We start from the raw sequence: 72089 nt of genomic DNA, 5'->3' as shown, positions 1-72089 counted from the left end.
TTATTATTCAGAGTCGCCACTTGGAATTGATTTTTGGGTGTTCCAAGTCACCTTTTATTTGAATCCCTATTCAAAGAAACATTTTACTCTTTTCATGTTGGTCTACAAAAAGAAAGTTCGGGTAAGAAATTATGTTGACCGAGGAGATTATTTTGTCAAAGTCGCGCAAATGCATTCCTTGCCTTTAATTTTAGAAATCATAATTATGTCATTCGTACGTATATATAATCACGATGATTTGATTAATTAAGCGCGCCTAAAAATACACTAGTGATTTTTGAGTATTTCCTTAACTAACTTTGAGGTTGTTGTGAGGTCATAAATTATAGATATGAAATTGTGGAGAACGTGTATGACTTAAATATTTTTTTCACAACTTATTCAACCTTAAAACTATTTACAACTTAATAAATTACCAACATTGTATATCTTGAATTATTTCAATATCTATTACGTAATTTATAAGAGATGGGCTAGCTTTATTAAAAAAGAAAGATGGGCCAGCTATGTTTTTATTTCTTTGGGTCTTTCAAGACTAAATACTTTGGCCCAAATCTTTTCTTCTCTAATAGCCCCAAAGACCAACTTCCTTAGAGAACAAATAGTAGCCCAAATAATTTATTCAACAATATCTCATATTTTGTATATTTTCTTAAACAAAAGCTAATGATATCACAATCTCATGAATAAAATTAGTGAGCAAACCAATATTACATTGATTCAATGGATCCATTTCAAAGAAGCAAATATATCAATTATAATAAAACATGAAGGGAACTAGTTATATAGACACAAAAAACAAGAACTAAAAAGTTACAAAACAAATCAAATCAAAGCTATTATTACTATCAAAGTAGTGAATAAGAAAATGGGCGAGAACGCTAAAAGATCAGACCTTTATAGGTGAAAATGCTTCTCAATACATATGGAGCAAATATGTAATGACCCTACCGGTCATTTCGAGTATTACAGCTTTGTTTCTCCAATTACTGCTAAATTTGTACTTTACAATTGTTATATAACTTTTCGGGGTAATTGGTTCGGGTCCGGTGAGATTTTGAAATGAAATAAGACACTTAGTCTCCAAGATGAAAACTTAAGTTGTAAAGGTTAGCTGGATGTCAACCTATATGTAAACGACCCCGGAATAGAATTTTGATAATTCCAATAGCTCTGTATGGTGATTTTGGACTTAGAAGCGTGTCCGAAAAATTATTTGGAGGTCTGTAGTTAAATTAGGTTTGAAATGGCTAAAATAGAAATTTGAGTTTGGAAGTTTGATCGGGGTGTTGACTTTTTAATATCAGGGTCGGAATCTGATTCTAGAAATTTGAATAGGTCTGTTATTTTATTTATGACTTGTGTGCAAAATTTGAGGTCAATCGGACTTGATTTGATAGATTTCGGCATCGACTATAGAAGTTGAAAATTCTTAAATTCATTAAAAAGCTTGAAATGGGGTATGATTCATGGTTTTAGCATTGTTTAAAGTGATTTGAGGTTTCGACTAAGTTCGTATGATGTTTTAGGACTTATTGGTATATTGGTTGAGGTCCCGGTGGCCTCGGTTGAGTTTCAGATGGTTAACGGATCAAATTTGGACTTAGAACAATTGAAATTTGTTGTTATCTACTGATGCAATCGCACCTGCGGAATTTGGATTGCAGGTGTGAGATCGCAGAAGTGAGCCTGGCATCGTAGAAGTAGATGGTCTACAGAAGCGAATGAGGCATCGCAGAAGCATGACCGCAGACGCGACGCAATGGTCGCAAATGCGGTCTGGGCTAAGGGGGCCTTGGACCGCAAAAGTGGATGCTTTATCGCAGAAGCGAGTCTGCAGAAGTGAAGGCTGTCGCAGAAGCGGGAGATTTACCACAAAAGCGAAATCGCAGATGCGGTTAAAAATTCCGCAGAAGTGGAACCTCTAGGCAGTGTACAAAAACAGAGGGTTCCGAGTTTTTGTCATTTTTGGACATTTCCAAAAACGGTTTCGAGGCAATTTTCAGAGAGAATTCACGGTAAAACTTGAGGTAAGTCACTTGTGATCATTGTTAGTCAATAATTTTGGATTATCATTGAGTATTTCGACTAGATTACATATTTTTGAGGTGAAATTAGAGGATTTGGGCCTAGAAAGTTCAAAATAAAATTTCAGATTTGGAGGTCGAGTTGATGTCAAAATTTGGTAAAATTGGTATGGTTGGACTCGTTGTTGAATGGACATTCATATTTTGTAACTTTGGTCAAGTTCTGAAATATGGACCCCATAGGTAATATTTTATTTAAATTTCGGGTTTTTGTTGAAAAATCTCTACTTTCGTATGGAATTAATTCCTATAATGTGGATTGGCTGAATAAAATTATTTGTGATTAGATTCGAGCTGATCGGAGTCGAAAAATCAAGGGAAAGGAATTCTTATTGATTGATTGAGCTTGGCTTGAGGTAAGTGGCCCGTCTAACCCTGTGTGGGAGAAATCCCCTTAGGATTTGAAACTATTGTAACATTTGAAGATATGTGAGCGTCGTGTACGCGAGGTGACGAGTGCGTATACGGGATAAATTTAGAAATATCGGTTCTTGTTGAGTAGTCTTCTTTTAAATTCTTTAGCTGAGTTGCCTTAGCATATGTAGTGATCATGTTTAGCCTAGTATCACATGTCTATGTGCCTTAACTATTACGTGCAATATGAGCAACATGCTTAGCTGAATTACTTGTTTCCTTGATTTGATTTAAATCTTTACTTTTGGGACTACGAGACGGTTCCTAAGGAGATCCCCCTGTACTGGATATTTACTTTTGGGACTACGAGACGATTCCTCGGGAGATCCCCTGTACTGCATATTTACTTTTGGGACTACGAGGCGGTTCCTCGGGAGATCCCCCTGTACTGCAGATTTACTTTTGGGACTACGAGGCGGTACCTCGGGAGCGCCCTTGTTGTTTACCTCTAATTGTTGTGTTGTTATCTTTCTGTAAATTTCATTTATTATTATATCTTCTGTCATATGTTTTTTTATTATTTCTAGTAGGGCCTGACTTGACCTCGTCACTACTCCACCAAGGTTAGGCTTGGCACTTACTGGGTACCGTTGTGGTGTACTCATTCTACTCTTTTGCACATTATTTTGTGTAGATCCAGGTACCGCTTACCAGCCCGGATATCAGTGAGCTACCTATGTGCGGGGACTTCAAGATACATCTGCCAGCGTCCGCAGACCTCGGAGTCCCCCTCTATCCTTATCATGTTGTTTTCCTTATTTTAGTAGACTCTGATGTATATAGACATTTAGTATTTCTCTTAGAAGCTTATGACTTATTTCTACCGGGTTTGGGGAGATTTTAGTTCTTTGACATGCATTTTCCATTTATTACAACTATTGAGGTTTGAGTTTCAGACTCTTATTATGTTATTCTGCAATTTGTTAGGCTTACCTAATCTTAGAGACTAGGTGCCATCACGACATCCTACGGAGGGTGAATTGGTATCGTGACAAGTTGGCATCAGAGCACTAGGCTCAAAGGTGTTATGAGTCACAAGCAGGTTTAGTAGAGTCTCGCGGATCGGTATGTAGACGTTTGTACTTATCTTTTGGAGGCTATGGAACTGTTAGGAAAATGTTCACTTCTTTGATTCCTTATCGTGCGTATTTGTTGACTTCGAAATTCTAAACTATTGTCTTTCTATTCTTTCACTCATGATGAGGACACGCATAACTGGATCTGATGATCAGACACCCACACCCCATGTTGGAGCTGCAAGAGGTCGGGGTCGGGGCAGAGGTCGAGCTAGAGGCTGAGGAAGACCATGTGGTGCAACTAGAGCACCTACACGAGTTGTTGTAGCAGAGCCACCAGTAGCTCCATTTGGAGAGCAGGCACCTAAGACGCTCGTTACTACCCCTACACTTAAGGAGACTCTTGCCCAGTTTCTGAGCATGTTTGGAACTCTAGCTCAGGCAGGGTTGATTCTACTTGCTCCTGTCATATCTCAGGCCGAGGGAGGAGCACAGACTCCTACCGCCCGTACCCTAGAGCCACGGGCCCAGGTTGACCATGCCCCAAAGGTTATACTAGTGTAGCCAGTTGACCCAGTTCAGCCCGGGGTTAAGGCAGTAGTTTAAGAGTGGGAGCAGCTGAGGCTCGAGAGGTACAAGAAGTACCACCCTCACACTTTCAGCGGTGGATGCTCAGGGTTTTCTTTAGGAATGTCATTGTATCCTTCGTACTATAGGTATTGTGGATTTCAGTGGGGTTTCTTTCACGGCATTCCATCTTAGAGGAGCGGCCTACTAGTGGCGGCGGGCATACAAGTTGGATAGTCCGGCTGAGGTAGCTTCACTCACTTGGACTCAATTTTTAGATAAGTTCTTGAGGGAGTATCTTCCTCAGAGTCTTAGAGATGCATGGAGCGCAAAGTTTGAGCAGTTGTGCCAGGGTTCTATGACCATATCAGAGTATGCGGTCTGATTCAGTAATTTGGCTAGGCATGCACCAGCCTTGGTTGCTACTGCTCGAGAGCGGGTTCGCCGATTTATTGAGGGGCTCCACCCTAGTATCAGATTCAGTATGGACATAGAGTTGGATATGGGCATCGCATACCAGCAGAAGGTGTCAATAGCTAGGAGATTGGAGGGTATGCGAATCCGAGCGAAATAAGAGAGAAGCTAAGAGACCTCGAGATTCTGGCACGTATAACAGTCCTCGTGCCCCAGATACAGCTCGTTAGGGTGGGGGTTATGGGAGTCGCCCTGTTTATTTAGCACTTCCAGCCACCAATGGTACTCCAGCCATACATAGGTCTCAGGATCCCTATTATGCACTGCCAGTGTCTAGCGTACCTCCTGTACGGGGTGCTTCCAGCGGTAAGTCCAGTTGATCAGGCCCGAGCCAGTCACAGCAGCCACGTCCTCTGAGAGCTTATTTTGAGTGTGGTGACACTCGTCATATGTTGAGGAATTGCCCCAAATTCAGGAGGGCTGCACCTCCACAGATTTTTCAGGCCCCACCTATTTTATAGGGGCCCAGGCTTCTCATGCCATGGTTATTGTACCAGTTTCCACTCAACATGTATAGCCAGCTAGAGGTGGAGATTGGACAGGTAGAGGTCACCCTAGAGGGGGAGGCCAGGCCAGATATTATGACCTTCCTTCTAGGACAAAGGCAGTTGCATCCGATTCGGTTATCACAGGTATTATTCCGGTCTGTCATAGAGATGCATTAGTCTTATTTGATTCAGGCTCCACTTATTCTTATATGTCATCTTATTTTTCCCCGTATTTGGGCATATCCTATGATTCTTAGAGTTCTTTTGTTTATGTATCTACACCCGTTGGTGATTCTATTATTGTTGATCGCGTGTATCATTCGTGTTTGATTGTTATCAGTGGTTTTGAGACCAGAGCTGATTTATTATTTCTCAGTATGCTGGATTTCGATATTATTTTATGCATAGACTGGTTGTCGCCCTATCACACTATCCTTGATTGGTACGCCAACACGATGACGTTGGCTATGCCAGGTCTACCGCAGCTAGAGTGGAGAGGTACTTTGAATTATGTTCCTAGCAGGGTTGTTTCATTTCTTAAGGCTCGATGAATGGTTGAGAAAGGGTGTGATGCGTATCTGGCCTATGTGAGAGATGTTAGTGTTGATACTCCTACTGTGGAGTCAGTTCCTGTAGTAAGGGATTTTGCTCATGTATTTCCAGCAGATCTTCCCGGTATGCCACCCGATAGAGATATTGACTTTGGCATTAATTTGTTACAGGGACTCAACCCATTTCTATTCCACCATATCATATGGCCACGGCAGAATTGAAAGAATTAAAGGGGCAGTTACAGGAGCTGCTTGATAAGGGTTTTGTTTGGACCAGTGTATCGCCTTGGGGTGCTGCTCTCTTATTTGTGAAGAAGAAGGATGGTTCTATGAGGATGTATATTGATTACCGCCAATTGAACAAGGTTACAGTGAAGAACATGTATCCATTGCCTTGTATTGATGACCTATTTGATCAGCTTCAGGGTGCCAGAGTATTCTCTAAGATCGACTTGCATTCAGGCTATCATCAGTTGAAGATGCGAGTGCCAGATATCCTGAAGACTGTCTTCAGGACTCGGTATAGTCATTATGAATTCCTTGTGATGTCTTTTGGACTGACCAATGCTCCAGCAGCTTTTATGTTTTGGATGAATAGTGTATTTCGGCCATATCTTGACTCATTCATCATTGTGTTTATTGACAACATTCTGGTGTATTCCCGGAGTCCGGAGGATCATGAACAACACATGAGGACTGTGCTTCAGACTTTGAGAGAAAAGAAGTTATATGCAAAGTTTTCAAAGTGTGAATTCTGGCATAATTCTGTGGAATTTTTGGGTCATATAGTTTCGTGCGAGGGGATCAAGGTAGATCCGAAGAAGATTGAGGCAGTACAGAGTTGGTCCAGACCGTCCTCAGCTACGGAAATCCAGAGTTTTCTTGGCTTGGCGGGGTATTATCGCCTATTTTTAAAGGGTTTCTCTTCTATTGTCGCACCTATGACCATATTGACCCAGAAGGGTGCTCCATTCACCTGGACCGAGGAGTGTGAGGAGAGATTTCAAAAGCTCAAGACTGCTTTGACTACAGCCCTAGTATTGGTGTTGCCTACAGGTTTAGGATCTTATATTGTATATTGTGATGCGTCGCGTATTAGTCTCGGTGCAGTGTTGATGCAAGACGGTAGGGTGATTGCCTATGCGTCCAGACTATTAAAGATACATGAGAAGAATTATCTTGTCCACGACCTTGAGTTATCATCTATTGTTCATGCCTTAAATATTTGGCGGCATTATTCGTACAGTTCCCATTGTGAGGTTTATACCGATCACCGGAGTCTACAATATTTGTTTAAACAAAAGGATATTAATTTACGACAACAGAGATGGTTGGAGTTACTTAAGGATTATGATATCACCATTCTATATCATCCCGAAAAGGCCAATATGGTGGCCGATGCCTTAAGCCGTAAGGCGGAGAGTTTGGGCAGCTTAGCATACTTACTGGTAGCAGAGAGGCCTTTAGCCTTGGATGTTCAGGCCTTGGACAACCAGTTTGTCAGATTGGATATTTCTGAGTCGAGTCGAGTTTTGGCTTGTGTGGTTTCCCAGTCTTTTCTTTATGATCGTATCAGAGAGCGTCAGTATAATGACCCACATCTGCTTGTCCTTACGGACACAGTTCAGTACGGTGATGCCAAGGAAGTCACTATTGGAGATGACGGTGTATTACAGATACAGGGCAGGCTATGTGTTACAGCCCATATTTTCATACGTGGAAGTACAAGTACGCCATAAGTAAATTGATGTAAGATCGGAAATGAGATGTTACGTCCCGCATTATCGTACTTTGAAGTTTTGTTGTAAGTTAATCAACGTAAGCTCGGGAATGAGATTATTTTAAGGTTATAAGCATTATGTTATTTCAAACAAGGAATAAGTAAATTCGTGAAGGTGAGAGGGTAAGCAAATCGAAAAAAATGAGTTTCATCGAAGCTTGGAAATTTGGGATCAAATACGGACCGAGCTATAATACCCGATATTTATGGACTAGTGTCATACAAGATGCTACATAACCATGATAGTAAGATGTATAATGTATATTAAAAGTGAGTAATATTTTAAGTAATTTAGGATAATTCTTAATTATGTGGGTAATTGGTTAATTATTGGGTAATAGGACATTACCTAGTTAATTAATAATTAGTGGTTGTCTTTGAATAAAGACTAAGGTCTTTGGATAAGAATTAAATTAACCAACGTGGCAACCACATACAAATGCATTAAGTGATTCATATACACATTACGTGACTCATATACATTAAGTGGCAGGAAGGTGTCCATTAACGTGATTCACCCCCTCTTTAGCCTTCATAACATGATTTGCATACCTATAATCACTTTAACACATGCAAACACATATATAATATACCAAATGGGGAAAATACTCATTAAACCCAAAATACAACACTATTTCTTCTTCTTTTGATAAAATACAGCACTGCTTGTTCTTATTTGACAATTGTAGGTGTGGTCTAATTAAGAGTATAAGAGCTCTATAAGCGTGCCTCTTGAGTGGTGTCTGATCTGTATCAGTGCTGGAATCATGCCTGTAATGATTATCAACTTCTAGAGATGATGGGATGTTATTATGTTAAAGCCGCCATATAGTTAGACCACGCAAATGACCATAGATGTTATACCCACAACGGTTTCCTCCGGATGATAGAAATTTGGAGATTTCATCGTAATAAAGTAAGGTGGAAGAAGACTAGTTTTGGCATACAATATGGAGGGGATTATTCATGGATACAAGTAGAAAGTTGGTGTTAAAGGTATGTTAAGGCTATCTCTTATTTTTTTTGGCATGATCTATACGATACAAATAAAATGAGAAAATGTACAACTTTCATAAATGACTCTATTCGTAGAAATGCCTATGTTCTTGATTCTCCATGTGTCCTATTATTTTATCATATGTTCATGGGTTTCAGAAAATACGTAAGTTGATAAAGTTTATTTCATGATACTAATCAAAGGCATAATGGTCTTATGACATTCTGAAAGATTTTATTGACGTATTTCTCATGCATTGCATTCATTTACATTGACCCATGACCAGATGGCGTTATATATATATATATATATATATATATATATATATATATATATATATATGGGATATGGAAAAAGGTTACGGCGCTATATACGCACCACCACCTGATCAGCTGGTATACGTTGATGATATTTCCCACAGTGGCCGAGATGATATGATGGGATGCCCTCAGAGGCCTGATGATGTTATGAAACATTTACCTATGCATAACATGACATCCATACGCTTATGTATGACACTATAATTATTTCATGATTTACAGAGTTATCCAGACTTACAGGTAGAGTCATTTACTCTATATTTCTTCCATGTTTATTATGTACTTATTTATGTACCTTACATACTCGGTACATTATTCGTACTGATATCCCTTTTGCCTGTGGACGCTGCGGTTCATGCCCGCAGGTCCTGATAGGCAGGTCGAGAGTCCTCCAAGTAGGCTATCATCTCAGCGGGAAGGTGTTGGTGCGCTCCATCTGCTCCGGAGTTACTTATATGGTCAGTATGGTTAGGACATATACTGATTAGTATGGTGGGGCCCTGGTACTCTTAGAGGCTTGTAGACAAATTTTATGTACGTGAAAGATTGTACGGCCTTGTCAGCCTATGTTTTGAGTTTATAAATGATCAAGTTGGCCTATTAGGCCTGTATGTCACGTGTATATGATGATGTAATAAGAAAGATACGTTACGTTGGTACTCGGCTGAGTAAGGTACCGGGTGCCTATCGCGGCCCATCGGTTTGGGTCTTAACAAAAGTGGTATCATAGCAATTCTGTGCTAGGGAGTCTACAAGTCGTGTCTAATAGAGTCTTGTTTATGGGTGTGTCGTGCACCACACTTATAAGCAGAAGGCTATAAGGCATTTAGGATTGTCACTCTTTCTTCCTACTCTAGATCGTGTGGTAGATCTCAGTTGTAAGAACTCAATTTTCTAAACTCTATCTTACTTATAGTACTACGATACCTACATCTAGAATGATGGTTGGTATGAGATATAACTATGGAAGAGTTGAGTTAGAGGAATTCAATTTTTGCATCATGCTTATGATGGATAAATATGAGGTATTCAGCAAATCATGCGTATACTAAGATATGTAAGCTTCTTGATAAGGATCCCTATCTATCCACTCTTACGGTAAAAAGGAATAAGGAGGGAGACAAGTTTCAGCAAGTAAAAGGAGCAAGGTGAAGAAGGGTACGAGGCACCCAGTTAATGAAGGTTAACAGTATTTACAATTCAGACAGAGGAATATAAGCCATTTGAGTTACCTTCAATAATAACAGAGGCACGTACAATTGGCTACATCGATCTTAGTTATGCCCTATGGGAGCTAACATATATGGTTTAAGAGAAGGATGGGATATCAGGATCCTCCTGGGGTTTCCCAAAATGGTGGATAGATTATTTGCATTAGTTGACATTTCCAAAGAATATTGCAAATGTCTAATAGATCTCCTTATGAGACACCCAGATGGTATAGTCTAAAATAGTACAGCTAGATATGAGTATTACAAAGATAGGCATTGGAAGCCTTGAAGGGATAAATATTACCTTAGTATGGCTCTCGTCCCTAGTAGAGAAAGAATGTTAGGCAACCCGAAGAGCCAGTAGATGGAGCAAGGGGAGCTAAAAGCAAAAGAATGTCCTGTTGAAATTTTCAAAATAAAATGTTAGACAGAAATGTTAGCAGGAAATGAGAAGAGAGTTAATGAAGCGTTATGAGTAACATGTGATGCATGGATGATAACGGTAGATCAAAAAATGATAGTATTACAGAGTATATAGTCTAGTGAAGGGAAAGACGAGAGGTGACAGGCCTCGAGACAACAAAAGAGTATAGGCCATAAAGTCATATCCTCACTTCGAAAAATAAGTTCGTGACTCCAACGCAACTACCGAAAGGAAAAGGTACACCCCAGAATAATAGAAATCAGTATGGGCTGGTGAACAAGATAAACTAAACATGAATTAGGGATTGAGTGACTTGATAATAGTCAGCATCATGAGAATTTCAGATTTGCATTTCGGTGATAATAGAATGGACAACAGAAGACGATTCATGAGAAATTTAGAGAATGGTCATTCAGGAAGACGCTTTCCTAAAGCAAGAAATGTGAGCAAAGTTAAGCTTAAGGGACTATGTGTGCCAGTTACACTAAGTTTCACCCTAGCGAGTAAGGAATTTTGTTATCCTTGGTACATAAGGATTACCGCAAGGTGAGTAAGGGTCATCGATAATGTTAGAAGACGCCAATGATGAAGAGGTAAAACATCTATAGGTAGATCGCCATAGCGCTAAATATTAATACTTCCCTAAAGAGGGGAATATGGAGTGAGGTGGCATTAGGTCGGAATTAAGTGGTTCTAGTGACTATGGAATAGGAAAGGAAGAATGCGATAAAAATGAAAAAGGAATGAGATGGCGCTTATCCAAATCCTATAGATATGCTACCATTCCAGAACATTATGCAAACACGACATCAAGAAAAGGAAGTAAGGGTCCCGGTCCAAGATGTTATTGATAGATAAGGAATCAATGCGAGACCTAAGTTAAGACAAAGGAAATAACCCAAGAAAGATTTCGCGAAATATTAATATGAGAATGGGCCAACGAGTAGTCAGTAATTGATTTGGGAAGAGCCTATTTATGGCTAAACAGGAGGTTACAGACAAGTTAGCAGATCGTGCAAGATAAATATAGTAGAATCCAATATGATGAATTCTGTCTCGCAGATATGATATCATGATCCTTGAGAAATATTCAGATAGGAGTTGGGATAGTTAAAGGTACCATATGAGTGTAACTGAAGTAAAAGAGAAAGCCACTGGGAAGACAGTCAAAATATTAAGTTCAGAAGCAACCCTACAAGCACACAAGCATAAACTACGAATAATTATAGACAAGGAAGGACATCAAAAGGTCCGTCGAGTATACGATGTAATAAGCTCATAGATTTACAAGAGTCAGAGGGTCCTCCCTAAGTACTAAAATGAAAGACTAGCTGAGGGAATAAGGAAGAAGGCTTCAGCCTAAGCACAGTAACCTAAAGAGGAAATGGTCTTGTAACAGTAGTCTCACAACAACATTATATGCACTCCATAAGAAAGTGGCACCTACCATGGCTAATGAATAGGAAGAAAATCAGAAGTGATATTCAAGATCACATGAGTTGTATGGAATTCAAAATGTGTTGGCACTAAGGTAAGCTAAGTATGCATGCAACAAGGGGCAGGAAGACCAGGAAAAGTAATTGCTTACATTTAAAGAAAGTCGAGAAGGAACGGAAAGAATTATTCGATTGATAATCCAGAGTTAGTTACGTTATGAACGTACTTAAGAGTTCAGAGTTTTTATACATGCAGCATGTATGTTGACAATCATACAGCCGTAGAAGACTCCGGTATAAGTTAAAGAAAGAATTGAGCCCATGTCATAGATCGAATTGTTAAAGGATTATATCATGGATAAGTCATCAGGATTAAGCCCATGAAAATAAGAAGAGTTGATGGTTTCTCTAAGTTATACAAAGCCCAGTATAGCCTGAATAAACTCAAAGGAGTTTAAGACTAGTAGCATTTAGCAGAAATGGAATGCTGCCCTGGTAATGAAATAAAGGTGTGATTGTGATAGATAAAGGATGACGTTTGGCCTTCGATTGAGTAATGAATCGAAGAGGATTTCATGAATGGTATGGGATTAAAATACCCATGTAAGGTAAATCACATTGGGATGCTATAGAATACGATTATGGAAGCATGGTATCGCCCCTCGGTGGATCGGTCTAATCATTTCAGAGGTTCCTCGATGAGAAGTCATCCCTAGTGATTACGTAAGAAGTTTCAAGTTATCAGTGGTAGATTATAGATCAATATTGAGATGAATCAACAATGGATGGATAAAAGTTACAAGATATGAGATGAGATTAGGCCATCAGTCTTAAGGATAAGCAACAAGAGTAACCTGGAGGTAGTTGCAGACCTCAGTAATGATAAATCAAAGTAAGAGTTATGGTAGAGTATGACCTACATAAATACAGTAAAGTCATACGAATGGATAACCAGGTCTATGAAATAGGATATAGCAATATTCGCAAGTTCTACAAAGTACCAAGAGAAGAACTTCAATATACCTATAGATGCCTAGAGAGACATCTTATTAAGCTCGGTATATGTTTACAAAGTAAGGCCTAGAGATTGGCTAAAAGCTAGAGGAAAGAGAATAGAAGAGTCACATAGGCGTACATACAAAGTTAGAGTCGTAAAGGCTGCATGATAGAACGTAGTAACAGTTGCGAGATTGGAAGAATTCCGACGACAAGTTGTGGTGTGAGAAAGAGGCTTAAAGGGAGGAATGCTCTGGCCTTTGGGATTCATTCATAGAACAGTCATCTAGATGGCAAGAAGAGTACTAAACTATTCGCAAGAGCTATGGGTTATGAGAATGATAAGTGCATCCGTCAACATTCGAGGATGAATGTTCCAAAGGGGGGAATGATGTTACACCCCATGATTTTATATGTGGAAGTACAAGTACGCCATAAGTAAATTGATATAAGATCGAAAATGAGATGTTACATCCCGCATTTTCGTACGTTGAAATTTTGTCGTAAGTTAATCAACGTAAGCTCGGGAATGAGATTATAAGCATTATGCTATTTCAAACAAGGGATAAGTAAATTTGTGAAGGTGAAGGGGTAAGCAAATCGAAGAAAATGAGTTTCGTCGAAGCTTGGCAATTTGGGATAAAATACAGACCGAGCTATAATACCCGATATTTATGGACTAGTGCCATACAAGGTACTACATGACCATGATAGTAAGATGCATAATATGTATTAAAAGTGAGTAGTATTTTAAGTAATTTAGGATAATTCTTAATTATGTGGGTAATTGATTAATTATTGGGTAATGGGACATTACCTAATTAATTAATAATTAGTGGTTGTCTTTGGATAAAGACTAAGGTCTTTGGATAAGAAGTAAATCAACCAATGTGGCAGCCCCCATGCTAATTAAAGTGACTCACCATTTTGATGACTCATATACATTAAGTGGCAGGAAGGTGTCCATTAAAGTGATTCACCCTCTCTTTAGCCTTCATAACGTGATTTGCATACCTATAATCACTTTAACACATGCAAACACATATATAATATACCAAAAGGGGAAAATACTCATTAAACCCAAAATACAACACTACTTCTTCTTTTGAAAAAATACAGCATTGCTTGTTCGTATTTGACAATGGTAGGTGTGGTCTAATTAAGAGTATAAGATCTCTATATGTGTGCCTCTTGAGTGGTGTCTGGTCTGTATCAGTGCTGGAATCATGAGGCACTTGAAGCCTAATATTTGTTATGCCTGTAATGATTATCAACTTCTAGAGATGATGGGATGTTATTATGTTAAAGCCGCCATGTAGTTAGACCACGCAAATGACCATAGATGTTATACCCACAACGGTTTCCTCCGGATGATAGAAATTTGGAGATTTCATCGTAATAAAGTAAGGTGGAAGAAGACTACTTTTGGCATACAAGATGGAGGGGATTGTTCATGGATACAAGTAGAAAGTTGGCGTTAAAGGTATGTTAAGGCTATCCCTTATTTCTTTTGGTATGATCTATACGATACAAACGAAATGAAAAAATGTACAACTTCCATAAATGACTCTATTCGTAGAAATGCCTATGTTCTTGATTCTTCATGTGTCCCATTATTTTATCATCAGTTCATGGGTTTCAAAAAATACGTAAGTTGATAAAGTTTATTTCGTGAAATTAATCAAAGGCATAATGGTCTTATGACACTCCGGAAGATTTTATTGACGTACGTCTCATGCATTGCATTCATTTACATTGACCCATGACTATATGACCCATGACCAGATGGTGTTATATACGCGTATATATGTATATTATATGTATATGGGATATGGAAAAAGATTACGGCGTTATATACACACCACCACCTGATCAGCTGGTATACGTTGATGATTTGCCCACAATGGCCGAAATGATATGATGGGATGCCCTCAGAGGCTTGATGATGTTATGAAACATGTACCTATGCATAACATGACATCCATACGTTTATGCATGACACTATAATTATTTCATAATTTACAGAGTTATCCAGACTTACAGGTGGAGTCATTTACTCTATATTTCTTCCATGTCTGTTATGTACTTATTTATGTGCTTTACATACTCAGTACATTATTTGTACTGACGTCCCTTTTACTTGGGGACGCTGCTTTTCATGTCCGCGGGTCCTGATAGACAGGTCGAGAGTCCTCCAAGTAGGCTATCAGTTCAACGGAAGGTGTTGGTGTGCTCCATTTGCTCCGGAGTTGCTTATGTGGTCAGTATGATTAGGACATGTACTGATTAGTATGGTGGGGCCCTGTCCCGGCCTTTATAACATTTATGTACTCTTAGAGGCTTATAGACAAATGTCGTGTACGTGAAAGATTGTACGGCCTTGTCGGCCTATGTTTGTAGTTTATAAATGATCATGTTGTCCTATTAGGCCTGTATGTCACGTGTATATGATTATGTAATAAGAAAGATACGTTACGTTGGTACTCAATTGAGTAAGGTACCGGGTGCCCGTCACGGCCCATCGATTTGGGTCATGACACTATGTGTGCCCAATATAAATGGTTTACGTGAGTTGATTCTCCAAGAGGCTCTCAGTTCGCGGTACTCCATTCATTCGGGTGCTGCAAATATGTATCAGGACTTGAGACATCACTATTGGTAGAGAAGGATGAAGAAAGACATAGTGGAATATGTATCTCGGTGCCTAAATTGCTAGTAGGTGAAGTATGAGCATCAGCTATCAGGTGAATTGCTTCAGAAGCTAGAGATTCCAGAATGGAAATGGGAGCAGATCACTATGAATTTCTTTGTTGGTCTCCCACGGACACAGAGGAAGTTCAATGCAGTTTGGGTAATTATGGATAGATTGACCAAGTCAACTCATTTTATTCTTATAGTTACTAGTTACTATTCGGAGCAGTTGGCTCAGGTTTATATTCGTGAGATCGTCGAGCTTCATGGCGTACCGATATCTATCATCTTTGATCTGGGTACACAGTTTACATCATGATTCTGGAGGGCCGTACAGCGTGAGTTGGGTACTCGGGTAGAGTTGAGTACAACATTTCACCCTCAGACGGATGAACAGTCCGAGCGTACTATTTAGATATTGGAGAATATGCTTCGCGCGTGTGTGATAGATTTTGGGGGTGCTTGGGATCAGTTCTTGTCACTTGCGGAGTTTGCTTACAACAACAGTTATCAGTCGAGCATTCAGATGGCGGTGTATGAGGCCTTATTTGGTAGACGGTGTCGGTCTCCAGTGGGTTGGGTCGAGCCGGGTGAAGCTAGGCTATTAGGTACGAACTTGGTTCAAGATGCTTTGGAAAAGGTTAAATTCATTCAGGATCGACTTCGTACAGCCCAATCTAGACAAAAGTGTTATGCGGACCGAAAGGTTCGTGATGTTGCATTCATGGTTGGTGAGCGGGTCTTGCTTCGAATTTTTCCCATGAAGGGTGTTATGAGATTTGGGAAGAAAGGAAAGTTGAGCCCTAGGTATATCGGTCCTTTTGAGATCCTTGAGAGAGTTGGGGAGGTGGCTTACAGACTTGCATTACCACCTAATCTCACTGCAGTTCATCCAGTGTTCCATGTTTCCATGCTCTAGAAGTATCACGGCGATCCACCTCATGTGTTAGACTTCAGCTCAGTCCAATTGGATAAGGATTTATCTTATGTTGAGGAACCAATGGCTATTTTGGACAGACAGGTTAGAAAGTTGAGATCAAAGAGCATTGCTTCAGTAAAAGTACAGTGGAGGGGTCATCCAGTCGAGGAGGTGACTTGGGAGACCGAGCATGATATGTGCAGCAGTTATCCTCATATTTTCACCACTCCATGTATAATTCTAAGCCCGTTCGAGGACGAACGTTTGTTTAAGAGCTGGAGAATATAATGACTCGGCCGGTCATCTCGAGTATTACAGCGTTATTTCCCCAATTACTGCTCAATTTGTACTTTACAGTTGTTATATGACTTGACGGGGTAATTGGTTCGGGTCCGGTGAGATTTTGAAATGAAATGAGACACTTAGTCTCCAAGATGAAAGTTTAAGTTGAAAAGGTTGGCTAGATGTCGACCTATGTGTAAAAATCCCCGGAATAGAATTTTGATGATTCCAATAGCTTCGTATGATTATTTTGGACTTAGGAGCGTGCCCGAAAAATTATTTGGAGGTCCATAGTTAAACTAGGCTTGAAATGGCTAAAATAGAAATTTGAGTTTGAAAGTTTGACCGGGAAGTTGACTCTTTGATATCGGGGTCGGAATTCGATCCTGGAAATTTCAATATGTCTGTTATGTCATTTATGACTTGTGTGCAAAATTTAAGGTCAATCAAACTTGATTTGATAGGTTTCGGCATCGAATGTAGATGTTGAAAGATCTTAAGTCCATTAAGCTTGAAATGGAGTATGATTCATGGTTTTAGCATTGATTGATGTGATTTGAGGTTTTGACTAAATTCGTATGATGTTTTAGGAGTTGTTGGTATATTTGGTTGAGATTCTTTGGGCCTCGGGTGAGTTTAAGATGGTTAACGGATCAAATTTGGACATAGAACAATTGAAACTTGCTGCTGCCTACTGATGCAATTGCACCTGCGGAATTTGGCTCGCAGAAGCGAATCTGGCATCGCAGAAGTGGATGGTCCGCAGAAGAGGATGAGGCATCGCAGAAGCGCGACCGCAGAAACGACGCAATGGTCGCAGATGCGGCCTGGGCTAAGGGGGCCTTGGACCGCAGAAACAGACGCTTCATCGCAGAAGCGAGTCCGCAGAAGCAAAGGTTGTCATAGAAGCGGGAGATTTAATGCAAAAGCGGAACTCTAGATGCAGTTAAAAATTCCACATAAGCGGAACCTCTGGGTAGTGTACAAAAATAGAGGGCTCCGAGTTTTTGTCATTTTTGGACATTTCCAACACGATTTTGAGGCGATTATCAGAGAGAATTCACGGGAAAACTTGAGGTAAGTCACTTGTAATCATTGTTAGTCAATAATATTAGATTGTCTTTGAGTATTTCGATTAGATTACATGCTTTTGAGGTGAAATTAGAGGATTTGGGCCTAGGAATTTCAAAATAAGAATTTGAGATTTGGAGGTTGAGTTGATGTCAGAATTTGGTAAAATTGGTATGGTTGGACTCGTGGTTGAATGGGAGTTCATATTTTGTAACTTTTGTAGGGTTCTGAGACATGGTCCACACGGGCAATTTTGAGTTAAATTTCGGGCTTTTGTTGAAAAATATGTATTTTTATATGGAATTAATTCCTATAATTTGTATTGACTGAATCGAATTAATTGTGACTTGATTCGAGCTGATCGGAGTCAAAAAATCGAGGGAAAGGCATTCTTATTGACTGATTGAGCTTGGCTTGAGGTAAGTGGCTTGTCTAACCCTGTGGGGGGAAATCCCCTGTGAGTGATATGTAAGCGTCATGTACGCGAGGTGACGAGTGCGTACACGGGCTAAATTTGGAAATATCAGTTCTTGATGAGTAGTCTTCTATTAAATTCTTTAACTGAGTTGCCTTAGCATATGTAGTTATCATGTTTAGCCTAGTATCACATGTCTATGTGCCTTAACTCTTACGTGCAATATGTGCAACATGCTTAGCTGAATTAGATATTTCCTTGATTTGATTTAAATCTTAAACTATAAGATTTCTTGCTGAAAATTTATTGTTCCTCCGACTACCTGTACTGTATATTTACTTTTGGGACTACGAGGCTATAACGACATTTTGAGTATAATAACCTTGTTCTCCCATTCACTGCTCAATATATGCTTTACAGTTATTTTATGACTTACCGGGTTAGTTGGTTCGGGTCCGGGAGGAATTCATAGTGAAAGGAGACACTTAGTCTCATAATTGAAAATTTAAGTTAGAAAAGTGGACCGAATGTGAACTTATGTGTAAACGACCTCGGATTTGAATTTTGATGATTTTAATAGCTCTGTATGGTGATTTTGGACTTGGGAGCGTGTCCAGAAAATTATTTGGAGGTCGGTAGAGGAATTAGGCTTGAAATTGTGAAAGTTGAATTTTTGGGAAGTTTGACTGGGGGGTTGACTTTTTGATATTGGGGTAGGAATCCGATTCTAAAAATTAGAATACCTCTCTTATGTCATTTATGACTTGTGTGCAAAATTTGAGGTCAATCGCATGTGATTTGATAGGTTCTGGCGTCGTTTGTGGAAACTTGAAATTTCAAAGTTCATTAGGGTTGAATTGGGGTATGATTCGTGGTTTTAGCGTTGTTTGAGGTAATTTGAGGTTTCGACTAAGTTCGTATGGTGTTTTCGGACTTGATGGTATATTTGATTGAGGTCCCAGGGGCCTCGGGTGAGTTTAGGAGGGTTAGCGGATCAAATTTGGACTTAGAAAAAAATCTGAAGTTTTTTGCCATCTGATGTAATCGCACCTGCGGAATTTCCATCACAGGTGCGAGCTCGTAGAAGCGAACCTTCCATCGCAGATGCGTCCAAGCGTGGCTGGGGCTTCGATCGCAGAAGCGGCAGGTAGCTGCAGAAGTGGCCCCGCACCTGCAGGCGTTTGATCGCAGAAGTGCAAAGGCGCTTGGTAAGGCATCTTCGCAGAAGCGGACAGCTCCTCGCGAAAGCGTGTCCGTAGTAGCGCACAAAATCCAGCAGAAGCGGAAACCCCTGGGCAGTACAAAAACAGAGGGGTTCCGAGCTTTTGCCATTTTTGGGCATTTCAAGCTCGGGTCGGGCGATTGTGAGCGAGGTTTTCACGGGAAATCTTAAGGTAAGTCACTTGTGATCATTTCTACTTAATAATATTGAATTATCATCGAATAATCCTACTAGATTACATGTTTTTGAGGTGTAAATCGGTGATTTGAACTTAGGGATTTGAAAATAAGATTTGAGGATTTGGAGGTCGAGTTGAGGTCGGACTTTGGTAAAGTTGGTTTGGTTAGACTCGTGGTTGAATGGGCTTTCGAATTTTATAGCTTTTGTTGGATTCTGAGACGTGGGCCCCACGGGCGATTTTTGAGCTAAAATTTAGATTTTTATGGAAAACTTGCATTTTCTTATGGAATTAATTCCAATAAATTGTATTCATTAAATCGAATTATTTGTGACTAGATTTGAGACGTTTGGAGGCCAATTCATGAGGAAAAGACATTGCAGAATAAGGAATTACACGGTTTGAGGTAAGTAACAGTTTTAAATCTCGCCTTGAGGGTATGAAACCGCAAATTATTGTATTATGTGAGTATTTTGGAGGTGACGCACATGCTAGGTCATGGGCGTGTGGGCATGCACCGTGGGAATTGGGACTTGGTCCATTCCGTAAAACTGGAAAGTTGAATAATCTTGTCGTTAGCTATGTGCCCTTTTTGTGCTATAAAGATTTGACAGTGAAGCATGCTCAGGCTATGTGTTGGTGCTGTAAAGACCACAGAGATCTTGTACATGTTGAATTATCTGCTAAATTATTATTTGTACTCAGTCACAGTTTACTTGTTTATTTTATCTCAGTCTCTATTGTTCATTATTGATGCATCATATTATTGTTATTTGGGCTGAGTATCATGACTATTGAGAGCCCGAAAGACTGAGGAGATTTATGACTGAGTGAGGCCGAGGGCCTGATTGTTAGATATTATATTATAGCACGTGAGTTGTCCGTGCACCATGTGAGTTGTCTGTGTGGATCCTTATATTATACTATAGCACGTGAGTTATCCGTGCAGCACGTGAGTTGTTCGTGCGGATCCATATATTTATACTATGGCACGTGAGTTGTTCGTGCAGCGCATGAGTTATCCGTGCAGATTATAGCGCTAGGGCTATAGGAGCCCCTCTGAAGTCTGTACACCCCGAGTGAGCGCGGGTACCCATTGAGTGTGAGTGCTGAGGACTGAGAGCCGAGTGGTTGAGCTGTTGTGATGAGTTGAGTGATTGTTGCCCTAAGAGGTTGTACTTGCTTTTCATTTGTTGTTGCACTTAGTTACTATCTGTCATTGTTGTGAAATTCTCTGAAAGATTTTATATCCGGATTACATGAACTTGAACTGTATAAAATTGAATTGACTTAAACTGCTGGATTTGAAAGCATGTATATTCTTTGCTAGAATTACTGAAAGTGAACTATAACTGTGTAGGTCTTCACTATCTTCAGTTCTTTATTTATTATTATTACTTACTTAGTTGGTTGTACTCATACTATACCTTGTACTTTATGTGCAGATCCAGGTGTTCCCGGTCATAGTGGGTGTTGATTCTTTCACACTGTTGATTTTTCGGAGAATCAGAGGTAATTATCGTGTTTCGCAGACCTTGTCTCTCCTTCCCTATCTCCTTATTTACTGTATTTAGTCTCACACTATTATAGACCGTATTTTCTAGACTTGTAAACATATTAGATGCTCATATACTCGGTGACATCGAGTTTTGGGAGTATTTATATTTGTATTTGTGAAATTTCTTCCGCTGAACTTAATCATTATATTTTCAAATTTAAAAGATATGTGGTTTATTGAGATTTTTGACTTGCCTAGTATTGAGATAGGCGCAATCACGACGGGTGAGATTTTGGGTCATGACAAGATGGTATCAGAGCCTAGGTTATATAGGTCTCACGAGTCATGAGCAGGTTTTGTAGAGTCTTGGGGATTGGTACGGAGACGTCTATACTTATCTGTGATAGGTTGTAGAACCCTTAGGAAAATTTCACTTTCTTGTATCCTATCGTGCGAATTTTTTGATTCCGAAAACTAAATTTCTGTTATTCTATTCTCTCACAGATGGTAAGGACACGTACAACCGAATCGGACGGCCAGCCACCAGTGCCACCAATTAGGGTCGCGAGAGGTTGAGGATGTGGTAGAGGTCGGGGCCGAGGTAGAGATCGGGGTATTGCTCGTGCAGCAGTTGGAGCAGCACATGTAATACCACCAGTTGCTCCATCTTAGGAGCAGATTCCGGATACAGTTGAGTCGGCGGAACCAGCCCACGCACCAGCTACACCTATTGTGATTCCAGGCCTTCAGGAGGCTCTGTCCCATATATTGACAGTTTGAACTGGTCTTGCTCAGGTGGTTTCAGCTCAGGTCGCACCTGCCACTTCTCAGGCCGGGGGAGGTAATCATACCCCTCTTGCCCGTACTCCAGACCAGGTAGTACAGGGACTTCAGATATCGGGGGCACTACCAGCCCAGCCGGCTGCAGCTGCTCAGGCCCCGATAGTTCTTGTTATGGCAGACGATGAGCAGAGGAGACTTGAGAGATTTTAGAGGCTTCGACCTCCACCATTTAGAGGTATCGAGTCAGAGGATGCTCGGGGTTTTCTGGATAGGTGTCAGTGGATGCTTCGAACAGCGGGTATTCTGGAGACCAGTGGGGTCTTGTTCACTCCTTTTCAGTTTTTTGGGGCTGCCATCGGATGGTGGGAGGCTTACGAGAGGCGTAGACCGGTCGTGTAGCAGTTCTCTAATCTATTCCTGGAGAAGTTCGTGCCCCAGTCCCGCAGAGAGGAGCTACGCAGGGAGTTCGAACAGCTTCGTTAGGGTGATATGTCTGTGACGCAGTATGAGATGAGATTTTTAGAGTTGGCCCATCAAGTTATCTAGTTGATTCCCACAGACAGAGAAAGGATCAGGAGGTTCATAGATGGCCTCACTTTTCAGCTACGATTACTCATGACTAGAGAGAGTATGCCTGGTGCTACTTTCGACGAGGTGGTCGACATTGCTCGTCAGAGCGAGATGGTTCGCAATTAGGAGCGGGTTGAGAGGGAGGCTAAGAGGCCCCGTGGTTCAGGTGGTTTCAGCAGTGTTCCTTTAAGGGGTCTGTTTTACCGCGGAAGGGGTCGTTCTTTCAGACACGCTCATACGACTCGTCCAGATCATCGTGGTGCATCAGCTAGCCACGGTTCTTACAGTGCTCACTCAGGACAGTCTTCATTCAGTGCACTACCAGCGTAGAGTTCTCATCATGCCTCGTCCGCTCAAGCTTTTACAGGTAATTCCTTGGGTTATCAGGAGCAGCAGTTCCATCATAGGAGGGGTTGTTTCGAGTGCGGAGAATTGGGTCATTTCAAGAGAGATTGTCCTTGGCTGTTGAGTGGGGATCTACAGTAGAGTTCTCGACCAACGGCACCAACACCAGCAGTTACACCACCCGCCCAGCCATCTCGGGGTGGGGGTCAGGGAGCTAGGGGTCCCCCAAGAGGGGGAGGCCGGTCAGGTGGCGGTCAGGCCCGATTCTATGCTTTTCCTGCCAGGCCAGATGTTGTTGTTTCAGATGCAGTGATCACAGGTATTGTTTCAGTGTGCCACATGGAGGCTTCTATATTATTTGAACCTGGATCCACTTATTCATATATACCATTATATTTTTCTCATTATTTGGACATGCCATGCGAGTCCTTAGTTTCACCTGTTTGTGTGTCTACACCGGTGGGCAATATTATTACTGTAGACCGTGTGTATCAGTTGTGTGTGGTAACTATTGGGGAACTGGAGACTAGAGTTGATCTCTTATTACTCGGTATGTCTGATTTCTATGTAGTCCTGGGTATGGATTGGTTGTCTTCATGTCATGCTATTCTGGACTGTCGCGCAAAAACCGTGACGTTGACGGTGACGGGGTTGCCAAAGGTTGAATGGAGAGGTTCTCTAGATTTTGTTCCTAGCAGGGTAATTTCTTATTTGAAGGCCCGACGTATTGTTGGAAAGGGATGTTTGTCATATTTGGCCTTTGTGAGAGATGTTGATGCAGATACTCCTATTATTGATTCAGTACCGGTCGTGCGAGACTTTCCAGATGTATTTCCTGCAGACTTATCGGGCATGCAACCCGACAGGGATATTGATTTCGGTATTGACTTGGTGCAGGGCACTCAGCCCATTTCTATTCCTTTGTATTGTATGTCACCAGCTGAGTTAAAAGGATTGAAAAAGCAACTTCAGGAACTCCTTGAAAAGGGGTTTATTAGGCCTAGTGTATCACCTTGGGGTGTACCGGTTCTATTTGTGAAAAATAAAGATGGTACTATACGAATGTGCATCGATTATAGGCAGTTGAACAAAGTTACAATCAAGAATAAATATCCTTTAGTGCGTATTGATGAATTATTTGACCAGATTCAGGGAGCGAGGGTGTTCTCCAAAATTGATTTGAGATCTGGGTATCACCAGTTGAAAATTAGGGATTCGGATATTCTAAAGATGACATTCAGAACTCGTTATGGTCACTATGAATTTCTTGTAATGTCTTTTGGGCTAACCAATGCCCCAACAGCATTTATGCATTTGATCAATAGTGTATTCCAGCCATATCTTAATTAATTTGTGGTAGTATTTATTGATGATATCCTGGTGTACTCACGTAGCCAGGAGGAGCATCCATAGCACTTAGGTATTGTATTACAGCGGTTGAGAGATGAGACACTTTATGCCAAATTCTCTAAGTGTGAGTTCTGGCTTAATTCGGTGGCATTCTTGGGACACATAGTGTCCAGTGAAGGAATTAAGGTGGATCCGAAGAAAATAGTGGCAGTTCAGAGTTGGCCCAGACCATCTTCAGTTACTGAGATTCTGAGTTTTCTCGGCTTGGCCAGTTATTATCGTCGCTTCGTGGAGGGTTTCTCGTCTATTGCATCGCCTATGACTAAATTGACCCAGAAAGGTGCTCCACTTAGGTGGTCGGATGAGTGTGAAGAGAGCTTTCAGAAACTCAAGACAGCTTTGACTATAGCTCTAGTATTGGTGTTGCCTACAAGTTTAGAGTATTATACTGTGTATTGTAACACATCGCGTATTGGTCTCGGTGCAGTGCTTATGCAAGACGGTAGGGTGATTGCCTATGCATCCAGACAGTTAAAGGTACATGAGAAGAATTACCCGATCCATGATCTTGAGTTAGCAGCTATTGTTCATACCTTGAAAATTTGGCGGCATTACTTGTACGGTGTCCAGTGTGAGGTATATATCAATCATCGGAGTCTACAACATTTGTTTAAACAGAAGAATCTTAATTTGCGTCAGTGAAGGTAGTTGGAGTTGCTTAAGGATTATGACATTACCATTCTCTATCATCCCGGAAAGGCCAATGTAGTGGCCGATGCCTTGAGTCATAAGGCGGAGAGTTTGGGGAGCTTAGCATACTTACCAGTACCAGAGAGGCCTTTAGCCTTGGATATTCAGGGCTTGGCTAACCAGTTTGTTAGATTAGATATTTCGGAGCCGAATCGAGTTTTGGCTTGTGTGGTTTCCCAGTCTTCTCTTTATGATCGTATTAGAGAGCGTCACCTACATTTTCTTGTCCTTAAGGATACGGTTTAGCATGGTGATGCCAATGAAGTCACTATTGGGGATGATGGCTTATTGCGGATGTAGGGCAGGCAATGTGTTCCTAATATAGATGGGCTGCGTGAGTTGATTCTCTAAGAGGCTCACAGTTTGCGGTACTTCATTCATCCAGTGCCGCGAAGATGTATCAGGATTTGAGGCAGCACTATTGGTGGAGGCAAATGAAGAAAGATATAGTTGGATTTGTAGCTCGATTTTTAAATTGTCAACAGGTAAAGTACGAGCATCAAAGATCGGGCAGATTACTTTAGAGACTTAAAATTCCAGAGTGGAAATGGGAGTGTATTACCATGGACTTCGTAGTTGGGCTTCCACGGACTTTGAGGAAGTTTGATGTGGTTTGGGTGATTGTAGATCGGTTGACTAAGTCCGCACATTTTATTCCAGTTGGTACCAATTATTCTTTGAAGCAGTTGGCTGAGATTTATATCCACGATATTGTTAGCCTACACAGTGTCCCAGTGTCCATCATTTCAGATTGGGGCACGCAGTTTACATCATAGTTTTGTAGAGCAGTGCAACGAGAATTGGGCACACAGGTTCAGTTGAGTACAGCATTTCACCCTCAGATGGACAGACAGTCCAAGCGCACTATTCAGATATTGGAGGATATGCTATGCGATTGTGTCATTGATTTTGGGGGTTCTTGGGATCAATTTTTGTCACTCGGGGAGTTTGCTTATAATAATAGCTACCAGTCAAGCATTCAGATGGATCCATATGAGGCTTTGTATGGGAGACAGTGTCGGTCCCCGGTGGGTTGGTTTGAGCCGGGTGAGGCTAGGTTATTGGGTACTGACTTGGTTCAGGATGCTTTCGAGAAGGTCAAAGTGACTCAGGAACGGCTTCGCACGGCGCAGTCTAGACAGAAGAGTTATGCTGACAGGAAGGTTCGTGATGTTGTTTACATGGTTGGGGAGAAGGTTCTGCTCAAGATTTCACCCATGAAGGGTGTGTTGAGGTTCGGGAAGAAGGTCAAGTTGAGCCCTCGGTATATTGGGCCTTTTGAGATACTTAAGAAAATTGGGGAGGTGGCTTATGAACTTGCTTTGCCACCTAGTCTATCGGGTGTTCATCCAATGTTCCATGTATCCATGCTCTAAAAGTATGTCGGGGATCTATCTCATATTATGGATTTCAGTATAGTACAACTAGACGATAATTTAACTTATGAAGTGGAGTCGGTGGCTATTTTAGACCGGCAGGTTCGAATATTAAGATCAAAGATTATAGCATCAGTGAAAGTACAGTGAAGAGTCCATCCAGTCGGAGAATCTACTTGGGAGATTGAGCAAGAAATGCGGAGCAAATATCCATGCCTATTTGAGACTCCAAGTATGATTCTAAACCCGTTCGAGGACGAAAGTTTGTTTAAGGGGGGAGAATGTAATGACTCGGCCAGTCATTTTGAGTATTATAACCTCGTTCCCCCATTTACTGCTCAATTTATGCTTTACAATTATTTTATGACTTACCGGCTTAGTTGGTTTGGGTCCAGAAGGAATTCTGAGTGAAACGAGATACTTAGTCTCATAATTAAAATTTTAAGTTAGAAAAGTGGACCGGATGTGGACTTATGTGTAAATGACCTCAGATTTGAATTTTGATGATTTCAATAACTCTGTATTGTGATTTAGGACTTAGGAGCGTGTCTGGAAAATTATTTGGAGGTCGGTAGAGGAATTAGGCTTGAAGAAAGTTGAATTTTTGGGAAGTGTGACCAGGGGTTGACTTTTTGATATCGGGGTCGTAATCCGATTCTAAAATGGAAATACCTCTGTTATGTCATTAATGACTTGTATGCAAAATTTGAGGTCAATCAGACGTGATTTGATAGATTCCGGCATCGTTTGTGGAAACATGAAATTTCAAAGTTCATTAGGCTTGCATTGGGGTATGATTCGTGGTTTTAGCATTGTTTGAGGTAATTTGAGAGTTCGACTAAGTTCTTATGGTGTTTTAGGACTTTATGGAATATTTGGTTGAGGTCACGGGGGCCTCGGGTGAGTTTTGAAGGGTTAACGAATCGAATTTGGACTTCAAAAAAATCTGAAGGTTTCTACCATCTGATGTAATCGCACCTGCGGAATTTCCATCGCAGGTGCGAGCTCGCAGAAGTGAGCCTTCCATTGCAGATGCGTCCAAGCGTGGTTGGGGCTTCGATCGCAGAAGCGGCAGGTAGCCGCAGAAGCAGCCCCGCACCTGCGGGCATTTGATCACACAAGCGCAGGGGCGCTTGGTGAGGCAGCTTCGAAGAAGCGGACAGCTCCTCGCAGAAGCGTGTTCGCAGTAGCGTACAAAATCAAACAGAAGCGGAAACCCCTGGGCAGTACAAAAACAGAGGGGTTTCGAGCTTTTGCCATTTTTGGGCATTTCAAGCTCGGGTTGGGAGAATTTGAGCGAGGTTTTCACGGGAAATCTTAAGGTAAGTCACTTATGATCATTTTTCCTTAATAATATTGAATTATCATCGAATAATCCTACTAGATTACATATTTTTGAGATGTAAATCGGGGATTTGAACTTAGGGATTTGAAAAAAAAAGATTTGAAGATTTGGAGGTCGAGTTGAGGTCTGACTTTGGTAAAGTTGGTATAGTTAGACTCGTGGTTGAATGGGCTTTCGAATTTTGTAGATTTTGTTGGATTTTAAGACATGGGCCCCACGGTCGATTTTTGAGCTAAAATATGGATTTTTATGAAAAACTTGCATTTTCTTATGGAATTAATTCCAATAAATTATATTCACTGAATCGAATTATTTGTGACTAGATTCGAGGCATTTGGAGGCCAATTCACGAGGAAAAGACATTGCAGAATAAGGAATTACACGGTTTGAGGTAAGTAACAGATTTAAATCTGGTCCTAAGGGTATGAAACCCCAGATTATTGAATTATGTGAGTATTTTGGAGATGACGGACATGTTAGGTCACGGGCATGTGGGCACGCACAATGGGAATTGAGACTTGGTCCATTCCGTAAAACTGGAAAGTTGAATAAGCTTGTCGTTAGCTATGTGCCCTTTCTGTGCTATAAAGATTTGACAGTGAAGCATGCTCAGGCTATGTGTTGGTGCTGTAAAGACCACAGAGGTCTTGTACATGTTGAATTATCTGCTAAATTATTGTTTCGTACTCAGTCACAGTTTACTTATTTATTTTATCTCAGTCTCTTTTGTTCATTATTGATGCATCATATTATTGTTATTTGGGCTGAGTATCATGACCATTAAGAGCCCGAGAGACTGGAGAGATTTATGACTGAGTGAGGTCGAGGGCCTGATTGTGAGATATTATACTATAGCATGTGAGTTTTCCGTCCAGCACGTGAGTTGTCCGTGCAGATCCTTATATTACACTATAGCACGTGAGTTGTCCATGCAGCACGTGAGTTGTCCGTGCGGATGCAGATATTTATACTATGGCACGTTAGTTGTCTGTGCAGCACGTGAGTTGTCCGTGCAGATTATAGCGCTTGGGCTGTAGGAGCTCCTCCGAAGTCTGTACACCCCCAGTGAGCACGGGTACCCATTGGTTGTTAGTGCTGAGGGCTGAGAGCCGAGTGGTTGAGCTGTTGTGACGAGTTGAGGGATTGTTGCTCTGAGAGGCTGTACTTTCTTTTCATTTGTTGTTGCACTTAGTTGGTATCTGTCATTGTTGTGAAATTCTCTGAAAGATTTTATATCTGGATTACATGAACTTGAACGGTATAAAATTGATTTGACTTAAACAGTTGGATTTGAAAGCATGTCTATTCTTTGCTGGAATTACTGAAAGTGAACTATAACTGTGTAGCTCGTCACTATCTTCAGTTCTTTATTTACTATTATTACTTACTGAGCTGGTTGTACTCATATTACACCCTGCACTTCGTGTGCAGATCCAGGTATTTTCGTTCATAGCGAGTGTTGATTCTATCGCACAATTGAGTTTCCGGATATTCAGAGGTAGCTGTCGTGTTTCGCAGACCTTGTCTCTCCTTCCCTATCTCCTTGTTTACTGTATTTGGTCTCAGACTATTATAGACCGTATTTTTCAGACTTGTAATCATATTAGATTCTCATGTACTCAGTAACACCGAGTTTTGGGAGTATTTATATTTGTACTTGTGAGATTTCTTCTGCTGAATTTAATCATTATGTTTTCAAATTTAAAAGATATGTGGTTTATTGAGATTTTAGGCTTGCCTAGTATTGAGATAGGCGTCATCACGACTGGTGAGATTTTGGGTCGTGACAGAGGCGGTTCCTCGGGAGATACCCCTGTACTGCATATTTACTTTTGGGACTACGAGGCGGTTCCTCAGGAGATCCCCATTTACTGCATATTTACTTTTGGGACTACGAAGCAGTTCCTCGGGAGATCCCCATGTACTGCAGATTTACTTTTGGGACTACGAGGCGGTACCTCGGGAGCGCCCCTATTGTTTACCTCTTTTTGATGTGTTGTTCTCTCTTTAGTCATTTCATTATACTATTATATCCTCAGTCATATTTTTTTCTATTATGTCTAGTAAGGTCTGACTTGACCTCTTCACTACTCTGCTGAGGTTAGGCTTGGTACTTACTGAGTACCACTGTGGTATACTCATGCTACTTTTATGCACATCTTTTTATGCAAATCCAGGTACTGCTTACCATCCCGAATATCAGTGAGCTAACTGTGTGCGGAGACTTCAAGGTACATATGTCAGCGTCCGTAGACCTCGGAGTCCCCCACTATCCTTATCATGTTGTTTTCCTTATTTTAGTAGACTCTTATGTATAGACACACTTGGTAGTTCTCTTAGAAGCTTGTGGCTTGTTTTTACCGGGTTTTGGAAGATTTTAGTTCTTTGACTTGCAGTTTCCATTTAATACAGCAATTGAGGTTTGAGTTTCAAACTCTTATTATGTTATTCTGCAATTTGTTAGGCTTACCTAGTCTTAGAGAATAGGTGCCATCACGACATCCTACGGAGGGTGAATTAGGGTCGCATGTGCAAATGAACCACAACCAGAGGCGACGAACGGAAACCCCGCCGAGCCGAACTTGACTTCGACCTCTTCTGGCTAGTATTTGGAGCTATCTTTTTAATTGAGTTTGAAGCTTTGGATTTGGTTTTTGGGGTGGTTTTGCTACTGTTTTTAAGGTGTTTTTGGGTCTTAAACGGAGTGATGAATTGCTGAATTTTTGAAAGAAAAAGAAAGAAAGAATTACACGAGTAGAAATTCCCTTAGCACAGAATAAGAATTTTGTTTTCTCAATTCCCTCCTCTCTTTTCTCTCCCTTTCTTCTTATTTATTCTCACATTTTTCTATTCTATTTATGGACAAATTTTTGAATTTTTCAAATTTTTGTTGTTCAGGTTATCCAAGGCGTGATAAAGGAAGGTGCATGACTTGGACCAAGTGATGTGCATCAAGGACGAAGAAGGTAGAGTTTTGTTAGATGAGGGGCTTATCAGTCGAAGATGACAGACCTACTTCCATAGTCTCTTGAACGAGGAGGGGGACAGGAGCATTGTACTGGGTGATTTGGAACTCTCCGGGAGTCGTTGTGACTTTAGGTATTGTAGGCGGATTAGAGTTGATGAAGTTGAGGGGGCTATGCGTAAGATGAGCAGGGACAAAGCGACCGGGCCGGATGAAATCCTGGTAGAGTTTTGGAATAGTGCGGGCAAGGAAGGCTTGGAGTGGCTCACTAGGTTATTTTATGCCATATTTAGAACGAAGAAGATGCTCGAAGAGTGAAGGGGGAGCACGATGGTTGCTGTATACAAGAACAAGGGTGATATCTAAAATTGCAATAACTATCGGGGTATCAAGCTACTTAGCCATACTATGAAAGTCTGGGAGAGAGTAATAGAGCTAAAGGTAGGGAGGAGTGTGTCTATTTTCGAGAATCAGTTTGGATTTATGCCGGGACGTTCAACAACAGAAGACATCCACCTTGTTAGGAGATTGATAGAGCAGTATAGGTAGAAAAAGAAGGACTTGCATATGGTGTTCATCTACTTATAAAAGGCATACGATAAAGTTCCGAAGGAGGTTTTGTTGGAAAGGGATGTTTGTCATATTTGGCCTTTGTGAGAGATGTTGATGCAGATACTCCTATTATTGATTTAGTACTGGTCGTGCGAGACTTTTCGGATGTATTTCCTGCAGACTTACCGGGCATACTACCCGACAGGGATATTGATTTCGGTATTGACTTGTTACAGGGCACTCAGCCCATTTTTATTCCTTTATATTGTATGTCACCAGCTGAGTTAAAAGAATTGAAAAGGCAACTTCAGGAACTCCTTGAAAAGGGGTTATTAGGCCTAGTGTGTCACCTTGGGGTGCACCGGTTCTATTTGTGAAAAATAAAGATGGTACTATACGAATGTGCATCGATTATAGGCAGTTGAACAAAGTTACAATCAAGAATAAATATCCTTTGGTGCGTATTGATGAATTATTTGACCAGCTTCAGGGAGCGAGGGTGTTCTCCAAAATTGATTTGAGATCTGGGTATCACCAGTTGAAAATTAGGGATTCGGATATTCTAAAGATGACATTCAGAACTCGTTATGGTCACTATGAATTTCTTGTAATGTCTTTTGGGCTAACCAATGCCCCTACAGCATTTATGCATTTGATGAATAGTGTATTCCAGCCATATATTAATTTATTTATCGTAGTATTTATTGATGATATCCTGGTGTACTCACATAGCCAGGAGGAGCATGCATAGCACTTAGGTATTGTATTACAGAGGCTGAGAGAAAAGACACTTTATGCCAAATTCTCTAAGTGTAAGTTCTGGCTTAATTCGGTGGCATTCTTGGGACACATAGTGTCCAGTGAGAGAAATAAGGTGGATTCGAAGAAAATAGTGGCAGTTCAGAGTTGGTCCAGACCATCTTCAGTTACTGAGATTCTGAGTTTTCTCGGCTTGGCCGGTTATTATCGTCGCTTCGTGGAGGGTTTCTCTTCTATTGCATCGCCGATGACTAAATTGACCCAGAAAGGTGCTCCGCTTAGGTGGTCGGATGAGTGTGAAGAGAGCTTTCAGAAACTCAAGACAGCTTTGACTACAGTTCTAGTATTAGTGTTGCCTACAGGTTTAGAGTCTTATACTGTGTATTGTGACACATCGTATATTGGTCTCGGTGCAGTGCTTATGCAAGACGGTAAGGTGATTGCCTATGCATCCAGACAGTTAAAGGTACATGAGAAGAATTACCCGATCCATGATCTTGAGTTAGCAGCTATTGTTCATACCTTGAAAATTTGGCGGCATTACTTGTACGGTGTCCAGTGTGAAGTATATATCGATCATCGGAGTCTACAATATTTGTTTAAGCAGAAGAATCTTAATTTGCGTCAGTGAAGGTAGTTGGAGTTGCTTAAGGATTATGACATTACCATTCTCTATCATCCCGGAAAGGCCAATGTGGTGGCCGATGCCTTGAGTCGTAAGGCGGAGAGTTTGGGGAGCTTAGCATACTTACCCGTACCAGAGAGGCCTTTAGCCTTGGATATTCAGGGCTTGGCTAACCAGTTTGTTAGATTAGATATTTCGGAGCCGAATCGAGTTTTGGCTTGTGTGGTTTCCCAGTCTTCTCTTTATGATCGTATTAGAGAGCGTCACCTACATTACCCACATTTTCTTGTCCTTAAGGATACGGTTTAGCATGGTGATGCCAATGAATTCACTATTGGGGATGATTGCTTATTGCGGATGCAGGGCAGGCAATGTGTTCCTAATATAGATGGGCTGCGTGAGTTGATTCTCCAGGAAGCTTATAGTTTGCGGTACTTCATTCATCCAGGTGCCGCGAAGATGTATCAGGATTTGAGGCAGCACTATTGGTGGAGGCGAATGAAGAAAGATATAGTTGGATTTGTAGCTCGATTTTTAAATTGTCAACAGGTAAAGTACGAGCATCAAAGATCGGGCGGATTACTTTAGAGACTTAAAATTCTGGAGTGGAAATGGGAGTGTATTACCATGGACTTCGTAGTTGGGCTTCCACAGACTTTGAGGAAGTTTGATGTGGTTTGGGTGATTGTAGATCGGTTGACTAAGTCCGCACATTTTATTCCAGTTGGTACCAATTATTCTTTGAAGCGGTTGGCTGATATTTATATCCGCGAGATTGTTAGCCTACACGGTGTGCCAGTGTCCATCATTTCAGATTGGGGCACGTAGTTTACATCATAGTTTTGGAGAGCAGTGCAGCGAGAATTGGGCACACAGGTTCAGTTGAGTACAGCATTTCACCTCAGATGGATAGACAGTCCGAGCGCACTATTCAGATATTGGAGGATATGCTATGCGATTGTGTCATTGATTTTGGGGGTTCTTGGGATCAATTTCTGTCACTCGCGGAGTTTGCTTATAATAATAGCTACTAGTCAAGCATTCAGATGGATCCATATGAGGCTTTGTATGGGAGACAGTGTCGGTCCCCGGTGGGTTAGTTTGAGCTGGGTGAGGCTAGGTTATTGGGTACTGACTTGGTTCAGGATACTTTCGAGAAGGTCAAAGTGACTCAGGAACGGCTTCGCACGGCGCAGTCTAGACAGAAGAGTTATGCTGACAGGAAGGTTCGTGATGTTGTTTACATGGTTGGGGAGAAGGTTCTGCTCAAGATTTCACCCATGAAGGGTGTGTTGAGGTTCGGGAAGAAGGTCAAGTTGAGCCCTCGGTATATTGGGCCTTTTGAGATACTTAAGAAAATTGGGGAGGTGGCTTATGAACTTGCTTTGCCACCTAGTCTATCGGGTGTTCATCCAGTATTCCATGTATCCATGCTCCGAAAGTATGTCGGGGATCTGTCTCATATTATGGATTTCAGTACAGTACAACTAGACGATAATTTAACTTATGATGTGGAGTCGGTGGCTATTTTAGACCGGCAGGTTCAAAAATTAAGATCAAAGAATATAGCATCAGTGAAGGTACAGTGGAGAGTCCAGTCAGTCGGAGAATCTACTTGGGAGATTGAGCAAGAGATGCGGAGCAAATATCCATGCCTATTTGAGACTCCAAGTATGATTCTAAACTCGTTTGAGGACGAACGTTTGTTTAGGGGGGAGAATGTAACGGCTCGGCCAGTCATTTTGAGTATTATAACCTCGTTCCTCCATTTACTGCTCAATTTATGCTTTATAATTATTTTATGACTTACCGGGTTAGTTGGTTCAGGTCCAGAAGGAATTCTGAGTGAAACGAGACACTTAGTCTCATAATTAAAATTTTAAGTTAGAAAAGTGGACCGGATGTGGACTTATGTGTAAATGACCTCAGATTTGAATTTTGATGATTTCAATAACTCTGTATTGTGATTTAGGACTTAGGAGCGTGTCTGGAAAATTATTTGGAGGTCGGTAGAGGAATTAGGCTTGAAGAAAGTTGAATTTTTGGGAAGTGTAACCAGGGGTTGACTTTTTGATATCGGGGTCGGAATCCGATTCTAAAATGGAAATACCTCTGTTATGTCATTAATGACTTGTGTGCAAAATTTGAGGTCAATCAGATGTGATTTGATAGGTTCCGGCATCGTTTGTGGAAACATGAAATTTCAAAGTTCATTAGGCTTGCATTGGGGTATGATTCGTGGTTTTAGCATTGTTTGAGGTAATTTGAGGGTTCGACTAAGTTCGTATGGTATTTTAGGACTTGATGGTATATTTGGTTGAGGTCACGGGGGCCTCGGGTTAGTTTTGGAGGGTTAACTAATCGAATTTGGACTTCAAACAAATCTGAAGGTTTCTACCATCTGATGTAATCGCACCTGCGGAATTTCCATCGCAGGTGCGAGCTCGCAGAAGCGAGCCTTCCATTGAAGATGTGTCCAAGCGTGGTTGGGGCTTCGATCGTAGAAGCGGCAGGTAGCTGCAGAAGCAGCCCCGCACCGGCGGGCATTTGATCACACAAGCGCAAGGGCGCTTGGTGAGGCAGCTTCGCAGAAGTGGACAGCTCCTCGCAGAAGCGTGTCCGCAGTAGCGTACAAAATCCAGAAGAAGCGGAAACCCCTGGGCAGTACAAAAACAGAGGGGCTCCAAGCTTTTGCCATTTTTGGGCATTTCAAGCTCGGGCTGGGCGATTTTGAGCGAGGTTTTCACGGGAAATCTTAAGGTAAGTCACTTGTGATCATTTCTCCTTAATAATATTGAATTATCATCAAATAATCCTACTAGATTACATGTTTTTGAGGTGTAAATCGGGGATTTGAACTTAGGGATTTGAAAAAAAAGATTTGAAGATTTGGAGGTCGAGTTGAGGTCTGACTTTGGTAAAGTTGGTATGGTTAGACTCGTGGTTGAATGGGCTTTCGAATTTTGTAGATTTTGTTGGATTCTAAGACATGGGCCCCACGGTCGATTTTTGAGCTAAAATATGGATTTTTATGGAAAACTTGCATTTTCTTATGGAATTAATTCCAATAAATTGTATTCACTGAATCGAATTATTTGTGACTAGATTCGAGGCATTTGGAGGCCAATTCACGAGAAAAAGACATTGCAGAATAAGGAATTACACGGTTTGAGGTAAGTAACAGTTTTAAATCTGGTCCTAAGGGTATGAAACCCCAGATTATTGAATTATGTGAGTATTTTGGAGATGATGGACATGCTAGGTCACGGGCATGTGGGCACGCACCATGGGAATTGAGACTTGGTCCATTTCGTAAAACTGGAAAGTTGAATAAGCTTGTCGTTAGCTATGTGCCCTTTCTGTGCTATAAAGATTTGACATTGAAGCATGCTCAGGCTATGTGTTGGTGCTGTAAAGACCACAGAGGTCTTGTACATGTTGAATTATCTACTAAATTATTGTTTCGTACTTAGTCACAGTTTACTTATTTATTTTATCTCAGTCTCTTTTGTTCATTATTGATGCATCATATTATTGTTATTTGGGCTGAGTATCATGACCATTAAGAACCCGAGAGACTGGAGAGATTTATGACTGAGTGAGGTCGAGGGCCTGATTGTGAGATATTGTACTATAGCACGTGAGTTGTCCGTCCAGCAAGTAAGTTGTCCGTGCGGGTCCTTATATTACACTACAGCACGTGAGTTGTCCATGCAGCACGTGAGTTGTCTGTGCGGATCCAGATATTTATACTATGGCACGTTAGTTGTCCGTGCAGCACGTGAGTTGTCTGTGCAGATTATAGCGCTTGGGCTGTAGGAGCTCCTCCGAAGTCTGTACACCCCCAGTGAGCGCGGGTACCCGTTGGTTGTTAGTGCTGAGGGCTGAGAGCCGAGTGGTTGAGCTGTTGTGACGAGTTGAGGGATTGTTGCCCTGAGAGGCTGTACTTTCTTTTCATTTGTTGTTGCACTTAGTTCGTATCTGTCATTGTTGTGAAATTCTCTGAAAGATTTTATATCTGGATTACATGAACTTGAACTGTATAAAATTGATTTGACTTAAACTGTTGGATTTGAAAGCATGTCTATTCTTTGCTGGAATTACTGAAAGTGAACTATAACTGTGTAGCTCGTCACTATCTTCAGTTCTTTATTTACTATTATTACTTACTGAGCTGGTTGTACTCATACTACACCCTGCACTTCGTGTGCAGATCCAGGTATTTCCGTTCATAGCGAGTGTTGATTCTGTCGCACAATTGAGTTTTCGGATATTCAGAGGTAGCTGTCGTGTTTCGCAGACCTTGTCTCTCCTTCCCTATCTCCTTGTTTACTGTATTTGGTCTCAGACTATTATAGACCGTATTTTTCAGACTTGTAATCATATTAGATTCTCATGTACTCAGTAACACCGAGTTTTGGGAGTATTTATATTTGTACTTGTGAGATTTCTTCCGCTGAATTTAATCATTATGTTTTCAAATTTAAAAGATATGTGGTTTATTGAGATTTTAGGCTTGCCTAGTATTGAGATAGGCGTCATCACGACTGGTGAGATTTTGGGTCGTGACAGAGGCGGTTCCTCAGGAGATCCCCCTGTACTGCATATTTACTTTTGGGACTACGAGGCGGTTCCTCGGGAGATCCCCATGTACTGCATATTTACTTTTGGGACTACGAAGCAGTTTCTCGGGAGATCCCCATGTACTGCAGATTTACTTTTGGGACTACGAGGCGGTACCTCGGGAGCGCCCCTGTTGTTTACCTCTTTTTGATGTGTTGTTCTCTCTTTAGTCATTTCATTATACTATTATATCCTCAGTCATATTTTTTTCTATTATGTCTAGTTAGGTCTGACTTGACCTCTTCACTACTCTACCGAGGTTAGGCTTGGTACTTACTGAGTACCACTGTGGTATACTCATGCTACTTTTATGCACATCTTTTTATGCAGATCCAGGTACTGCTTACCATCCCGAATATCAGTGAGCTACCTATGTGCGGAGACTTCAAGGTACATATGTCAGCGTCCGTAGACCTCGGAGTCCCCCTCTATACTTATCATGTTGTTTTCCTTATTTTAGTAGACTCTGATGTATAGACACACTTGGTAGTTCTCTTAGAAGCTTGTGGCTTGTTTTTACCGGGTTTTGGAAGATTTTAGTTCTTTGACTTGTAGTTTCCATTTATTACAGCTATTGAGGTTTGAGTTTCAAACTCTTGTTATGTTATTCCGCAATTTGTTAGGCTTACCTAGTCTTAGAGACTAGGTGCCAACACGACATCCTACAGAGGGTGAATTGGGGTCGCATGTGCAAATGAACCACAACCAGAGGCGACGAACGGAAACCCCGCCGAGCCGAACTTGACTTCGACCTCTTCTGGCTAGTATTTGGAGCTATCTTTTTAATTGAGTTCGAAGCTTTGGATTTGGTTTTTGGGGTGGTTTTGCTACTGTTTTTAAGGTGTTTTGGGGTCTTAAATGGGGTGATGAATTGCTGAATTTTCGAAAGAAAAAGAAAGAAAGAATTAGACGAGTAGAAATTCCCTTAGCACAGAATAAGAATTTTGTTTTCTCAATTCCATCCTCTCTTTTCTCTCCCTTTCTTCTTATTTTTTCTCACATTTTTCTATTCTATTTATAGACAAATTTTTGAATTTTTCAAATTTTTGTTGTTCAGGTTATCCAAGGCATGAGAAAGGAAGGTGCATGACTTGGACCAAGTGATGTGCATCAAGGACGAAGAAGGTAGAGTTTTGTTAGATGAGGTGCTTATCAGTCGAAGATGACAGACCTACTTCCATAGTCTCTTGAATGAGGAGGGGGACAGGAGCATTGTACTAGGTGATTTGGAACTCTCCGGGAGTCGTTGTGACTTTAGGTATTGTAGGCAGATTAGAGTTGATGAAGTTGAGGGGGCTATGCGTAAGATGAGCAGGGGCAAAGCGACCGGGCCGGATGAAATCCTGGTGGAGTTTTGAAAGAGTGCGGGCAAGGAAGGCTTGGAGTGGCTCACTGGGTTATTTTATGTCATATTTAGAATGAAGAAGATGCCCGAAGAGTGAAGGGGGAGCACGATGGTTCCTGTATACAAGAACAAGGGTGATATCCAAAATTACAATAACTATCAGGGTATCAAGCTGCTTAGCCATACTATGAAAGTCTAGGAGAGAGTAATAGAGCTAAAGGTGGGGAGGAGTGTGTCTATTTTGGAGAATCAGTTTGGATTTATGCCAGGACATTCAACAATAGAAGACATCCACCTTGTTAGGAGATTGATAGAGCAGTATAGGGAGAAAAAGAAGGACTTGCATATGGTGTTCATCTACTTAGAAAAGGCATATGATAAAGTTCCGAGGGAGGTTTTGTTGGAAAGGGATGTTTGGAGGCTAGAGGTATACTTGTTCCCTACGTTAGATTGATTAAGAACATGTATGATGGAGTAAATACCCGAGTAAGTACGGTGGGTGGGGACTCGAACTATTTCCCGGTTATGATGGGGTTGCATCAAGGGTCGGCACTTAGCCCTTTTTTATTTGCTCTGACGATGGACGTACTGACACACCACATCCAAGGGGAGGTGTCGTGGTGCATGCTATTTGCAGATGATATTGTATTGATTGATGAGACACGAGACGGTGTCAACGCGCAATTAGAGGTATGGAGGCACACCCTGGAATCTAAAGGTTTCAAGATGAGTAGGACCAAGACAGAATACTTGGAGTGTAAGTTCAGTGGCGAGACTCAAGGAGGGGAAAGGGAGGTGAGACTGGACTTGCAGGTCATCCGTAGGAGAGGATGTTTTAAGTACCTTGGGTCTATTATTCTAGGGGATAGGGAGATTGATGAATATGTCACACATCGTATTGGGACGGGATGGGTGAAATGGAGACTCACTTCCGGTGTTTTATGTGACAAGAAGGTGCCACCGAAACTTAAGGGTAAGTTCTACAGAGTGGTGGTCAGACCAACGATGTTATATGGGGTTGAGTGTTGGCCAGTCAAGATCGCTCATGTCCAGAAGATGAAGGTAGAAGAGATGAGGATGTTGAGATAGATGTGCGGGCACACCAGGTTAGATAGGATCACAAATGAGGTTATTCGCGACAAGGTGGATGTTTCCCCTATTGAGGACAAGATGCGGAAAGCACGGCTTAGGTGGTTTGGTCATGTGAGGAGGAGGATCACAGACGCCCCGGTGAGGAGGTGTGAGCGGTTGACATTGGAGGGCTTACGGAGAGGTAGAGCTAGGCCAAAGAAGAGGTGGGGAGAGGTGATTAGGCAAGACATGACGCAGCTTCAGCTGACCGAGGACATGACCCTTGATATGAAGGTATGGAGGTTGAGGATTAGGGTAGTAGAGTAGGTAGTCTACAGTGTTCATAACAGTAGTATTGGCACGTAGTCTCGATTTCTGTTGGTAGCATGTTTTTATGACTAACCGTTGTTTCCTTCATTGTTGATCACCTTACTATCTTTTTGTTTTTATTCTGATTTTATATGGCTTTTTGGTACCGTCCCTTCTTGTCTATATTTTTATTAATGTGGTGCTTATGTTTCCCTGAGCCGAAGGTCTATTAGAAACAACATCTCCATCCTCACAAGGTAGGGATAAGGTCTGCGTACACACTACCCTCCCCATACCCCACGGTGTGGGATAATACTGGATATGTTGTTGTTGTACTACAACAAAACACTACGTGTATCCTTGATAATTGGGCACATTGAATGAACTTCCACCGGGAGCTAAATTACCACTGCTACCCAAACTAGCTGAAGGACATTTATGGCAGTCGTGTCCTGTTTGGGAATATATGCCACATTTACGCGCATAAACGGTATCACCAATATCTATTTGGTTCTGTATACGCATTCGTTTATGCACTTCTCATTGATGCACATACTCCTTGTTACACACCATTTTAAATAGTTCTGGCGGCCAATAATGCTCAGGACCCACTGGCTGCAACTGTCCATTATTGGTGTTTAATTATGCACCAACACTATATTCTTTATCAACGTACCCCGTTGCCGCGAAACCTGTATATTGAAAGAACTTCATGGCATGTGAGCATGGCATGTGATAGATGGACCATTTCCCACAGGAGCATAACCTTCTGGTTTTATTGACGGTGTGTGTATTATTCCCCCAATTATGATGGATAGCGGTGCGAACTTCAAAAATATTTCGCTCGTTGCAATACTGCAAAAATGAATGCCACTGTGCTCGCTTCCTGTATTTCTCAAATCTTTTCATTGGTATTGGCATGAATTCAACACCCATTTACATCAATGAGGATGCACCTCTAGACCTTTCAACAAACCTCTCTGCCATCTGCTTGAATGACATCTGTACCATGGCAGTGACAGACAATCCACATGCAGACTTCAATAACCCGTTGAAAGATTCTGACACATTTATAGTCAGAATTCTCCATCCTCTGCCACCATCCTCATGCAAAGTCCACTTGTCAAGCTCGTGTCGCATCAACCAAGTACATGCCCCTTGGTCTTCCTGATCAATTCCATTCGCCTCCTGAATTTACACTGTTGGTGATCTGTTACAGCCATCCACATTAAATCATGCAAGTCCTTGTTCGGATAAGCCCTCTGGAAGTTGGCCTTTAGGTGCCTCACATAGTAACGGTGGTAGGCCTACGATTCCTGTCATGCACGCAAATTCTGTACAGAACTTAAAATAATGCTATGACGATCAGATATTAGACAAATACTTGAACGTTGTCTGATAATGTGCTCCTTCAAGTGGTTCAAAAATAATGTCCACGTCTCTTGGCTTTCATTGGCACAATTAACAAATGCTAGGGGAAATATACATCCATTAGCATCTACTGCAACGGTGATCAACAACTTAATATCATACTTTCCATAGACATGAGTGTCATCTATGGATATTACCGGCCGACGATGTGCAAAACCATCAATGGTTGGTTTAAATGCCCAGAACACATATCTGAATATACGTTATGGTATTTACGGACTCCGCTCAAGCTTCCATTCAACAACAGTAACGAGGTTAAAGTGTTGCAATGCGGCCATGTACCTGGGTAGAGATGCAAAGGACTTATCCCAGTTACCATAAACAATTTCAAACGCACGTTTGCGCCCGAGAAATGCCTTTCTTTTGGTAATGGTGCACCCATATACCTGGTGGACAGATGTTATACACTCTTTGATCTTGTACCTTATGGATGCTTCAATGTATGGAATCAAGACAAGAGAAATCAAGTCAACATTCAAGTTAAAATGATTCCCATTGAATGTGTCCATTTCACAATTGTGGGTGCCAATGTGTCACGACCCCAAATTTCCTCCATTGGATGTCGTGATGGCACCTAGTCTCTAAGACTAGGTAAGCCTATCAATGCGGAATAACAGTAGAAATTTGAAATAAATAAATCTGCAAATTCACATAATTAAACCTCCCAAAACCTGGTAGGAATAAGTCACAAGCTTCTAAGAATCTATCCTCAGTATCTCTATACATTAGAGTCTAAAGAAAATAAGGAAACAATATAATAAGGATAGAAGGGGACTCCGAAGTCTGCGGACGCTGGCAGATATACCTCGAAGTCTCCGTACACAGGTAGCTCACTGATATCTGGGCTGGTAGGAAGGACATGGATCTGCACTAAAAGATGAGCAGAAGCGTAGTATGAGTACACCATAGCGGTATCTAGTAAGTGTCAAGCCTAACCTTGGTAGAGTAGTGACGAGGTGATGACCTATGCCCTAATGGAATAATAAAAGACATGGTGAAAAGTTTAACAATAAAATAATAAACAAAAATGAAAATGGGAATGAATCAAGTAAGTGGTATGTCACAATTTAACTTCACAGAATAAGGACAAATAATACCTCGCGGAAAGAAGACAGAATTTTACAACTTTAAAGAAATTACCAAAATAACCAAAGTCAAATGCAGCCATAAAGATATATCAACAAGGGCACTCCCGAGGTACCGCCTCGTAGTCCCAAATCATAAATAAATTCACAATATCTCATTTTCTTGTATCACTACGGGAGCCTTCACATTAAATTTTAAAGAAAATATTTTTTCCAAAATAGCATCCCGCGTTTTAGCCATCCTTATCACACCGCATGACTTCTTCTAGTAGTTCCCCTACTAGACACGCGTATCAAGTCACCCTTATCTCACTGCATGCGTTTCAACACCCAGACCTTATACCACCGTACGCGTATCAATATCACAGTTTGCACCTCAAGTGCCCCAATATTTCAACTTGACAAAATAAATCAACAACAATAATATTTTCCACAATAAGGAGCTCACGGCTCAATCACAATGAGTACAAAAATATCACAAAATATTCAGCAAAAATAATATTTCACAAATTTAACACCTTATATAAATATCAAAAAAAAAATACTTCATTTTTAATAATATTTAAATTAAGAAATTCATCCTTCAAATAATGCATATAACAAAAGAAACTGAGTTTTAACTAAACAGGTAAAACACTTAGCAGGAACCGGTCATGCGAATTTAAAATATGAAAATATATTAATGATGATGAATATAACAGAATAAAATAATTTAATTAATATGCAACAGTGCTCTACACAATTTAAAGACATAATCTTCCATCGGCCGGGTCGTTACAATCTTCCATATACACGACTTTTAACACATCAACATTTTCATATCAATACCAATCCTAAGGGAAATTTCCCCCACACAAGGTTAGACAAGTCACTTACCTCGACTTGTATAATTCTTTACTCTGCTATACCTTTGCCTCGCGAATTAGCCTCTGAAAGTCTCGTATCTAGTCATAATTAATTTGATTCAGTCAATACAATTTATTGGAATTTATTCTATATGAAAATACAAATTATAGGAATATATTCCATAAGAAAATACAAATTTTCTAACCAAATCCAAAATTTAACCCAAAAATCACGTCTCGAAACCTGACAAAAGTTACAAAATATGAACGCCCATTCAATCACGAGTCCAACCATACCAAAAATACTAAATTTCGATATCAACTTAACCCTCAAATCTTTAATCTAAACTTAGGGATTTTCATAATTTTTCCAACTTAATCCACCAATTAAATGTTAAAAACTACCATAGATTCGGGCACTTTAACCAAAATTGAGTTAAGAACACTTACCCCATTATTTTTCTTGAAAATCTCCCGAAAATCGCCTCTCCCCGAGCTCCCAATCGCTAAAATGAAAAAACTTAAACTTTCTGTCCAATGGGTTCTTCTTCGCGAACGCGACCCTTGTCTCGCATTCGCGAAGCACAAAAATGTGTTGCCCAAAATTTCCTCTTCGCGAACACGAGGGTCCTCTCACGAACGCAATGACCAGGGATCCCAAGCCTTCGCAAATGCGATGCCTCACTCGCGAACGCATAGGGTAAGGCGTGAAGTCTACCCCAGCCCTCACTCTTCTTCGCGAACGCGTGGCCTCTATCACGTTCGCGATGCACACTGGCTCTCACCCTTCGCGAACGCGTCCCTTACTTCGCGAACGCGAAGAACAAACTCTCGCCTTCCCCAATTCCCCTTCGCGAACGCAAAGAAGGAAACCAGAGCTGGATACCAGAAATTCTTCAGTTGTTTCCCAAGTCCAAAATTGATCCGTTAACCTTCCGAAACTCACCCGAGGTCCCCGGAACCTCAATCAAATACACCAACAAGTCCTAAAATAGCATACGAACTTATTCAAAACCTCAAATCACTTCAAACAACTCTAAAACCACGAATCATACTTTAATTCAAGCTTAATGAAACTTAAAATTTCCAACTTTTACATTCGATATCGAAACCTATTAAATCAAGTCCGATTGACCTCAAATTTTGCACACAAGTCATAATGACATAACGGAACAATGAAAATTTTCAAAACTGGATTCCGACTCCAATATCAAAAAGTCAACTCCCCGGTCAAACTTCCCAAAAATTCAACTTTCGCCATTTCAAGCCAAATTTCACGACAGATTTCTAAATAATTTTCTGGACACGCTTTTAAGTCCAAAATCATCATACGGAGCTATTGGAAACATCAAAACTCTATTCCGGAGTTATTTAAACATAAGTCGACATCCGGTCACTATTTTAACTTAAACTTTAAACTTTGGAACTAAGCGTTCCAATTCATTCCAAAACTTCACCGGACCCGAACTAATCACCCCGGCGAGTCGCATAACAAATGTAAAGCATAAATTGAGCATTAAATAGGGGAACGGGGTTATAATACTCAAAACGACCGGCCGAGTCGTTACACAATGTATTTACCCACACCCCACATATTTGTTTTCAGCTTCCTCGCACGCAACATCCAATTACAACCCGTAAACCATCTATGACAAATAATCTTGTATACATCCGGATATGACTCATGAACTACGATCTCACGACACTCTTCTATGATGTATATTCGCATCGCCCTGCTTAGGCGTGCTTTATCAGCAAAAAGCATGCCATTTGACAGCACCGTTACTCTAGATTCATCCCACATTGATGTCCGAATTTCGTCAAGATCTCTTGTGAGGGTATCCACATCCGGCATACTTGGCAAACGATCAAGGTAAGGAATATCCCTTGAATGAAACGGCACGTAGGACTCGTACACTCTTGGTCTAACAGGAGGTGGAGCATGCTCCCTCGTCAAATTAGGTTCAGCATTCTCTTCCTCCTCATCATCACCCTCATCAAGGAAGGGTGTGTCATCTCCAGACTCATCAGCATTGTTGTCATAATCACTATTCTCTTCCTGACTCTGCGCATCTGTCATATCTCGATTAAATATGTCGTCTTCGGGCAATTGAGTTACGACAGGACCTTCAAGTTGCTCGTTTTCACTGCACAACCAATAAAATAATGAGTTTCTCAAATTGATCAAAACTTTACATATAGCTTTATCATTCACTTATAAATCATAATGTTTTGATATCCCATGATGGACATTATCTTGTTGATGATGACTCCCGGATGGACCACCATGATCCAACACACCAAAACTAGGCATATTCCAACTGGGCATTGGTTCATAACTTATAAAATTCATATATGGCCGGTACCCCATGTGGAATATATGAGTGTTAATACAAATTCATTACATAAAAATAAACATCGTAACACAAAGAAAAATTAAAGTTTACCACTCGGCTTGTGGATTATGTAAACTAGGGGAGAAATTATTTTCTCGCTCCTCATTCGCCCGTGGAGATAAGTTTAGATCAGGCCAAACTCTTTCACTCAGAACTTGTTCAGCTAAAACTGCTTCAAAATAACAACCCGATGATTGAGGGATATCCCTACTTTGCGGAACCTCATTATTGCGAACATCTTCAGCCTTGACGTACATTTCCAATATTTTTATCACAAGATATTCCCGATGTTCATCCGGAGTCCTCAAAAAAAAATCTCAGAGTTTCACGGTCTTCGATGTTAAACTCAACATAACAAGCAACCCCTTGCAGAGTAACAGAATACGAATATCTTTCGGTTACTTTAATATTCACCGAACATTTGCTCACGCTCATTTTTTTACATAACAACGATACTAATGTATCGTACTCCATTGTAAGTGGCAACTTAACATGACACTGTGGAGAACAACTATAGTGTACTAAGTTATTCTCCACCACAACCTCACCCCTCCCCCATCCCCCCCAATATATTGAAACCTTAATTCTTCGCTCTTCAGACATTATGACAAAATGCAAAATAACTTAACGAACAAATATTTCGAAAGACTTGAAGGATTCTGAATGGATTTTTACAAAATCCTCCTGAAACTCTTTAAATAAGGAAAATAATTATATATAGCACCTTAAGTATGAGCGCTATACCCAGTAGAATTATTGGTTTGTCAACTAAGTACAAAAGAATTATTAGTGGGCCCAATTTGTACGTATAACGCGGTAATTCACCGCGTTATACCCTGTTGAAATACTGGTATGTCAGTTAATACTAGAAGAAGTATTGGTGGGCTCAATAATTAAGTATAGCGCGGTGAATAACCGCGCTACACCTTAACGGACAAACGTGTCATTAAGGTATAGCGCGGTGAAATACCGCGCTATACATATTATGGTGACCAATTTATTTTTTTACATATTTTGATTTGTCCAAAAGAACCATATTTTGTTCTGGTCCCTAGGTGATGCATGTGCAGTAATGAAAGACTAATGTGAGTAATAAAGAACGACTAACTACGAGTTTTTAAAGTCGTTAGTCATTTTTAATACTCTAGTAATCCTTCAAATCGGGGTTTTGGTCCGATGAATGTCGTGTAGTCGAATATTTTTTTAAATAAAAAATTAACCTAAATAGTCGTCCACTAATAGCTTAAACTAAAAATAGCTGGCATATGTCTAATTCATGTTTAGTTGAATCTGATTGATTAATAGGTTGTTTGGATGGTTGTTATGTATCGTTTCATAATGAATTGTATTGTATTATACTATATCTTTTTTATGCATATAATGTTTGAATAGATTGTATTGTTTGTATCGTTCCATAGAGTGCATTTTTCATTGTTACATAACAACGGATTTAATGAAATAATAGAAAAAAAATAATTAACAATCAAAATAAATATTATATTTAAAATAACAATACGATACAATACAACAGGCAACAATTAATAAGTAACAACCTTGTCCTCCCCATAATTTATGGTTATGAGCTTGAAGCTCCATTACAACAATTTTATTTTGCAGCAATTTTAGCTTCTCACGAATTTTAGGGGGAATTTGCTCACCTTGGGTGGATCCCGTTCTTTCAATATTAAAACATCTAAATCTAAATACACATTAGATGACTATCTGTTCCATTAACATCTAAATGCATAAATTTTAACTTTATTGAAGATTTAAGAAAATACAAAACTCAAATAAAATACTAATCAATCTTAATACTATATAAACAAAACATTAAATTAAAAGTTATTTATACTTTCTTTTGGACCCCAAAGAAAACTGGATAAACAAAATCCTAATCCTTCATTATATGTATGTTAATCTTCTGAACTCTCAGAAAAAAACATGAATTCTCACTCTGTAGTCTGTACTATACATGGTTAAATAACAAAACTAAACAGCTGAATATCCAAAAACTACCCTAGCCAGTTCAATAGACCCTTGTGGTTCGGCCCTTCTCTGGACCAGTGCATAGTGGGAGCTTAACACACCGGGCTACCCTTTTGACCCTAACCAGTTCAAGATACACTACCCCTGTAGTTTTAAATCAAAAAGACTATTCTTTCAGTTCAAATTTTCCAGTTACAACTTACTCATCTGCAACTACCCGCCGTTACAGGATGTAACACAGAACCAAAGCTGGACCTACGGCGATTAGCTGAACCAGTATCATCAACTAAACTACTTGCAGTTTTCTCCTTTTCTTGTTCACGGAACCTTCACTGCGTGAGCCACGCATGGCAGCCATTAATTGTTGACCTCTTGACCCTGGAATTCGTTTCTTAATCAGAGAAAACGCCTGCTTTCTTTCCAAGTCCCGCTCTTGATCCTTCTGCGATTGATGCTTGCAAGAAACCTGATCTGCTAATGCTAGATGGCCACGAGGAATGGCGTAAGTGTTTTCTGCGAATACAAATCAGTTATTTAGCACTATTCTTTTTCTATTTAGTAAGGCAGTGGACTCTCAAATAAAAAGGGGCATTTCTATTATGCTGAAATTAATTATGCCAATATGATCGACCAAACGACTCCTAAAAGTAGAAGATGAGTTTACCAGAGGGATCATCTCGGTATATCTCTGGACTTGGAGATCTAGACGGTGTCTTGGGAGTAAGAGTTGCACTTCTTTTGGTCACACCAACCTCTCGAGTATAGTTTTCTTCATGCATTGAAGGTAAAAACACTTCATCTACATGAGAATCCAGAGATTTCCTTGCACCAGCTAGTCCTGGAGTAGACGTCTGCTCAGTATCCTTCGATTCACTATCCTCAATCTTTTCGAGATCAGGTTTAGGAGATGCTTCATCTGCAGCATTATTGGATTCACTGACATCGCAAGTGAGACTATTTGGCATGCGCGGAGAAGCTATGGAGATAGCATCCACATTATCTAGAACAGACTTTGGAGAAGTATTAAATATGGACGGATCTATGAAGGGCTTTTTCATTTCGACAAAATCTGAAAACCACGGAGTGCCTCTCTTTGCATAGAACATAATATATGCCTCCTCTTCCAAAACAAGATCTTCTTGAACCCGAAATACCTATGACAATCAAATAAAAATATCAAGTTAGTTGTCATAAATGCTTATATGGATTAGTCCTAACTCCTACGCCAAAAATCTGTGGATTAGTCATCCCCCATAAATATTCAGAAATTTTACACAATCTACGGATTAGTCCTATGCTAAGACACTAACTGCAGAACATCGTTTCCTGCTATGTACCTCTGAGTCATCAAATTTGTACCATTCATCTGGTGCAGAACGAATGAAGCTGTAATAATGCCCTGAACAGGATGAAAACCCGCTATGCACTATAACTGCATAAAGATCGTACTTCATTTCTTCCTGTTGAGATAAGGGAAAATTAGACTAATATCATGTTACTGCACGCATAGAACAACTTAAATTCCTCTATCAAAAAATAAGGCCAACTCCTAGAGTAGGTTCACATAAGTAACAGATACTCACATTAGCAATTTGGTTGCTATCAGTATAAGGAAGCAAGTCCAATTCCAGTGGAAATGAAACATGTTTGTCAACCTTCTCAACAAAAGAACCATCATTTTCAAATCTCTTCAAATGGAAGGCAGCGACAGAAGGGGCCTTATCGAGCACAAGCTGCTTCTCGATTGGCACTTGTTCCTTACATTTTTCACATGAAAACTTTATCTCTGGATCATCAATTTTCTCAATTTTTGTGAAAGACTCCAAAGCTTCGGGTAAACTGTCAACATCCTTGATCTCCAAACTTAGATCAATTAGAGGCTCATAAGTGTCGGAGCAGTGACCACAATTGCAACAGCGTAGCTGCAGTTTAAGAAAGACATAAACATTATTAATTCCATATTCGCAAGCTACATACCCAGAGAACATACATGCAAACAGGGGCGTAGGCACATGACACAGCTTCGTCGATATTTTTTCGTAATATGTATCTATAAATTGGGAAGCCCGGTGCACTAAGCTCCCGCTATGCGCGGGCCAAGGAAGGGCCAGACCACAAGGATCTATTGTATCTATAAATAATAAATATAAATAAAATATTGGTGCCGTTATAGTGATTTATTCATTTGTTCGCCTTTTCAAATATTCACCGCTTACAAAAATTCATGTGTATGCCAGTGCATGCAGATGCAATTTTAAATGTATGAAAATCTATTTAATCTATTCATTTTATTTTCAAAGCAATAAAAAAAAAGAATAAGATAGTAATCTTGTATGCTTACTTTGCTGACAAGGCGACCACCAAAGGCCTGCTTCACAATGTTGTCACTTTCCGATGGTGCTGCCCTGTCTTTCGGCCCTGAATCATTACAACAGCTTTCAAGTCTATCCAGAAAACATTGGAGGAATTCATGAGCGTCTTCTTGTTGGAACCTATGAAAACTGGATGAAAAATCTAATATTTTCACTAAGTTAAGGACTACAAAGAAATACTAGGTACAACGTTGCTTCAAAGGCATGAAGCACACAAGCCGGCTTTTTCAATTATTGTGAAAAAGGAAAAGAAAGAGAAACTTGAACGTATCATAATCTACAGTACTATAACAAAAGTCAAGCCAATTTCTTATAATCTGGTAAAGAGCATAGCTCTTAGAAGAAATTGGAAAGCATGCACAAGCACAATGAAATAACATAACAAAAAACATCAGAGTAGCAAACATCTAAGCAGTGAAATAGATATACATCTGCATGTATGGAGCTAGGATTTCAACTCTATGGATTCTGGATTTTAGAACGACGACCTCAAGTGTTAATAATTGGGTTCTAAATTTAATATTTGTACATATGTAATGAATTTCTTAACACAAATATATTATTTGAGCAAAAGCTATTGCATTCGGCCGAACCCACCTACAGACTTCTAGCTCCGCTCTTGTATGCTAGAAGGAAATATTTTATTAAATGTCAAACAAGACATGAGAAAGGATACGGTTTAAATTGTTAACAAGTTTCCACGGCGAGACAACACCACCCCCAGAAGCCAATGAAAGATCAATAAGCTCCCTAAAAGCATAAAATACGCAGAATCCTCTAAGGTAACCTGCAACCAATATACATAAACAAGAAATGATAATCAGCATTGATAATAAACAAAGAAAAAGCCACTCCAAATTAAAAAACAGAAACGTTTTTAATCAAATACACTGAAATAACTCAAAGCAGCTTAAAACAAAGGCAAATTCTGTGTTAGTCCTTACTATCACATGGGGATGTATGATCATTCGACGTAAGGAGCTGAAGCAAAGGCACTGTGTGAATGAAAGATTGCAAAACCGCATTTAGAAAGCATGTGTTGCCTAAATTAGCAAGTCCAGCACCCTAATAACAGCCAATAACAAAAGGAGAAGAAAAACAGTGAGTTCAGAGGAGCATAAATGAGATTTTGTTTGATCCTGAATAGACATAAGTATTTAGTTTGGAAAAAAAATAAGACTTGATAAGAGGAATGATGAAAAGAATTCATATAGCCGAACCAACTAGTTTGATAATGTGTTAATTGATTGAAATGTTTTATACATACAAGAACCACTAATTTGCCTTAACAGACAAACTATTTAGTATTGAAATAAAATAGGCGTGAACAAAACGAAACAACTATAATGAGTTTATATAACCGACCACCAATTAGCTTGAGATTGAAATGTAATCCATTGATCGAGATGTCATACAAATAGAGTAATGCCTAATTTATCTTAATAAATACTCCCTCCGTTTCAATCTATTTATTTTTTAGTCCATGACACCTTTCTAGATTTAGAAATAATTTAATTTAGACTTCACATTTTACCGTTAATGAGAATTTATATCTACGTCAATATTATATTAAATGCACGAAGCCCCTTAGCAAAATAATCATTCACCTTTTTAAGCTTAAAAATGTAAACCCTAAATATTAGAAAAACAATTAAATTATAATTATCCAATATAAATTCTGTTTTTCTTTTCTTTAAAAAAATTATATTGGATAGAATTGTAATTTAATTAGTTTCCTAATATTTAAAAAATTTAAGATCACCTAAATTTTGGTTCTTAAAGTATTTCTTATTTGAACTATGTAAAAAGTCCTAATATAGGACTAAAAATTGATCAAGACTTTATTATCACCGTACAATAAAATAAAATGAAGAAAAACTTATGATGTTAGTCAAGTATGGCATATTTTGCTAAGAGATTCTTCCGTAGAATTGGGTAAAATAGTGGCGACAAAACTAATTTTATCTGTAATTTGTTCTATCATTAGTTTAGAGGTTTAACTTTTTGAATCACATTTGTTCAATCAGATTATGAGGAATGTATTGCGGCACTTAAGTGTTTAATTCCTTCTAGTTTACCTTTGACCTATATATATGAACTCTATCATATTTTTATACTATTAAATTTCAATTAGTTTCATATTAAAATATTTTTTATTTATCAATTTTTGCATAATAATTTAATCTAAACTCAATAATTAGAACAAATGACAAAACTATATTTATGGAGTAATGAGAATAGAAAACTCAACCACTTAGCAAAACTAAACTGGATTATTGTTTAAATGTCATGTGTTTTATTTTTGTTATATTTTCACAGGAAAATGCATGAATATCTTTTAATAATATAATTATTACATGAAAATTATGAATTTTTAATGATATGAATAGATTATATGAATTTTTAAGTATATTTAGATTATAAATAACTTGAGTGCCACAAGTATTGTTTACATACTAATCAAGAGTTGAATAAAGCCGAATATTCAAATGTGATAAACGATAAGAATTACTGAGTCATTTTCTTATTTTAATAATATTTATGACTTTTAAATCAACAAAATTTTGTTTACCTTATTAAATCATGTCCTTTAATGTTGGGTGATTTATAATGCTTATTAATTATGAGTACGAGCAAGTGGTTGACATTCATGATAAACATCGCATTAACAGTAACATTGTTTTTGTTACAAAGTCATTCAAATGATAAAAGAGAAAATATATCAACAACATTATTCGTAAATTAAGTGAGATAATATCAAATCAGTTGGACTCAAGTAGTGTTTCGCTAAAATGTTACTAATGAATAACTTTAATTACTTAACTATAATTCTATTTTACAACTCAATAAAAATCTTAAAATGTGTATGTTGAAAAATATATATTTTAAACACCATTGTAATGATTATATGAATACACTTCAAATCTACTTTTTAACTGATGATTGAGCAGTTTTATGGGGCGAGTTCTTTATTGCTAAGTTTAGGATCAACATTCATTATTTTTATAAACTTACACTTTTATTAGATAACTTAAACTTAAATTTTAATAGAATATTGAAACAATTTTAAAAATAAATTCTCAATGAGACGTGACTGTGAATACACTAAGATTAGTAATCACACAAATTTTATGGCATGTTCAAAATTACTTTCTTTCTTAATCTATGTAGTCAATCAAATAGGTTTACATAAATTGAAATAGAAAAATTAGTATTAAACTATAGAAGAATTAACTTAAATAACAATCCATACAACTGCTTAATCTAAAATAATATATGTGTCTGAGTAAATTGACCAATTGACAAAGTTCTTACCAGCTTAAAAGTCTGATTCTCAAAGGGCAGATCAGAGATTTCAGGCTTAGTTTCCTCATCTCTTTGAAAATTCCATTCGGGCCCAACTGAGTCCAATGGCTTAATTTCTGAAGACGAAGGCCCATAATCAGCAGTATCAACAGACCATTGCGAGTCCAATGGGCTTGAATCAGTAACTTTGGCCCAAGAATCAGCCCAATTAGAATCCAAATCCAAATTCTCCTCATTTTCATTCTCAACTCTTCTGGAATCTTCTTCTGCCAAAACGTCACCATCTTTTTCCAATTCATCACTTTGCTGAGCTTGATTCGGCGAATTTGGGGATGACCCATCTAAGGTTTTTTGAAATTCAACTGAATTAACAGGTAAAGGTTGAATCTTTAGGCTTTCCACGAGATGGGTTTCCATTGAAATGTCAAACAAACAGAGAAAAAATAGGATTTTCTTGAAACTTTGGGGTTAAAAACTAGGGTTTTTGAAGGGTATGATTGGGGGTGACCCAGCTAAGATTTTGTGAAAATCGGCTAATTTTAATGGTAAAGAATGAATCTTTAGGCTTTTTTACGAAATGGGTGTTGAAAAACTGAGAGAAAAGGGGTTTTCTTTGGAAAAGAAATCAAAAATTGGGTTTTGAAGGTACGTTTTTTTGAAGATTTGAGATGGGATTTGAACTTAGATTGTTGTAATCTATGAAAGGGAAAGACAAATTTGGTAGTTATGGATTTGAAGAATGGAGGGAAATCGAAGTGGATTTGATAATTGGAGGGTTTTGAAAAGGGAGGGAAAGTTGAACCGACATTTCAGTCAATTGGAGGGACCTTTATGTAGCCAATGAGAGAAACAGCGGGAGTAAACTTGCCTAATGTAATTTTCTTTTTCCATATTTTGTGAAATATAAAACAATAGTATATTGCTCCAAATGGTAAAGTTATTCTTCCTCCGTTTTAATTTATGTCTAATATTTCTTATTTTAATAAATCTTAAAATATTTTGATATCGGATAAAATGGGACAAAGAAAGAGAAGTAATTATTTTTTTGTGCCTTTCAAATGTTTCACAAAGAGAAAACTAGCTTAAAGGGGCCATCTTTGTTTTGGTAAAATTAAAATATCTAAATCTGATACATATGTTAAGATGTTTTACTCGAAAAATAATATTAGGTTGTAAAGTGATAGTTTTTGGTGGTTGTAGTTGATGGCAATGTATGTAGATTTGGCGGTAGTGGCTCGCGGAGTTGGTGTTATTGTAATAACGAAGGTGGTTGGTGCTAGTACTTGGTGATGATGGTAATGGTTGTCGATGGTGGTTGTAATGACGAAGGTGTTTGGTTATAGTGGTAGCGATGACCAATGATGATGGCAGTATATTTGATAATGTTGGTCGTGGTGGTTTGTCTCATTTTTCCTCGTATCAAGCGTCTACTGGAAACAACTTCTCTACATTCATTGTAGGGGTAAGGGTATAGTGGAAATGATTATCTCTACATTCACAGTAGGGGTAAAATCTGCGTACTATCTATCTTTCCCGGAGCTCACTTATGAGACTATACTGGGTTGGTTACTGGGTTGGTTGTTGTTGGGTCGTGGTGGTTTGCCAAAGTAATTATTGTGATGGTGGAAATAGTTGGTATGGTAGGGATTGACAGCGGTTGCTTGTGGTAGTGGTATCCGTTAAGATTAAAATCAAGGCTTTCACCAAGTGCAAACGGATAATATTTACAGTGTAACCAAACACAAATAAGTTGTTTAAGCTTGCTTTGATTTTGTGACAGTTAAATCATTAAAATTTGATTACCAGCCCAAACTTGATTGAAGTTGAATGAAGCTATCACAATCTGACCTCTAGCATCAAGAAACTGGAATTACAATAGACTTGGCTGGCGACTGTGGTAGGAGTAATAGCCTGTTTGGCCAAGTTTCTAACATCAGCTTATTTTGAGAAGTGCTTTTCTCAAAAGTACTTTTTTAAAAAGTATTTTGAGGAAGAAACAGACTAATTAATTTAAAAAGCACTTTTAAGCAATAATTGGTGTTTGACCAATCTTTTGAAAACTGCTTCTAAGCGTATTTTTCTCAAAAGTGCTTCTCAAAAAAGTGTTCTTGGAGAGAAACTATTTTTTTCTGTTTCTCAAACAATGATTCTGTTTCTCCTCAAAAGCACTTTTTTTCCTTACAAAAGCTGGGCCAAACACCTCAATTTTTGGCCCAAAAACAAAGCACTTTTGGCCCAAAAAGATGCTTGGCCGAACATGCTATAAATATGCCAGGCTGATAAAGAGAAATAGTTTTCACTAGTTTACAATTCGCTGATTTCACAACTCGGACGCAGTCTAGTACACAGTAAAATGTTTAACAAAGCTCTATGAACCTTATCAAGAACTAAATAAAGAAAAAGAAAAACATACATAACGAAATTTTTAATAAGACAAGACCAGCTTCCTCAAAAACCTATGAGTTCTACTCTTATTTTCATTTTCTGAAAAAAATTCATACAAATCTCGACTTTAAACACAAGGTGACTTCCTCACAGGATTCTGTCTTGAAAGTCGGACATTAAGGTTGCTGCCAAGGAGCCAAGTTTCTTTCCAGTTTCTCCAGCAATATTTTTCAGAGAGGAGATGTCCTGCTGTGCCTGAAAACATAGAGACAAACGAAAGAGCAATCCGTTCAAAATTTGCTTATGGGAATTGAAAAGCGTTTACATTTGTGTTATTATTGCTTCTATACCTGGAAAGAGAGCCGGTTAATGAGATCACCAGCAGTGAGGTCCAAATCTGCTCTATCATCGTTACCAAAAAGGTCTGCACTTGAAATGGCACTTGAACCCTGAGGAATAGATAGCAGAACACATTTTTAGGAGCACGAGTTGGACTCATACATTTCTAGGTGAACTTATCGCTTTTCAGGTCAAGCTCAAGTAATATAGTTGCACTCGTTTAGAAATTGACACTAAAGGATTCTTCAGACATGGGTCAGACAAAATACAAAATAAGCACAAAGTTTTTTTTGACGAAGTAAATATACAATAAGCACTAGCGGAAGCAACCCGACAGGCAAATGTAACAGGTAAATAATCAGATTAGGACTAATGCTATCAGCTGTGCGGATCATTTTAGCTTACAAATCATATTCATTTGCTGAAGTAGCTATTACAAGCTCCTTCAAAATGAGATTAAGTATTAAAAACACCTGAGGGGTAAACTATTCCACAGTACGTCGGACCAGTAGATAACTTGTTATGCAAATGAACATAAGCAATTATGAAGCGAACAAACAAGAGGTCAGCTAGACACCATTATCTCAAGTTATGGCAAATGGTCTTCACCATTATCTCCATGAATGGAATTTCAAAAATTATCCATCGTATATATCCTTCAATCTACGCCTCAGTAAACAGCATCGATAAGGTATCTTCAACATACAGATAAATGTGGTTCTGCAACCCAAGTACTGGTAATTAATAAGTTCCATTGTAGAAGGCTCTCACAGTAACTGTTGAACAGTCTCTTTTTAAGTTACAAGATTGCCTCCAAAATCCTGGCAGAAAGACTGAAAAGAGTGATTGGGAAGCTTGTCTCAGGGCATCAAAATGCATTCATCAAAACAAGACAAATCACTGATGCTGCACTAATTGCTAATGAGGTACTAGACTGGAGGCAGAAATCAGGGCAGCCAGGTCTCCTTTTCAAACTTGCTATTGAAAAGGCCTTTGACCAGCTAAACTGGTCTTACCTATTCAATATAATTAGGAAGATGGGGTTTGGTGCAGGTTGGATCAGGTGGATCAAGTTTTGTGTAACCACTGTGAAGTATTCAGTTCTTGTCAACGGAATCCTCTCATCCTTTTTGTTCATTTTGGCAATGTAAGGCCTTAGCGAAATGCTTGACAAAGCAAACCAAATACACTGGTTGGAGGGTTTCAAGGTGGAAAGTTCTGTTGGGAGCTGAATTAGTGTCTCCCATCTCTTGTATGCATATGACACACTTATTTTCTGTGGAGCTGATAGGTCGCAGGTGCTCTATCTTAACCTCACACTCATGATTTTTGAAGCTATATCCGGCCTCCACATGAACAGATTTAAGAGCACTATTTACCAAATATGGAGGAGCTAGCAGAGCTAATGGGTTGCAATGTGGGATCTTTTTCCACAACATATTTGGGTCTACCACTTGGAGCCAAAGTCAAGTCACCAGATATCTGGAATGGGATAGTAGAGAAATTTGAAACAAAGCTTGAAACTTGGCAAATGCAGTATCTTTCACTTGGGGGCAGAACAACACCCATTAACAGTGTCCTGGACAGCATACCAACATACTTCATGTCCCTATTTCCTATACCAGCCAGGGTGCAGAAAAGGTTAGACAAAATTAATAGAAACTTTCTGTGGGGAGGAAATAGTCAAAACAACAAATTTCATCTGGTGAAATGGCCAAGAGTGATTTTGCCAAAGGAGCATGGAGGGTTGGGCATAAAAGACTTAAAATTGCACAACAAGAGCATGCTAATTAAGTGGCATTGGAGGTACAACATGGAGAACATTGGGATGTGGAAAGATGTGATCATGGCAAAGTATGGGGTGCTGAGTCAATGGTGCACCAAACAGAGCAGATTACCACATGGCACTGGTCCCTGGAAGCATATCTCAAGCCTATGGGGTGAATTCCAGCTCAATTGTTCAATAAAGTTAGGGAATGGAGCGCATGTATCATTCTAGAAGGATAAGTGGTTAGGGAACCAGACTCTGAAAGAAGACTACCCAAATTTATATCTCATAGCTAGCAATCAAAACTCCACAGTGGGTCAAATATGGCACAACAACTCATGGGACCTACAAACAAGGAGAAACTTACAGGACTGGGAGCTAAATGACTATCTGGAGCTTCAATCTAAGCTAGCAGGGGTCACTATCAAACCTCAGGAGAGAGACAGACTATTATGGATTGGCCAACATGATGGGATATTCACTGTCAAGAAAGGTTATGTACATTTGTGCTCAAACAAGGAGTTGATTGACAACTGGCCATGGAAACTCATCTGGAGAACTAAACTTCCACCTAAAGTAATTGGCTTCACTTGGATAACCTTATATGAAGCATGTCTCACTCAAGATAATCTAAGTCGGAGGAACATCTACATTGTGAATAGGTGCTACGTGTCAGATGAAGGCAGAGAGTGTGAGGCATCTTTTTCTCCATTGTGCAGTTGCAGCAGATTTGTGGAGTATGTTCTTCTCAATTTTTGGACTAGCCTGGGTCATGCCTAATAGTATTAAAGAGGCCTACGAAAGCTGGTGCTCTTGGAGAGTTGGCAAATCCATCAAAAAAACTTGACTTTTGGTCCCCGCTTCTATTTTCTGGTGTATATGGACTGAAAGGAATAGCAGATGTTTTGATGGGATATCAAATCCAAATCATGCTCTTAAAGCTAAATGTTTATTTAACCTTTTTACTTGGCTTAATCAGGCACCTGTATCTAGTTGTGATCATTTTTTGGACTGTGTCTGCTCCTTAGTTTTAACATAGGTTTCTTTTTGTTATGTTTATGAGCAGACACACTCTATTTACTTGTACTCTCTTTTGCTATGCATCTTCTTGATGCCTTTAATGAAATTCTCTTACTTCATCAAAAAAACTCTAAACCCAGCAAAATGATAGCATGGGAAGAAGTACAGTGCATTAAAGGACAAAAGGGAATGGGAAGAAAAAAGGAGAACATGGGGCATAATGTTGTTGCGATAATAGTTATTTCTAATTAGTAGGACAAGACCCTAACTATCATAATGAATGAGGGAAGGGAGAGGGTTTTTCATTGTTTGCATGCTGACTGAAAAACCAGCAAGGCCCCTAAAAATATGGGCATGTTAACTACAATAAGCAAGCATACCGAGAACTTCTGCAGAGAAACTGAGGCTTCCATTTCAGCTTTGCTCTTATCACCAAAGAATTGGGCAGATGAAATGGCTTTTGCATTAGAAAACTTCTTCCTTGCTTCATCAGTTTCCTCAATCTGATTAAAATAGGATGTGAGTTACAGTGAAATAAACACGGCCAGTGAAGATGATAAAGGAGAAGAGAGAAAAGAAAACTTGAAGACTACAGAAATAACTTAGGCAAAGCAGTCAACTCGTCTATCAGGAGCAAAAGAAGAACTGAGTGAGAGCAGTAAATCACAAATTAAAGGACAAATCCAGCACAAGATGAGGTTTAAAAACAACAAAGAATATTCCAGGCAACCTATATTTCAAAAAGAAAACATCCAAAAGTTGTTTCTTTTTCTTTTTCATTAGTAAGCAGACACTTGAAACTTGCACTGGTAATGTTTAGGATGAACATTTACTTTTTCTTGAATGACTAAAAAGGTAGAGACACTAGCGATTTGGGTTAACCTAATGAAAATGTTTCTTCAGTGGGGAAGGGAGTGGGGCAATAAGTATTTCAAGAGTGGTAATGGGTAGTTTCATTTAAAAAGAAAAAAAGAAAAGCAAATAGACCGTCGAGAAGCATCCAAAGATCCAAGGGAAACAATTTTTTTTCAATTCAGTGACAATCCTTGTAATTATTCACAGTGCAGGATGCTGGAATAGGATCATAAAGCAGTAAATCTTTCACAAATCACTACCCCCAATCTTTCAGAAGCTCAATGGAAGGGAAACCTCCGCGCAACAATAAATGTTGCTGCCATGACCTCATGGGTTCAAACCATGGAAACAGCCTTTTGTATAAATGCAAGGTAAGGCGACTGCGTACATCAGACCCAATGTGGTCCGGTCCTTTCCTGACCCAAGCATAGCAGGAGCTTAGTGCAACATGCTGCCCTTTTTTTAATTGTATACATTAAATTGCTCATCTTGGATATAGCACTTATGCAGGTTCAGAAAAACTCAAGCCTGCTTCAGATAGATCAAATGTGTATACTAGGTAATAGGACGTGAAAAAGGTATAGTCGTACCAAGGAACTAATATTCCTGGTGATATTAAGGTGAAAAATGAAGCTTATATCTTTACCTTGTAACTAAGTCCGACACCACTTTCTTCATATCTCACATATAATCATGTCAACATTTAAGTTCAACTGTAACAGTTCATTAGAATCCTCATATGATTGAAAACAAAACTAGAATACAAACTCACTTGAACTTTTGACGAATTTGAACTTGTCTTCTTTGTGAAACCGCTGTCCATTCCGTAGTCCGAAAAAAAGCTGGAGGACATTGGAGGGGATACATGGTTAAGAACACGAGGGCCTCCAGAACTCATCTCAGCGGGTTGGACATTGTCTGTGTACTCAAAGCGAGATGCGAATGATGAACCAACAGTTGATGCATTACTTGTAGAATTGGAGGAAGAAACTTGAACAGGCGGTTCTTCAGGCTTCTGGTCGTAGAGACTTTCACTTGGCTGTACACCGGTAAAAGATGCTTAATCAATTAATAAATTCCAAATTGGTGGAGCAAATTTGTTAAACAGCTTACTCTAAACCGCACATATAAGTCTTCATTTCAGAATATGCAATTTATACCCTGCAATCATTTCTCTAGCTCATAAGACTAAGAATACCTTTTTAGTAAGTTTCCGAGCTCCAAGTCCACCACCTGGCTTCCCAGATTTCTTTGCACCTATAGGTTTCCTAATTGAAGTAGTAACAACTGATTGTGATGCTTTGGGCGAAGCAGGAGTTTCTTCCTTAAATGATGAGGTTTCTTTTGGAGCTTCACTAGTCTTAACATCAGAAAATCCATTCGTACTCTGCACAGCCTGAGAGGCAAAAGGCGATGCTGGCAAACCTGCATCCTCTGCTTTACTTTTAGCAACTTCTTTTGATAGTAATTGTTTATACAATTCAGCAGCCCTGGAGGTATACTTGGCTTCAACCTTGCCGCCATCCGTCCATCAGTGCTGCTTGAAAAAAACTTGAGCACGGTTGTTTCCACCAAAGTACATCATCTTTAACTGCTCTGGAGACCATGAATCTAAATTTGTCGATCTGCAAGAATCAATTCATCAGAGAACTGACAGTTAGTAATGCCAAAATAACAAAGAAAATGCAGAATTTATTTGTTTCCGGTTGGCCATACCCATTCCCACCTCAAAACATTACAAACGAAAAGGGGGTGGGTCAGAAGATAACTCTCGGCCCATAATGAACATCTCAACCATGATAAAGGAAATGCAAAGCAATATTATCACCCCTCTCTATCTCTAACACATACTAACAGATACATGCATTCAAACTCTACATTCCACTTCTGCCTTTCAAACCCCACCCCCAACCCCCACCCACCCTCTTTTCTCTTTTGAAGCAAGCCGACCCACAAAAATACCTCAAAATCTAGCCTTCATGGCCTTCCATAATCTCCGATGGCCAATTGTTCTCATAATCAATCAAATGATCAGGTTAGGTTTAACAATGTATAGATTAATCACTAACCATGCCATTGTTGTCATCATTTTTTCATAAGGTAATAAAATGCTATTATTGTCTTCGCTTGACTAACATACTGACATGCTGATTGTTAGAGGTAGGAAGGTCCAGCTACCATGGTGAGGTGAGATGAGCAACAATGGAACTGACGAGGCCCAAAGTGTGATGCAGTGGTCATGCCGGTTGTTATAAAAAGAACGCATGTCAGCCAAGAAGTCTGACATGGCCATTTAGAACTTCTCCTTTTCTATTCTTCCTCGTCCTTTTCCGTTCTTCCTCGGCTTACTTTTCTGTTCTTCCTCTCTTAGATTCATCCCATTGGCAGTGTCATTTGAAAAAAATAGCAGTGACATTATATAATATGAAGAACTAGCATGCACCCAAGGGTGTGACCTAGGGGTCAATGAAGTAGGAAGAGAATCATGAAGTCTCATATTCAAATCCTAGTGAAGCCAAAAAACCAATAGGTGATTTCTTCACATACGCCCAAGCCTAGGTAGACAGAGTCCACCTGGTACATGTGCTAGTGGGAGGTAACCAGGTACCCGGTAGAATAATTAAGGAGCATTCAAACTGGCCCCGACACCACCGTCATCGGAAAAAATGTGAAGAACTAGTAGTGGATGAAAAGAGAAGGCTTCATTCACACCCTCCTCCAAAGAAAGAATATGGATTTTTCAATGAGATGGAAGAAAATGTGTTAAGAATAAAAGTAGCCAGATTATGATGGCTCACTTTGTCGGTTTTGTTAACCATGATAGGTAATTAGGTAGGACACTGCAAGTAACACAAGAAAAATCTCTCCATTTCTCTAATAATCAAAAAATTCACAAGTGCCAATGGTGCACGGTTCGGAACTCGGTAGATAAAGGGGCCACCTTCTACCCTTCTCCACTTAAACACCAAACTTTTTTCCGCTACAGGATTCAAAACCTGTGGCATGCGCCTAATCCACACATCAAACATTGCGCTCTTACCGCTAAACCAAAGCCCTTGGTGCAAACACATAAAGTCTCTTAAGGTGGTCATACCAATTGTTGGGCAAAATGAAGCTGTTGTGGCACATATGGGATGAAGATAATGGTTTCGAACCAGAAACTGCGGGAATGGTATTGTATAAGAAACACATATGGGATTCATACTAGATCGTCCATATTCGCATACTGGTTGTAGCTTCGAAGAGGTCATATATCAATAGTCTTTCTCGAAAAGGGGTATGCGCACCAATATCCGCCATAAAAGGAAATCATGTGGTGTTGACCATTTCTTGTTCAAAATTTATCGTTTGCATCAATGATCGAATACGGAGCATAAGATTAAGCTTAATCCATAATCAAGATTGTCGGACACATATTCATCAAAAGATGCAATCTTTTGATACGTGCTCAGGAGTCAAACCTCTCTATAACAGCCTCGTTTGTTCCGAATATTTTTGGATGTTATAACTAAGTGTTGTTATATAGAACATATATTATAACATAACATTCCGGAAAAGCTTGGCTTTTATAGTGAAGTGTTGTTATATAGGGATGTTATAGAGAGGTCTGACTGTAATTGCAATATTGAGCAATAGGAGCAATACATATCTATCAACTACCACCAAAAACTTGGACCACATGTAACCCTAAAAACCACATATCAAGGAGAGAAAACAAAGCAAGATAGTTGAGAAACCAATGGATTTCACTGCATCTAGCCCAATGGCGCGCTCAACGTCCACATATTCTACAATTAGGAGGAGTTTAGGGCCCGGGACCATGCCACATAATTAGATCTTTAAAATGCTTTCATCATTAGCATAATTCTTTTCACAGTATAGAATCTGTTCCCTTGTATCAAAGACCATTGCCTAAAGCACCTCGTAAGGAACGCAGCAAAAAATTAAAATTTCAGCGTCCAATAAACAGAGACGAATTCAGGATTTAGAATCAAGTAGAATACCATTGCACCCCACTACTCCTATTATAACTACATATTTTTAAATAAATTTCAACAACATATAACTTGAGTTCAAGACCATAGGCGGATCCATGATTTGAAGTTTAAAGGTGCGGGGTTTAGGCAATTATGAGTTAATGGGTTCTAAATTAATAATCTATTCATATTAAGTGAAATTCTTAGGAAACATACATGGCTTAGGCCAAAACTTCTGAGTTCTACCAAACCCGTACCCCGAACAGTACATCTGCCCCTACTCAAGACAGCGGGTCCGAACTTACCTCAGTCCACATTTTAAATCAGCCACTTATTTATAAGGCAGAAGTCACGGCTTCGAACCTGTTGATTCTATTGATTTCAACATTTCTAATCATTTTTTCGATATATTTATAAAACCAAAAACCATGCCTTATAGAACTCCGAACAAAATCCACTCATCATGAAAACAAATTATCAAGCTAAAAATCAGCTCATGAATCCAAAAACGAAGACGAGTAAAAAATCAAACTTTAAATCGTACCTAACAAAACTGATGTGAACACCAAGGCTACGATGCGTCGCCGAACAATCAATACACAAGAAGATCCCATACGTAACCGACGCCCACGTAGGATTCTTCGCATTGCAATCAAAACACATCTGATAAAATTCAAAAAAAAAAAAAAAGGTAAAAGCTGACTTAGATCGCTCAGAAACTACAATCTACTCAGCACAAACACTAGATCTAAATCAGATCTCGCAATTTTCAATCGATTCAAACGAAAAAACACGCGAGAAAATAGATAAAAATTCAAAAAACATAATTTTTCGATCAAATCAAAAACAAAATTCGATGAATTAAGATGCAAACCTTGTTGTCCGGCTTGGCTTTGAGCTTGCGGAAGACGGCGTTTTTGTCGGTGAAGTTATCGGAAGACATGGCTGTTGAGAGAGAAAATATATATAGAGAGAGAGAGAGTGAATGAAGTTCCGAGAGGAGGAGGATGTGTTAAGAGAGAGAGAGAGAGAGAGAGAGAGTGAGTGAATGAAGTTCCGAGAGGAGGAGGATGTGTTAAGAGAGAGAGAGAGAGAGAAAAGCCTCCTCAGGGAACGTACAGAAATGAGAAAACAGAGAGGAAACACACAAAAGCAGAGAGAAATATCTCTGACCGCTACCTGTTAACAAATGGGAAAAAGTGGAAAAAGAAATTAGGGGTCGTTTGGTTTGGAAACAAATAAAGTAAAGGCAAATACGAAATTGGCTGCTCGACTTCTCCAACTTAAAAGCATTTTTTTTTTAAAACAAATTATATTTTTTTAAAACTTAAATATTTGGCAAGCTATTTTTAAGTAGAAGTAGAAGCAGTTTTGTAGAAGCAGAAAAAAAAAATTCTTCAAAAATATTTTTTTAAAGTACTTTTAAGAAAAATAACTTAATAACAATTTTTAAAGTTTGACCAAATATTAATCGTTGCTCAAAAGTACTTTTCAAATAAACTAATCTCAAGGCACCCGTTTACCTCATCTTAATGAATACAATCACTTAAAAGTAACATGAACATCATATTAAATATTGCTTTTGAATATAAAATAAAAGTTAATTTTTTTGTAAATTTATAAAAATGATGATTATTTATCCTCTTTAACTAACTTAATAATTGAAGAAACTCAATCACATATAAGTCCTAAACTATCTCAGTCAATATATTAACCAATTCTAGTTTTATAATTTTACTATTTTAATTTTACAAGTTATTGCTCTTACTTTTTAGTTGTAGCAAGAGCACACAACCCTTGAATATTTTAGGAATTTTTAAATTTTTTTAAATATATATATTCTTAAATTTATTTTAAAAAGACAGAAACAAGGCCAGCTAACTTATACAAGACCTTTATTTTCTCATGAGCAAAATGGAAATTATTCGATTACTTCAGTCAATAAGAAATACTATATAGGAATTGTTTTTGACATATTAAGAAAGATAGATTATTATTGCAAAAGTAAATAATTAAGTTACTGCAATATATTAATCTACAAAAAAATTTCGTTTTAGCGAGAGCGTTCTTTCTTTGTCTAAATACATAACCATGCATCCCAAATTCTACATTTAGATGAATCAAAAAAATATTTTTTATTCAAACCAAGAGTATATGACTGTATTAAAATTACCTACAATTGATAGATTATAAAAGAGTTTGAATATGAAATTTATGTTAAGATCTAAACTAAAATTTATTCTTTTCATCAATTTATACAATGTATCTTCTTAGTTTCCTTGTGTCGCTCTCATTTAAATAGGAATTTTTTAATTCTAAGTCCGATTTGATTCAAAAATATATTTTAATTACTTATATTTTCTAAAAGCATTTTTAAGAGAATTTTACAAAAGTACTTTGCTTGTTTATATTTCTATTCTATTATGATTTCTTATTTTATTGAATTTTATTTTTACTTCCGTAAAAGAGATATAAATAGTTTTCTACCAATTGTAACCTCAGCTTCTTTTTTATTTTGTTTTGTTTCATGTATAAAAAGGCAAATGCTTTGCATTACTCGGATCTGTGAGCTATTTTATACTCCTAAAGTTATATCTTTGAAATTTTTTAATTCTATATTCTAATAAAACAAAAGGCAAACTGCCTACAAAAACGTTAGAAGAAAAAGAAAGCAGATCATTTTATTTACCTGTTTGAGTTGAGCTTTGCTTTAATTGAATGTTACAATAATTCATTTTCAATTTAGATATACCACTTAAAAGTTACTATAATAATAATAACTTGTGAATCAAACTTGAACTAAAGAAAGTATAAATTAAACGAAAACTAACTATTTTTTACTTCCCATAACAGCTTTGTGTGTCATGTTAACATTTTGGGAAAGATATAACGTGAACTTCTCATAAAGCTGATGTCATGATCCAAATTCATACTCCATAAAATATCGTGATGATACTTAGTATAAGCCTAATAAATTGCGGAATAACATAATAAAGAGTCTGAAACTCAAACCCCAATACTTGTAATAAATAAAAATTATAAGTCAAAGAACTACAATCTACCAAAATCTGGTAGAAATAAGTCATAAACTTATAAGAGAAATACTAATATCTCTATACATTAGAGTCTACTAAACTAAGAAAAATAACATGATAACGATAGAGGAGGGACTCCGAGGTGTGCGGACACTGGCAGATATACCTTGAAGTCTCCGCTCATATGTAGCTCACTGATATATGGGCCGGTAAGAAGTACTTGGATATGCACAAAAAGATGTGCAGAAGAGTAGTATGAGTACACCACAACGGTACCCAGTAAGTGTCAAGTCTAACCTCGGTAGAGTAGTGACAAGGTCAGGTCATGCCCTACTGAAAATAATAGAAAAGTAAGACAGATGATATAATAATATAACGAAATGACTGAGAAGTGAACAACACAACAAATAGAGGTAAACAACAGGGGCGCTCCCAAGGTACCGCCTCATAGTTCTAAAAGTAAATATGTAGTACAGGGGATCTCCCGAGGAACTGTCTCGTAGTCCCAAAAGTAAATATGCAGTACATGGGATCTCTCGAGGAACCGCCTCGTAATCCCAAAAGTAAATATGCGGTACAGGGAATCTCCTGAGGAACCGCCTCATAGTTCCAAAAGTAAATATGCGGTACAGGCGATCTCCCGACGAGCCGCCTCGTAGTCCCAAAGTAAATATGCAGCAGATAGTCGGAGGAACAATAAATTTTCAGCAATAAATCTTACAGTTAAATATTTAAATCAAATCAAGGAAAAGAGGTAATTCAGTTAAGCATGTTGCACATATTGCTCGTAAGAGTTAAGGCACGTAGATATGTGATACTAGACTAGACATGATCACTATAAATGTTAAGGCAACTCAGTTAATGTATTTTAAAAGATGACAAATCAGCAATAACCGAATTTTTTCATAATCAGCATGTGTACGCACCCGTCACCTCACGTACACGACATTTACATATCACAAATTATTACAACAGTACCAAATCCTAAGAGAATTTCCCCCACACAAAGTTAGACTAGTCACTTACTTCAAGCCAAGCTCAATCAGTTAATAAGAATGCTTTTTCCATGTTTTTCTCACTCTGATCGGCTCGAATCTATTTACAATTAATTCGATTCAATCACTACAAATTATAGAAATTAATTCCATATGAAAATACATATTTTTTTCAAAAAAAACCCCCAAAATTTAACTCAAAAATTGCCTGTGGAGTCCATGACTCGAAACCCGACAAAAGTTATAAAATATGAATACTCATTCAACCACGAGTCCAACCATACCAATTTTACCAAATTCCGACATCAACTCGACCTCCAAATTTCAAATTTTTATTTTGAAATCCTGAGGCCCAAATCCTATAATTTCATCTCACAAATATGTAATCTGATTGAAATACTCAATTATAATCCAATATTATTAACTAACTTATCACGACCCAATTTTTCCATCCGTTTGGTATCGTGATGGCACCTAGTCTTAGGGACTAGGTAAGCCTAATCATTAATTGAAACAACATTATTTAAATAACATCTAACAAGTTAAATAGAAATCTCTTACTATTCCCAAAATCGGTAGCACAAGTCATAAGCTCTACAAAGTATTTGCTAGAAAACTTCTAAATACAACTGTCGATAAATAAGAATAAATAATGCAAAACAAAAACTTGAAGGTGACTCCGAAACCTGCGAATACAGCGGCAGGTTTACCTTGAGTCTCCGCAGCAACAGTCCACACAGCTAGCTAACGAATAATTACCTGGATCTGCACAAAATAATGTGCAGAAAAGTAGCATGAGCACACCACAATGGTGCCCAGTAAGTATCAAGACTAACCTCGGTGGAGTAGTGACGAGGAACAGTCAAGACACTCACTGGTCTAATAAACTAAACAGCTACAAATATATGAGCAACAAAAGTATGATGTTTGCGTAAAGACTATGCAATATGGCTCACGGTACAGTAATGGCAATAAGGAAGGAAATAACCAGTGTCAGCGAAATATCATGAAAATGATACAGAAAAATGAATGCAACCCAACCTAAATTCGGAATCACAAATACAACAAGGACAAGTAATAACTCAGCAACTACAACCGCTTTTACATCAGGTTTTTGCCAACAACTCCACGAGGTACCAAACCTCGGACAATTCACAACTCACGGGTCTCAATACCTGAACCCTAACACTTGGCATCATGTGCCCTTATAATACCTCATAACCGCACTGACGACTCACGTACCAATAGAGCCATTCTCACATAGAAGGCAAGTAAACAAGGGTGACCATCTATACTCAACAATATCAAGAACACCTCTTATCCGATAAGAGTGCTTAACTACGTGTATGCTCATGCAAGTGTCCTACCATAGTCCATATCACCAAATAAGCATAAGGAAAAAGAACGGACAACACGTAAAATATTTTCTCACAGCTTTCACAAGATAAAGCTCACACAGGTACGTATACCACTTCACAAATATCAATAACAAGAATGTCCCCAAGCCACAAATCATCATAAATCAATCCCTGACACAGCCCACCTTGTCTCGCCACGTATGCAATAATAAAGTAAGTGCCCGACTTGTCTCGCCACACGTACATAACAATGTTCCCACCTTGTCTCGCAACATGCGCAACCCATAAAAAAAAAAATATATATATATATATATATATATATATATATATATATATATATATATATATATATATATATATATATCCACCTTGTCACGCCGCATGTGTAAATATCAATAGTAATAATAGCACGGCAGAAACTTTGTGCAACCCCATAACAACAACCGCACGGCAGAAACCTCGTACATCACAATGATAACAACCGCACGGCAGAAACCTCGTGCATCACCGCAACAAATACAACAACAACAATGGCAATAATATAAAGTACGATAAGTAAATTAACTCAAGAACTTTTAAATCACAAGAAAATGTAGAACCAAGTCACAAGGAATAACCATAGTCTGGAATGCTAGGCGTAAAGAGAACATCTCAACAAGGGAAAACTAATGTGTAGCAACAATCCCGCAATATACACCTCAACAACATGGAAGCTAACACGAGTCAAATAATTCCAAATAAAATAAGTCGACTGAGATATAGGATATCTAAACTTCTTTTAAGATTGAGAAAATTACAAAGGATATTCAACAATTCAATTAAGGATAAGCAGCGGAAAAATAATCATAAATTCAATTAAGACTGAATAATTATAGGATGAAATAATATTAATTTCAAATAAAGATAAGCAGTTATGAAAAGATAGCATGACAACAGAGGAGGTAAAATCTTCAGTTAAGTCATATAAGAGTCAAATAGGCAATAAAAGTGAATCCTAAAGCAATTAATTCTAATTAAAGAAGTTAGAGGTGAAACTAATAAATAGGGACTTAATCACGTCATGAACAACTTCATACTCGGTGAATGTAAGGACCTAAGAATCCTAAAAAGCCAACTTTCCACAAATAAGTCTGAGCACGTACTCGTCACCTCGCGTACATGGACTAAAATCAACATAGAAGACTCAAATCAAAAGGAAAAATCCCCTCCCCCCCCCCAATAAGGTTAGGCAAGATACTTACCTCAAAAAAGACGGACTTATACTCAAAAATAAACTTCTCGGGTGAAATGACCTCCGGGCGGCTCAAATCTAATCAAAATAACTTCAAAGCACAAATAAAACTCATAAGAGACTATTCCGAATTATAAAGTCTCAATCTTTATCAAAATCTAAAAATCGGTCTAAAAGTCGACCCCCGGGCCCGCACCTCGGAACCGACAAATTTTGAACACTCATTCCGATATGAGTCCAATCATATAAAAATTATCAAATTCCGATACCATTTCATCCCTCAAATCATGATTTTTCATTTTGGAATTTTTTTTCTTCAAAAATCATTATTTTCCTCAACTCAAAACACAAATTAAATGATAAAAACAAAGATAAAATCACGGAATATAATAAATTATAGGTGAAGAATACTTACCCAATCGATTTGCTTGAAAATCCCACAAATAATCGTTCAAAACCGAGCTCTAGAACTCCAAAAATGATGAAAATGGCAAACCCTCGGAATAAAGGACTTCATATTCTGCCCAGGTGTTTTGTGCATCGCGAACGCAGAGAAAGGGACTCTGCGTTCGCGAAGAAGAAAAACAAAGACTGCCCAGTTGTTCTTCGCGAACGCGACGACACGTTCGCGAACGCGGAGAGGAAAAATATGATAGCCCAATGACTGCTCTTCGCGAACGCGTGAAGTAGTACACGAACGCGAAGAGTGTAATGGAATAGCTACGCGAACGCGTAAGCGACACGCGAACGCGAAGAGGAAAATGATCACCAGTGCCCACGGCCTGATTTGCACTTCGCGAACGCGAGATAGGGAATACGAACGCGAAGAAGGGGGTGGCAGAACTTCGCTAACGCGAGAGGATGACTGCGAACGCGAAGAGGAAATATTTCACCCTCCAAAATAACATTACGCGAACGCGATGAAGGAAACCAGATGACAGATAACAGCAGTTCAAAATAGGGGAAAATGACCCGTAGCTCATCCGAAACTCACCCAAGGCCCCGTCTAAACATACCAACAAGTCCCATAACCTAACACGGACTCGCTCGAGGTCTCAAATCACATCAGACAACGCCGAAAATATAAATCGCACCACAAATCGAACTTACGAACTTCCAACTTTGAAAACTCGTGTCGAAACTAATCTAACCAACCCGGAATGACGTCAAATTTTTGCAGGCAAGTCCCAAATAACATAACGGAGCTGTTCCAACTCTCGGAATCGTATTTCGACCCCGATATCAAAAAGTCCACTTCCGGTCAAAATCTCTAAAAATTTAACTTTTACCATTACAAGCCTAATTTAGCTACAGACCTCAAATTCACAGTCCGGACCTGCTCCTAAGTCCAAAATCACCCAACGAAGCTAACGGAACCGATGAAACTCCATTCCGGAGTCGTCTTCACACAGTTCCTACTACGGTCAAAATCCTAAGACTTGAGCTTCCGTTTTAGGGACTAAGTGTCCCAAATCACTCCGGATCATCCGGTAATTGAATTCAACCATGTACGCAAGTCGGTACACATAATATGAAGCTGTTTAAGACCTTATGCCGCCGAACGGAGTTTAAATTCTCAAAATGATCGACCGGGTCGTTACATCCTTCCCCTCTTAAACAAACGTTCATCCTCGAACGTGCTAAGAATCGTCTCGAAGTCTTCAAATCACTGAAAGTACATATCCAGTATACACCCGCGGGCGACTCCACGTCACTCCAATCCACGTAAGCCTGACGACACCATCCCAACTGTAATTCATCCTTTCTGCCAACACCGATAAGCCTTAGAGTCAAAAATTCTCACCTTTCATTTATCTTCAAAAGACCCGATTCTAAATCCATAACCGGTATCAGTCTCAACCAGCTGTAACAACTCATGCCTAAACCCACAAGGTACGAT

General features: G+C 39.2%; 2 protein-coding genes across 2 annotated transcripts; both read right to left on the bottom strand.

Moving 5' to 3' along the window:
* Positions 1-47442: 47442 nt before the first annotated feature.
* On the bottom strand, positions 47443-54101 carry LOC107785613 (ubiquitin carboxyl-terminal hydrolase 20). Its single transcript, XM_016606955.2, has 8 exons — positions 53236-54101; positions 50865-50985; positions 50597-50707; positions 49890-50062; positions 49132-49470; positions 48886-49008; positions 48213-48702; positions 47443-48061 (listed from the first exon to the last, which is right to left on the bottom strand). The coding sequence occupies exons 1-8, from the start codon at positions 53641-53643 to the stop codon at positions 47835-47837; spliced, it is 1992 nt and encodes a 663-aa protein (XP_016462441.1). The 5' UTR covers positions 53644-54101; the 3' UTR covers positions 47443-47834.
* Positions 54102-55506: 1405 nt separating this feature from the next.
* Positions 55507-64660, bottom strand: LOC107785612 (putative ADP-ribosylation factor GTPase-activating protein AGD8). Its single transcript, XM_016606954.2, is given in 7 exon segments — positions 55507-55866; positions 55962-56060; positions 59119-59241; positions 60366-60632; positions 60792-61218; positions 64115-64233; positions 64445-64660. Coding segments are annotated over 7 exon segments (1212 nt in total). The 5' UTR covers positions 64514-64660; the 3' UTR covers positions 55507-55758.
* Positions 64661-72089: the final 7429 nt, after the last annotated feature.

The sequence above is a fragment of the Nicotiana tabacum genome, chromosome 15 (genome assembly GCF_000715075.1).
Source record: "Nicotiana tabacum cultivar K326 chromosome 15, ASM71507v2, whole genome shotgun sequence".
NCBI classification, from domain to species: Eukaryota; Viridiplantae; Streptophyta; class Magnoliopsida; order Solanales; family Solanaceae; genus Nicotiana; species Nicotiana tabacum.
The sequence above is the reverse complement of the archived record's forward strand: the minus strand, read 5'-3'. Positions and strand labels throughout refer to the sequence as shown.

What these genes read in the sequence shown, in the direction of transcription:
- LOC107785613 (XM_016606955.2), bottom strand. Translation starts at nt 53,643, where the DNA reads ATGGAAACCCATCTCGTGGAAAGCCTAAAGATTCAACCTTTACCTGTT. An exon ending in AGAATCAGACTTTTAAGCTG is followed by an intron (nt 50,986 to 53,235) that starts GTAAGAACTTTG and finishes GGCTGTTATTAG; the next exon opens with GGTGCTGGACTTGCTAATTT. An exon ending in GTGGTCGCCTTGTCAGCAAA is followed by an intron (nt 49,471 to 49,889) that starts GTAAGCATACAA and finishes CTTAAACTGCAG; the next exon opens with CTACGCTGTTGCAATTGTGG.